We start from the raw sequence: 72,089 nt of genomic DNA, 5'->3' as shown, positions 1-72,089 counted from the left end.
ATGGCACCCAGAATTATGTTGCACGAAGCACAATTTCACTTCATTCTGGGTCCATTTGTGTGAAAACAAGGTCCAATCAGGTTGAAATGTTACAGGAAGGTAGAATCTATTGAGTTGTAAGTGATCTGAACGTTTCATGATGATAGCACTTTCCTAAGGGGGTCAAACCATGTCCCAAAGGTCACCGGATCTGGTGTCAATTTAAAGAAGTAGTCCAGTTACACATTTGTGGGCTTATAACTTGGCTTCTGAATGTCCTAGAGAGATCAGGTTTGTTTTAGTGTACTCTAATCACACGCCTCTACAACCACAAAAAGGAATGGAGTCATTAGCACTTATGGTTTGTAAATGGCACCCAGAATTATGTTGCACGAAGCACAATTTCACATCATTCTGGGTCCATTTGTGTGAAAACAAGGTCCAATCAGGCTGAAATGCTACAAGAAGGTAGAATCTATTGAGTTGTAAGTGATCTGAACGTTTCATGATGATCGCACATTCCTATAGGGGGTCAAACCATGTCCCAAAGGTCACCGGGCCTGGTGTCACTTTAAAGAAGTAGTCCAGTTACACCTTTGTGGGCTTATAACTTGGCTTCTGAATGTCCTAGAGAGGTCAGGTTTGTTTTAGTGTACTCCAATCAACAGCCCCTACAACCACAAAAAGGAATGGAGTCATTAGCACTTATGGTTTGTAAATGGCACCCAGAATTATGTTGCACGAAGCACACTTTCACATCATTCTGGGTCCATTTGTGTGAAAACAAGGTCCAATCAGGCTGAAACGTTACAAGAAGGTAGAATCTATTGAGTTGTAAGTGATCTGAACGTTTCATGATGATCGCACATTCCTATAGGGGGTCAAACCATGTCCCAAAGGTCACCGGGCCTGGTGTCACTTTAAAGAAGTAGTCCAGTTACACCTTTGTGGGCTTATAACTTGGCTTCTGAATGTCCTAGAGAGGTCAGGTTTGTTTTAGTGTACTCCAATCAACAGCCCCTACAACCACAAAAAGGAATGGAGTCATTAGCACTTATGGTTTGTAAATGGCACCCAGAATTATGTTGCACAAAGCACAATTTCAAATCATTCTGGGTCCATTTGTGTGAAAACAAGGTCCAATCAGGCTGAAACATTACAGGAAGGTAGAATCTATTGAGTTGTAAGTGATCTGAACGTTTCATGATGATAGCACTTTCCTATAGGGGGTCAAACCATGTCCCAAAGGTCACCGGGCCTGGTGTCACTTTAAAGAAGTAGTCCAGTTACACCTTTGTGGGCTTATAACTTGGCTTCTGAATGTCCTAGAGAGGTCAGGTTTGTTTTAGTGTACTCCAATCAACAGCCCCTACAACCACAAAAATGAATGGAGTCATTAGCAATTATGGTTTGTAAATGGCACCCAGAATTATGTTGCACGAAGCACAATTTCACATCATTCTGGGTCCATTTGTGTGAAAACAAGGTCCAATCCGGCTGAAACGTTACAGGAAGGTAGAATCTATTGAGTTGTAAGTGATCTGAACGGTTCATGATGATAGCACTTTCCTAAGGGGGTCAAACCATGTCCCAAAGGTCACCGGGTTTGGTGTCAATTTAAAGAAGTAGTCCAGTTACACATTTGTGGGCTTATAACTTGGCTTCTGAATGTCCTAGAGAGATCAGGTTTTTTTTAGTTTACTCCAATCAACAGCCCCTACAACCACAAAAAGGAATGGAGTCATTAGCACTTATGGTTTGTAAATGGCACCCAGAATTATGTTGCACGAAGCACAATTTCACATCATTCTGGGTCCATTTGTGTGAAAACAAGGTCCAATCAGGCTGAAACGTTACAAGAAGGTAGAATCTATTGAGTTGTAAGTGATCTGAACGTTTCAAGATGATAGCACTTTCCTAAGGGGGTCAAACCATGTCCCAAAGGTCACCGGATCTGGTGTCATTTTAAAGAAGTAGTCCAGTTACACATTTGTGGGCTTATAACTTGGCTTCTGAATGTCCTAGAGAGATCAGGTTTGTTTTAATGTACTCCAATCAACAGCCCCTACAAGCACAAAAAGGAATGGAGTCATTAGCACTTATGGTTTTTAAATGGCACCCAGAATTATTTTGCACGAAGCACAATTTCACTTCATTCTGGGTCCATTTGTGTGAAAACAAGGTCCACTCAGGTTGAAACGTTACAGGAAGGTAGAATCTATTGAGTTGTAAGTGATCTGAACGTTTCATGATGATAGCACTTTCCTAAGGGGGTCAAACCATGTCCCAAAGGTCTTCGGATCTGGTGTCAATTTAAAGAAGTAGTCCAGTTACACATTTTTGAGCTTATAACTTGGCTTCTGAATGTCCTAGAGAGATCAGGTTTGTTTTAGTGTACTCCAGTCAACAGCCCCTACAACCACAAAAAGGAATGGAGTCATTAGCACTTATGGTTTGTAAATGGCACCCAGAATTATGTTGCACGAAGCACAATTTCACTTCATTCTGGGTCCATTTGTGTGAAAACAAGGTCCAATCAGGTTGAAATGTTACAGGAAGGTAGAATCTATTGAGTTGTAAGTGATCTGAACGTTTCATGATGATAGCACTTTCCTAAGGGGGTCAAACCATGTCCCAAAGGTCACCGGATCTGGTGTCAATTTAAAGAAGTAGTCCAGTTACACATTTGTGGGCTTATAACTTGGCTTCTGAATGTCCTAGAGAGATCAGGTTTGTTTTAGTGTACTCCAATCAACAGCCCCTACAACCACAAAAAGGAATGGAGTCATTAGCACTTATGGTTTGTAAATGGCACCCAGAATTATGTTGCACGAAGCACAATTTCACATCATTCTGGGTCCATTTGTGTGAAAACAAGGTCCAATCAGGCTGAAATGCTACAAGAAGGTAGAATCTATTGAGTTGTAAGTGATCTGAACGTTTCATGATGATCGCACATTCCTAAAGGGGGTCAAACCATGTCCCAAAGGTCACCGGGCCTGGTGTCACTTTAAAGAAGTAGTCCAGTTACACCTTTGTGGGCTTATAACTTGGCTTCTGAATGTCCTAGAGAGGTCAGGTTTGTTTTAGTGTACTCCAATCAACAGCCCCTACAACCACAAAAAGGAATGGAGTCATTAGCACTTATGGTTTGTAAATGGCACCCAGAATTATGTTGCACGAAGCATAATTTCACTTCATTCTGGGTCCATTTGTGTGAAAACAAGGTCCAATCAGGTTGAAACGTTACAGGAAGGTAGAATCTATTGAGTTGTAAGTGATCTGAACGTTTCATGATGATAGCACTTTCCTAAGGGGGTCAAACCATGTCCCAAAGGTCACCAGATCTGGTGTCAATTTAAAGAAGTAGTCCAGTTACACCTTTGTGGGCTTATAACTTGGATTCTGAATGTCCTAGAGAGGTCAGGTTTGTTTTAGTGTACTCCAATCAACAGCCCCTACAACCACAAAAAGGAATGGAGTCATTAGCACTTATGGTTTGTAAATGGCACCCAGAATTATGTTGCACGAAGCACAATTTCACATCATTCTGGGTCCATTTGTGTGAAAACAAGGTCCAATCAGGCTGAAACGTTACAGGAAGGTAGAATCTATTGACTTGTAAGTGATCTGAACGTTTCATGATGATAGCTCTTTCCTAAGGGGGTCAAACCATGTCCCAAAGGTCACCGGATCTGGTGTCAATTTAAAGAAGTAGTCCAGTTACACATTTGTGGGCTTATAACTTGGCTTCTGAATGTCCTAGACAGATCAGGTTTGTTTTAGTGTACTCCAATCAACAGCCCCTACAACCACAAAAAGGAATGGAGTCATTAGCAGTTATGGTTTGTAAATGGCACCCAGAATTATGTTGCACAAAGCACAATTTCACATCATTCTGGGTCCATTTGTGTGAAAACAAGGTCCAATCAGGCTGAAACGTTACAAGAAGGTAGAATCTATTGAGTTGTAAGTGATCTGAACGTTTCATGATGATCGCACATTCCTATAGGGGGTCAAACCATGTCCCAAAGGTCACCGGGCCTGGTGTCACTTTAAAGAAGTAGTCCAGTTACACCTTTGTGGGCTTATAACTTGGCTTCTGAATGTCCTAGAGAGGTCAGGTTTGTTTTAGTGTACTCCAATCAACAGCCCCTACAACCACAAAAAGGAATGGAGTCATTAGCACTTATGGTTTGTAAATGGCACCCAGAATTATGTTGCACAAAGCACAATTTCAAATCATTCTGGGTCCATTTGTGTGAAAACAAGGTCCAATCAGGCTGAAACGTTACAGGAAGGTAGAATCTATTGAGTTGTAAGTGATCTGAACGTTTCATGATGATAGCACTTTCCTAAGGGGGTCAAACCATGTCCCAAAGGTCACCGGATCTGGTGTCAATTTAAAGAAGTAGTCCAGTTACACATTTGTGGGCTTATAACTTGGCTTCTGAATGTCCTAGAGAGATCAGGTTTGTTTTAGTGTACTCCAATCAACAGCCCCTACAACCACAAAAAGGAATGGAGTCATTAGCACTTATGGTTTGTAAATGGCACCCAGAATTATGTTGCACGAAGCACAATTTCACTTCATTTTGGGTCCATTTGTGTGAAAACAAGGTCCAATCAGGTTGAAACGTTACAGGAAGGTAGAATCTATTGAGTTGTAAGTGATCTGAACGTTTCATGATGATAGCACTTTCCTAAGGGGGTCAAACCATGTCCCAAAGGTCACCGGATCTGGTGTCAATTTAAAGAAGTAGTCCAGTTACACATTTGTGGGCTTATAACTTGGCTTCTGAATGTCCTAGAGAGATCAGGTTTGTTTTAATGTACTCCAATCAACAGCCCCTACAACCACAAAAAGGAATGGAGTCATTAGCACTTATGGTTTGTAAATGGCACCCAGAATTATGTTGCACGAAGCACAATTTCACATCATTCTGGGTCCATTTGTGTGAAAACAAGGTCCAATCAGGCTGAAACGCTACAAGAAGGTAGAATCTATTGAGTTGTAAGTGATCTGAACGTTTCAAGATGATCGCACATTCCTATAGGGGGTAAAACCATGTCCCAAAGGTCACCGGGCCTGGTGTCACTTTAAAGAAGTAGTCCAGTTACACCTTTGTGGGCTTATAACTTGGCTTCTGAATGTCCTAGAGAGGTCAGGTTTGTTTTAGTGTACTCCAATCAACAGCCCATACAAGCACAAAAAGGAATGGAGTCATTAGCACTTATGGTTTTTAAATGGCACCCAGAATTATGTTGCACAAAGCACAATTTCACATCATTCTGGGTTCATTTGTGTGAAAACAAGGTCCAATCAGGCTGAAACGTTATAGGAAGGTAGAATCTATTGAGTTGTAAGTGATCTGAACGTTTCATGATGATCGCACATTCCTAAAGGGGGTCAAACCATGTCCCAAAGGTCACCGGGCCTGGTGTCACTTTAAAGAAGTAGTCCAGTTACACCTTTGTGGGCTTATAACTTGGCTTCTGAATGTCCTAGAGAGGTCAGGTTTGTTTTAGTGTACTCCAATCAACAGCCCATACAAGCACAAAAAGGAATGGAGTCATTAGCACTTATGGTTTTTAAATGGCACCCAGAATTATGTTGCACAAAGCACAATTTCACATCATTCTGGGTTCATTTGTGTGAAAACAAGGTCCAATCAGGCTGAAACGTTATAGGAAGGTAGAATCTATTGAGTTGTAAGTGATCTGAACGTTTCATGATGATAGCACTTTCCTAAGGGGGTCAAACCATGTCCCAAAGGTCACCGGATCTGGTGTCAATTTAAAGAAGTAGTCCAGTTACACATTTGTGGGCTTATAACTTGGCTTCTGAATGTCCTAGAGAGATCAGGTTTGTTTTAGTGTACTCGAATCAAAAGCCCCTACAACCACAAAAAGGAATGGAGTCATTAGCACTTATGGTTTGTAAATGGCACCCAGAATTATGTTGCACGAAGCACAATTTCACATCATTCTGGGTCCATTTGTGTGAAAACAAGGTCCAATCAGGCTGAAACGCTACAAGAAGGTAGAATCTATTGAGTTGTAAGTGATCTGAACGTTTCAAGATGATCGCACATTCCTATAGGGGATAAAACCATGTCCCAAAGGTCACCAGGCCTGGTGTCACTTTAAAGAAGTAGTCCAGTTACACATTTGTGGGCTTATAACTTGGCTTCTAAATGTCCTAGAGAGGTCAGGTTTGTTTTAGTGTACTCCAATCAACAGCCCCTACAACCACAAAAATGAATGGAGTCATTAGCACTTATGGTTTGTAAATGGCACCCAGAATTATGTTGCACGAAGCACAATTACACATCATTCTGGGTCCATTTGTGTGAAAACAAGGTCCAATCAGGCTGAAACGTTACAGGAAGGTAGAATCTATTGAGTTGTAAGTGATCTGAACGTTTCATGATGATAGCACTTTCCTATAGGGGGTCAAACCATGTCCCAAAGGTCACCGGGCCTGGTGTCACTTTAAAGAAGTAGTCCAGTTACACCTTTGTGGGCTTATAACTTGGCTTCTGAATGTCCTAGAGAGGTCAGGTTTGTTTTAGTGTACTCCAATCAACAGCCCCTACAACCACAAAAATGAATGGAGTCATTAGCAATTATGGTTTGTAAATGGCACCCAGAATTATGTTGCACGAAGCACAATTTCACATCATTCTGGGTCCATTTGTGTGAAAACAAGGTCCAATCAGGCTGAAACGTTACAGGAAGGTAGAATCTATTGAGTTGTAAGTGATCTGAACGGTTCATGATGATAGCACTTTCCTAAGGGGGTCAAACCATGTCCCAAAGGTCACCGGATTTGGTGTCAATTTAAAGAAGTAGTCCAGTTACACATTTGTGGGCTTATAACTTGGCTTCTGAATGTCCTAGAGAGATCAGTTTTTTTTAGTATACTCCAATCAACAGCCCCTACAACCACAAAAAGGAATGGAGTCATTAGCACTTATGGTTTGTAAATGGCACCCAGAATTATGTTGCACGAAGCACAATTTCGCATCATTCTGGGTCCATTTGTGTGAAAACAAGGTCCAATCAGGCTGAAACGTTACAAGAAGGTAGAATCTATTGAGTTGTAAGTGATCTGAACGTTTCAAGATGATAGCACTTTCCTAAGGGGGTCAAACCATGTCCCAAAGGTCACCGGATCTGGTGTCATTTTAAAGAAGTAGTCCAGTTACACATTTGTGGGCTTATAACTTGGCTTCTTAATGTCCTAGAGAGATCAGGTTTGTTTTAATGTACTCCAATCAACAGCCCCTACAACCACAAAAAGGAATGGAGTCATTAGCACTTATGGTTTTTAAATGGCACCCAGAATTATTTTGCACGAAGCAAAATTTCACTTCATTCTGGGTCCATTTGTGTGAAAACAAGGTCCAATCAGGTTGAAACGTTACAGGAAGGTAGAATCTATTGAGTTGTAAGTGATCTGAACGTTTCATGATGATAGCACTTTCCTAAGGGGGTCAAACCATGTCCCAAAGGTCACCGGATCTGGTGTCAATTTAAAGAAGTAGTCCAGTTACACATTTTTGAGCTTATAACTTGGCTTCTGAATGTCCTAGAGAGATCAGGTTTGTTTTAGTGTACTCCAATCAACAGCCCCTACAACCACAAAAAGGAATGGAGTCATTAGCACTTATGGTTTGTAAATGGCACCCAGAATTATGTTGCACGAAGCACAATTTCACTTCATTCTGGGTCCATTTGTGTGAAAACAAGGTCCAATCAGGTTGAAATGTTACAGGAAGGTAGAATCTATTGAGTTGTAAGTGATCTGAACGTTTCATGATGATAGCACTTTCCTAAGGGGGTCAAACCATGTCCCAAAGGTCACCGGATCTGGTGTCAATTTAAAGAAGTAGTCCAGTTACACATTTGTGGGCTTATAACTTGGCTTCTGAATGTCCTAGAGAGATCAGGTTTGTTTTAGTGTACTCTAATCACACGCCTCTACAACCACAAAAAGGAATGGAGTCATTAGCACTTATGGTTTGTAAATGGCACCCAGAATTATGTTGCACGAAGCACAATTTCACATCATTCTGGGTCCATTTGTGTGAAAACAAGGTCCAATCAGGCTGAAATGCTACAAGAAGGTAGAATCTATTGAGTTGTAAGTGATCTGAACGTTTCATGATGATCGCACATTCCTATAGGGGGTCAAACCATGTCCCAAAGGTCACCGGGCCTGGTGTCACTTTAAAGAAGTAGTCCAGTTACACCTTTGTGGGCTTATAACTTGGCTTCTGAATGTCCTAGAGAGGTCAGGTTTGTTTTAGTGTACTCCAATCAACAGCCCCTACAACCACAAAAAGGAATGGAGTCATTAGCACTTATGGTTTGTAAATGGCACCCAGAATTATGTTGCACGAAGCACACTTTCACATCATTCTGGGTCCATTTGTGTGAAAACAAGGTCCAATCAGGCTGAAACGTTACAAGAAGGTAGAATCTATTGAGTTGTAAGTGATCTGAACGTTTCATGATGATCGCACATTCCTATAGGGGGTCAAACCATGTCCCAAAGGTCACCGGGCCTGGTGTCACTTTAAAGAAGTAGTCCAGTTACACCTTTGTGGGCTTATAACTTGGCTTCTGAATGTCCTAGAGAGGTCAGGTTTGTTTTAGTGTACTCCAATCAACAGCCCCTACAACCACAAAAAGGAATGGAGTCATTAGCACTTATGGTTTGTAAATGGCACCCAGAATTATGTTGCACAAAGCACAATTTCAAATCATTCTGGGTCCATTTGTGTGAAAACAAGGTCCAATCAGGCTGAAACATTACAGGAAGGTAGAATCTATTGAGTTGTAAGTGATCTGAACGTTTCATGATGATAGCACTTTCCTATAGGGGGTCAAACCATGTCCCAAAGGTCACCGGGCCTGGTGTCACTTTAAAGAAGTAGTCCAGTTACACCTTTGTGGGCTTATAACTTGGCTTCTGAATGTCCTAGAGAGGTCAGGTTTGTTTTAGTGTACTCCAATCAACAGCCCCTACAACCACAAAAATGAATGGAGTCATTAGCAATTATGGTTTGTAAATGGCACCCAGAATTATGTTGCACGAAGCACAATTTCACATCATTCTGGGTCCATTTGTGTGAAAACAAGGTCCAATCAGGCTGAAACGTTACAGGAAGGTAGAATCTATTGAGTTGTAAGTGATCTGAACGGTTCATGATGATAGCACTTTCCTAAGGGGGTCAAACCATGTCCCAAAGGTCACCGGGTTTGGTGTCAATTTAAAGAAGTAGTCCAGTTACACATTTGTGGGCTTATAACTTGGCTTCTGAATGTCCTAGAGAGATCAGGTTTTTTTTAGTATACTCCAATCAACAGCCCCTACAACCACAAAAAGGAATGGAGTCATTAGCACTTATGGTTTGTAAATGGCACCCAGAATTATGTTGCACGAAGCACAATTTCACATCATTCTGGGTCCATTTGTGTGAAAACAAGGTCCAATCAGGCTGAAACGTTACAAGAAGGTAGAATCTATTGAGTTGTAAGTGATCTGAACGTTTCAAGATGATAGCACTTTCCTAAGGGGGTCAAACCATGTCCCAAAGGTCACCGGATCTGGTGTCATTTTAAAGAAGTAGTCCAGTTACACATTTGTGGGCTTATAACTTGGCTTCTGAATGTCCTAGAGAGATCAGGTTTGTTTTAATGTACTCCAATCAACAGCCCCTACAAGCACAAAAAGGAATGGAGTCATTAGCACTTATGGTTTTTAAATGGCACCCAGAATTATTTTGCACGAAGCACAATTTCACTTCATTCTGGGTCCATTTGTGTGAAAACAAGGTCCAATCAGGTTGAAACGTTACAGGAAGGTAGAATCTATTGAGTTGTAAGTGATCTGAACGTTTCATGATGATAGCACTTTCCTAAGGGGGTCAAACCATGTCCCAAAGGTCTTCGGATCTGGTGTCAATTTAAAGAAGTAGTCCAGTTACACATTTTTGAGCTTATAACTTGGCTTCTGAATGTCCTAGAGAGATCAGGTTTGTTTTAGTGTACTCCAGTCAACAGCCCCTACAACCACAAAAAGGAATGGAGTCATTAGCACTTATGGTTTGTAAATGGCACCCAGAATTATGTTGCACGAAGCACAATTTCACTTCATTCTGGGTCCATTTGTGTGAAAACAAGGTCCAATCAGGTTGAAATGTTACAGGAAGGTAGAATCTATTGAGTTGTAAGTGATCTGAACGTTTCATGATGATAGCACTTTCCTAAGGGGGTCAAACCATGTCCCAAAGGTCACCGGATCTGGTGTCAATTTAAAGAAGTAGTCCAGTTACACATTTGTGGGCTTATAACTTGGCTTCTGAATGTCCTAGAGAGATCAGGTTTGTTTTAGTGTACTCCAATCAACAGCCCCTACAACCACAAAAAGGAATGGAGTCATTAGCACTTATGGTTTGTAAATGGCACCCAGAATTATGTTGCACGAAGCACAATTTCACATCATTCTGGGTCCATTTGTGTGAAAACAAGGTCCAATCAGGCTGAAATGCTACAAGAAGGTAGAATCTATTGAGTTGTAAGTGATCTGAACGTTTCATGATGATCGCACATTCCTATAGGGGGTCAAACCATGTCCCAAAGGTCACCGGGCCTGGTGTCACTTTAAAGAAGTAGTCCAGTTACACCTTTGTGGGCTTATAACTTGGCTTCTGAATGTCCTAGAGAGGTCAGGTTTGTTTTAGTGTACTCCAATCAACAGCCCCTACAACCACAAAAAGGAATGGAGTCATTAGCACTTATGGTTTGTAAATGGCACCCAGAATTATGTTGCACGAAGCATAATTTCACTTCATTCTGGGTCCATTTGTGTGAAAACAAGGTCCAATCAGGTTGAAACGTTACAGGAAGGTAGAATCTATTGAGTTGTAAGTGATCTGAACGTTTCATGATGATAGCACTTTCCTAAGGGGGTCAAACCATGTCCCAAAGGTCACCAGATCTGGTGTCAATTTAAAGAAGTAGTCCAGTTACACCTTTGTGGGCTTATAACTTGGATTCTGAATGTCCTAGAGAGGTCAGGTTTGTTTTAGTGTACTCCAATCAACAGCCCCTACAACCACAAAAAGGAATGGAGTCATTAGCACTTATGGTTTGTAAATGGCACCCAGAATTATGTTGCACGAAGCACAATTTCACATCATTCTGGGTTCATTTGTGTGAAAACAAGGTCCAATCAGGCTGAAACGTTACAAGAAGGTAGAATCTATTGAGTTGTAAGTGATCTGAACGTTTCATGATGATATCTCTTTCCTAAGGGGGTCAAACCATGTCCCAAAGGTCACCGGATCTGGTGTCAATTTAAAGAAGTAGTCCAGTTACACATTTGTGGGCTTATAACTTGGCTTCTGAATGTCCTAGACAGATCAGGTTTGTTTTAGTGTACTCCAATCAACAGCCCCTACAACCACAAAAAGGAATGGAGTCATTAGCAGTTATGGTTTGTAAATGGCACCCAGAATTATGTTGCACAAAGCACAATTTCACATCATTCTGGGTCCATTTGTGTGAAAACAAGGTCCAATCAGGCTGAAACGTTACAAGAAGGTAGAATCTATTGAGTTGTAAGTGATCTGAACGTTTCATGATGATCGCACATTCCTATAGGGGGTCAAACCATGTCCCAAAGGTCACCGGGCCTGGTGTCACTTTAAAGAAGTAGTCCAGTTACACCTTTGTGGGCTTATAACTTGGCTTCTGAATGTCCTAGAGAGGTCAGGTTTGTTTTAGTGTACTCCAATCAACAGCCCCTACAACCACAAAAAGGAATGGAGTCATTAGCACTTATGGTTTGTAAATGGCACCCAGAATTATGTTGCACAAAGCACAATTTCAAATCATTCTGGGTCCATTTGTGTGAAAACAAGGTCCAATCAGGCTGAAACGTTACAGGAAGGTAGAATCTATTGAGTTGTAAGTGATCTGAACGTTTCATGATGATAGCACTTTCCTAAGGGGGTCAAACCATGTCCCAAAGGTCACCGGATCTGGTGTCAATTTAAAGAAGTAGTCCAGTTACACATTTGTGGGCTTATAACTTGGCTTCTGAATGTCCTAGAGAGATCAGGTTTGTTTTAGTGTACTCCAATCAACAGCCCCTACAACCACAAAAAGGAATGGAGTCATTAGCACTTATGGTTTGTAAATGGCACCCAGAATTATGTTGCACGAAGCACAATTTCACTTCATTTTGGGTCCATTTGTGTGAAAACAAGGTCCAATCAGGTTGAAACGTTACAGGAAGGTAGAATCTATTGAGTTGTAAGTGATCTGAACGTTTCATGATGATAGCACTTTCCTAAGGGGGTCAAACCATGTCCCAAAGGTCACCGGATCTGGTGTCAATTTAAAGAAGTAGTCCAGTTACACATTTGTGGGCTTATAACTTGGCTTCTGAATGTCCTAGAGAGATCAGGTTTGTTTTAATGTACTCCAATCAACAGCCCCTACAACCACAAAAAGGAATGGAGTCATTAGCACTTATGGTTTGTAAATGGCACCCAGAATTATGTTGCACGAAGCACAATTTCACATCATTCTGGGTCCATTTGTGTGAAAACAAGGTCCAATCAGGCTGAAACGCTACAAGAAGGTAGAATCTATTGAGTTGTAAGTGATCTGAACGTTTCAAGATGATCGCACATTCCTATAGGGGGTAAAACCATGTCCCAAAGGTCACCGGGCCTGGTGTCACTTTAAAGAAGTAGTCCAGTTACACCTTTGTGGGCTTATAACTTGGCTTCTGAATGTCCTAGAGAGGTCAGGTTTGTTTTAGTGTACTCCAATCAACAGCCCATACAAGCACAAAAAGGAATGGAGTCATTAGCACTTATGGTTTTTAAATGGCACCCAGAATTATGTTGCACAAAGCACAATTTCACATCATTCTGGGTTCATTTGTGTGAAAACAAGGTCCAATCAGGCTGAAACGTTATAGGAAGGTAGAATCTATTGAGTTGTAAGTGATCTGAACGTTTCATGATGATAGCACTTTCCTAAGGGGGTCAAACCATGTCCCAAAGGTCACCGGATCTGGTGTCAATTTAAAGAAGTAGTCCAGTTACACATTTGTGGGCTTATAACTTGGCTTCTGAATGTCCTAGAGAGATCAGGTTTGTTTTAGTGTACTCGAATCAAAAGCCCCTACAACCACAAAAAGGAATGGAGTCATTAGCACTTATGGTTTGTAAATGGCACCCAGAATTATGTTGCACGAAGCACAATTTCACATCATTCTGGGTCCATTTGTGTGAAAACAAGGTCCAATCAGGCTGAAACGCTACAAGAAGGTAGAATCTATTGAGTTGTAAGTGATCTGAACGTTTCAAGATGATCGCACATTCCTATAGGGGATAAAACCATGTCCCAAAGGTCACCAGGCCTGGTGTCACTTTAAAGAAGTAGTCCAGTTACACATTTGTGGGCTTATAACTTGGCTTCTAAATGTCCTAGAGAGGTCAGGTTTGTTTTAGTGTACTCCAATCAACAGCCCCTACAACCACAAAAATGAATGGAGTCATTAGCACTTATGGTTTGTAAATGGCACCCAGAATTATGTTGCACGAAGCACAATTACACATCATTCTGGGTCCATTTGTGTGAAAACAAGGTCCAATCAGGCTGAAACGTTACAGGAAAGTAGAATCTATTGACTTGTAAGTGATCTGAACGTTTCATGATGATAGCGCTTTCCTAAGGGGGTCAAACCATGTCCCAAAGGTCACCGGATCTGGTGTCAATTTAAAGAGGTAGTCCAGTTACACATTTGTGGGCTTATAACTTGGCTTCTGAATGTCCTAGAGTGATCAGGTTTGTTTTAGTGTACTCCAATCAACAGCCCCTACAACCACAAAAAGGAATGGAGTCATTAGCACTTATGGTTTGTAAATGGCACCCAGAATTATGTTGCACGAAGCACAATTTCACATCATTCTGGGTTCATTTGTGTGAAAACAAGGTCCAATCAGGCTGAAACGTTACAAGAAGGTAGAATCTATTGAGTTGTAAGTGATCTGAACGTTTCATGATGATCGCACATTCCTATAGGGGGTCAAACCATGTCCCAAAGGTCACCGGGCCTGGTGTCACTTTAAAGAAGTAGTCCAGTTACACATTTGTGGGCTTATAACTTGGCTTCTGAATGTCCTAGAGAGATCAGGTTTGTTTTAATGTACTCCAATCAACAGCCCCTACAACCACAAAAAGGAATGGAGTCATTAGCACTTATGGTTTGTAAATGGCACCCAGAATTATGTTGCACGAAGCACAATTTCACATCATTCTGGGTTCATTTGTGTGAAAACAAGGTCCAATCAGGCTGAAACGTTACAAGAAGGTAGAATCTATTGAGTTGTAAGTGATCTGAATGTTTCATGATGATAGCACTTTCCTAAGGGGGTCAAACCATGTCCCAAAGGTCACCAGATCTGGTGTCAATTTAAAGAAGTAGTCCAGTTACACATTTGTGGGCTTATAACTTGGCTTCTGAATGTCCTAGAGAGATCAGGTTTGTTTTAACCCTTTGATGCATAATGGTCACTACAGTGGACAGGTACTCAAAATTGTTATTTATTTATTTTTGCTATTAAGCACAGCTGCTGAAGACTTTATTGCACGTGAGCCCCTCCATTTGGACTTCAGTAAGTCAAGCCAACATATTTCATGCTCAGAATGCACGCTGTCCACTGAGATGGACATGTAATAAAGTATTTGTAAATTAACAAAATGGTACAAAAAATATTTGTTGAAATTGGTTTCATTCACACCTAAAGATGAATGAAAAAAATTGTTTAAAAAATCATGGTTGAAGATTTCATAATTCATGCATAGGAGGGTTAATGTACTCCAATCAACAGCCCCTACAACCACAAAAAGGAATGGAGTCATTAGCACTTATGGTTTGTAAATGGCACCCAGAATTATGTTGCACGAAGCACAATTTCACATCATTCTGGGTCCATTTGTGTGAAACCAAGGTCCAATCAGGCTGAAACGCTACAAGAAGGTAGAATCTATTGAGTTGTAAGTGATCTGAACGTTTCAAGATGATCGCACATTCCTATAGGGGGTAAAACCATGTCCCAAAGGTCACCGGGCCTGGTGTCACTTTAAAGAAGTAGTCCAGTTACACCTTTGTGGGCTTATAACTTGGCTTCTGAATGTCCTAGAGAGGTCAGGTTTGTTTTAGTGTACTCCAATCAAAAGCCCCTAAAACCACAAACAGGAATGGAGTCATTAGCCTTATGGTTTGTAAATGGCACCCAGAATTATGTTGCATGAAGCACAATTTCACATCGTTCTGGGTTCATTTGTGTGAAAACAAGGTCCAATCAGGCTGAAACGTTACAGGAAGGTAGAATCTATTGAGTTGTAAGGGATCTGAACGTTTCATGATGATAGCCCTTTCCTAAGGGGGTCAAACCATGTCCCAAAGGTCACCGGATCTGGTGTCAATTTAAAGAAGTAGTCCAGTTACACATTTGTGGGCTCATAACTTGGCTTCTGAATGTCCTAGAGAGATCAGGTTTGTTTTAGTGTACTCCAATCAACAGCCCCTACAACCACAAAAAGGAATGGAGTCATTAGCACTTATGGTTTTTAAATGGCACCCAGAATTATGTTGCACGAAGCACAATTTCACATCAATCTGGGTTCATTTGTGTGAAAACAAGGTCCAATCAGGCTGAAACATTATAGGAAGGTAGAATCTATTGAGTTGTAAGTGATCTGAACGTTTCATGATGATAGCACTTTCCTAAGGGGGTCAAACCATGTCCCAAAGGTCACCGGATCTGGTGTCAATTGAAAGAAGTAGTCCAGTTACACATTTGTGGGCTTATAACTTGGCTTCTGAATGTCCTAGAGAGATCAGGTTTGTTTTAGTGTACTCCAATCAAAAGCCCCTACAACCACAAAAAGAAATGGAGTCATTAGCACTCATGGTTTGTAAATGGCACCCAGAATTATGTTGCACGAAGCACAATTTCACATCATTCTGGGTCCATTTGTGTGAAAACAAGGTCCAATTAGGCTGAAACGCTACAAGAAGGTAGAATCTATTGAGTTGTAAGTGATCTGAACGTTTCAAGATGATCGCACATTCCTATAGGGGGTAAAACCATGTCCCAAAGGTCACCGGGCCTGGTGTCACTTTAAAGAAGTAGTCCAGTTACACATTTGTGGGCTTATAACTTGGCTTCTAAATGTCCTAGAGAGGTCAGGTTTGTTTTAGTGTACTCCAATCAACAGCCCCTACAACCACAAAAATGAAAGGAAGTCATTAGCACTTATGGTTTGTAAATGGCACCCAGAATTATGTTGCACGAAGCACAATTTCACATCATTCTGGGTCCATTTGTGTGAAAACAAGGCCCAATCAGGCTGAAACGTTACAAGAAGGTAGAATCTATTGAGTTGTAAGTGATCTGAACGTTTCATGATGATCGCACATTCCTATAGGGGGTCAAACCATGTCCCAAAGGTCACCGGGCCTGGTGTCACTTTAAAGAAGTAGTCCAGTTACACCTTTGTGGGCTTATAACTTGGCTTCTGAATGTCCTAGAGAGGTCAGGTTTGTTTTAGTGTACTCCAATCAACAGCCCCTACAACCACAAAAATGAATGGAGTCATTAGCAATTATGGTTTGTAAATGGCACCCAGAATTATGTTGCACGAAGCACAATTTCACATCATTCTGGGTCCATTTGTGTGAAAACAAGGTCCATTCAGGCTGAAACGTTACAGGAAGGTAGAATCTATTGAGTTGTAAGTGATCTGAATGGTTCATGATGATAGCACTTTCCTAAGGGGGTCAAACCATGTCCTAAAGGTCACCGGATTTGGTGTCAATTTAAAGAAGTAGTCAAGTTACACATTTGTGGGCTTATAACTTGGCTTCTGAATGTCCTAGAGAGATCAGGTTTTTTTAGTATACTCCAATCAACAGCCCCTACAACCACAAAAAGGAATGGAGTCATTAGCACTTATGGTTTTTAAATGGCACCCAGAATTATGTTGCACGAAGCACAATTTCACATCATTCTGGGTTCATTTGTGTGAAAACAAGGTCCAATCAGGCTGAAACGTTATAGGAAGGTAGAATCTATTGAGTTGTAAGTGATCTGAACGTTTCATGATGATAGCACTTTCCTAAGGGGGTCAAACCATGTCCCAAAGGTCACCGGATCTGGTGTCAATTTAAAGAAGTAGTCCAGTTACACATTTGTGGGCTTATAACTTGGCTTCTGAATGTCCTAGAGAGATCAGGTTTGTTTTAGTGTACTCGAATCAAAAGCCCCTACAACCACAAAAAGGAATGGAGTCATTAGCACTTATGGTTTGTAAATGGCACCCAGAATTATGTTGCACGAAGCACAATTTCACATCATTCTGGGTCCATTTGTGTGAAAACAAGGTCCAATCAGGCTGAAACGCTACAAGAAGGTAGAATCTATTGAGTTGTAAGTGATCTGAACGTTTCAAGATGATCACACATTCCTATAGGGGATAAAACCATGTCCCAAAGGTCACCAGGCCTGGTGTCACTTTAAAGAAGTAGTCCAGTTACACATTTGTGGGCTTATAACTTGGCTTCTAAATGTCCTAGAGAGGTCAGGTTTGTTTTAGTGTACTCCAATCAACAGCCCCTACAACCACAAAAATGAATGGAGTCATTAGCACTTATGGTTTGTAAATGGCACCCAGAATTATGTTGCACGAAGCACAATTACACATCATTCTGGGTCCATTTGTGTGAAAACAAGGTCCAATCAGGCTGAAACGTTACAGGAAAGTAGAATCTATTGACTTGTAAGTGATCTGAACGTTTCATGATGATAGCGCTTTCCTAAGGGGGTCAAACCATGTCCCAAAGGTCACCGGATCTGGTGTCAATTTAAAGAGGTAGTCCAGTTACACATTTGTGGGCTTATAACTTGGCTTCTGAATGTCCTAGAGTGATCAGGTTTGTTTTAGTGTACTCCAATCAACAGCCCCTACAACCACAAAAAGGAATGGAGTCATTAGCACTTATGGTTTGTAAATGGCACCCAGAATTATGTTGCACGAAGCACAATTTCACATCATTCTGGGTTCATTTGTGTGAAAACAAGGTCCAATCAGGCTGAAACGTTACAAGAAGGTAGAATCTATTGAGTTGTAAGTGATCTGAACGTTTCATGATGATCGTACATTCCTATAGGGGGTCAAACCATGTCCCAAAGGTCACCGGGCCTGGTGTCACTTTAAAGAAGTAGTCCAGTTACACATTTGTGGGCTTATAACTTGGCTTCTGAATGTCCTAGAGAGATCAGGTTTGTTTTAATGTACTCCAATCAACAGCCCCTACAACCACAAAAAGGAATGGAGTCATTAGCACTTATGGTTTGTAAATGGCACCCAGAATTATGTTGCACGAAGCACAATTTCACATCATTCTGGGTTCATTTGTGTGAAAACAAGGTCCAATCAGGCTGAAACGTTACAAGAAGGTAGAATCTATTGAGTTGTAAGTGATCTGAATGTTTCATGATGATAGCACTTTCCTAAGGGGGTCAAACCATGTCCCAAAGGTCACCAGATCTGGTGTCAATTTAAAGAAGTAGTCCAGTTACACATTTGTGGGCTTATAACTTGGCTTCTGAATGTCCTAGAGAGATCAGGTTTGTTTTAACCCTTTGATGCATAATGGTCACTACAGTGGACAGGTACTCAAAATTGTTATTTATTTATTTTTGCTATTAAGCACAGCTGCTGAAGACTTTATTGCACGTGAGCCCCTCCATTTGGACTTCAGTAAGTCAAGCCAACATATTTCATGCTCAGAATGCACGCTGTCCACTGAGATGGACATGTAATAAAGTATTTGTAAATTAACAAAATGGTACAAAAAATATTTGTTGAAATTGGTTTCATTCACACCTAAAGATGAATGAAAAAAATTGTTTAAAAAATCATGGTTGAAGATTTCATAATTCATGCATAGGAGGGTTAATGTACTCCAATCAACAGCCCCTACAACCACAAAAAGGAATGGAGTCATTAGCACTTATGGTTTGTAAATGGCACCCAGAATTATGTTGCACGAAGCACAATTTCACATCATTCTGGGTCCATTTGTGTGAAACCAAGGTCCAATCAGGCTGAAACGCTACAAGAAGGTAGAATCTATTGAGTTGTAAGTGATCTGAACGTTTCAAGATGATCGCACATTCCTATAGGGGGTAAAACCATGTCCCAAAGGTCACCGCGCCTGGTGTCACTTTAAAGAAGTAGTCCAGTTACACCTTTGTGGGCTTATAACTTGGCTTCTGAATGTCCTAGAGAGGTCAGGTTTGTTTTAGTGTACTCCAATCAAAAGCCCCTAAAACCACAAACAGGAATGGAGTCATTAGCCTTATGGTTTGTAAATGGCACCCAGAATTATGTTGCATGAAGCACAATTTCACATCGTTCTGGGTTCATTTGTGTGAAAACAAGGTCCAATCAGGCTGAAACGTTACAGGAAGGTAGAATCTATTGAGTTGTAAGGGATCTGAACGTTTCATGATGATAGCCCTTTCCTAAGGGGGTCAAACCATGTCCCAAAGGTCACCGGATCTGGTGTCAATTTAAAGAAGTAGTCCAGTTACACATTTGTGGGCTCATAACTTGGCTTCTGAATGTCCTAGAGAGATCAGGTTTGTTTTAGTGTACTCCAATCAACAGCCCCTACAACCACAAAAAGGAATGGAGTCATTAGCACTTATGGTTTTTAAATGGCACCCAGAATTATGTTGCACGAAGCACAATTTCACATCAATCTGGGTTCATTTGTGTGAAAACAAGGTCCAATCAGGCTGAAACATTATAGGAAGGTAGAATCTATTGAGTTGTAAGTGATCTGAACGTTTCATGATGATAGCACTTTCCTAAGGGGGTCAAACCATGTCCCAAAGGTCACCGGATCTGGTGTCAATTGAAAGAAGTAGTCCAGTTACACATTTGTGGGCTTATAACTTGGCTTCTGAATGTCCTAGAGAGATCAGGTTTGTTTTAGTGTACTCCAATCAAAAGCCCCTACAACCACAAAAAGAAATGGAGTCATTAGCACTCATGGTTTGTAAATGGCACCCAGAATTATGTTGCACGAAGCACAATTTCACATCATTCTGGGTCCATTTGTGTGAAAACAAGGTCCAATTAGGCTGAAACGCTACAAGAAGGTAGAATCTATTGAGTTGTAAGTGATCTGAACGTTTCAAGATGATCGCACATTCCTATAGGGGGTAAAACCATGTCCCAAAGGTCACCGGGCCTGGTGTCACTTTAAAGAAGTAGTCCAGTTACACATTTGTGGGCTTATAACTTGGCTTCTAAATGTCCTAGAGAGGTCAGGTTTGTTTTAGTGTACTCCAATCAACAGCCCCTACAACCACAAAAATGAAAGGAAGTCATTAGCACTTATGGTTTGTAAATGGCACCCAGAATTATGTTGCACGAAGCACAATTTCACATCATTCTGGGTCCATTTGTGTGAAAACAAGGCCCAATCAGGCTGAAACGTTACAAGAAGGTAGAATCTATTGAGTTGTAAGTGATCTGAACGTTTCATGATGATCGCACATTCCTATAGGGGGTCAAACCATGTCCCAAAGGTCACCGGGCCTGGTGTCACTTTAAAGAAGTAGTCCAGTTACACCTTTGTGGGCTTATAACTTGGCTTCTGAATGTCCTAGAGAGGTCAGGTTTGTTTTAGTGTACTCCAATCAACAGCCCCTACAACCACAAAAATGAATGGAGTCATTAGCAATTATGGTTTGTAAATGGCACCCAGAATTATGTTGCACGAAGCACAATTTCACATCATTCTGGGTCCATTTGTGTGAAAACAAGGTCCATTCAGGCTGAAACGTTACAGGAAGGTAGAATCTATTGAGTTGTAAGTGATCTGAACGGTTCATGATGATAGCACTTTCCTAAGGGGGTCAAACCATGTCCTAAAGGTCACCGGATTTGGTGTCAATTTAAAGAAGTAGTCAAGTTACACATTTGTGGGCTTATAACTTGGCTTCTGAATGTCCTAGAGAGATCAGGTTTTTTTAGTATACTCCAATCAACAGCCCCTACAACCACAAAAAGGAATGGAGTCATTAGCACTTATGGTTTTTAAATGGCACCCAGAATTATGTTGCACGAAGCACAATTTCACATCATTCTGGGTTCATTTGTGTGAAAACAAGGTCCAATCAGGCTGAAATGTTACAGGAAGGTAGAATCTATTGAGTTGTAAGTGATCTGAACGTTTCATGATGATAGCGCTTTCCTAAGGGGGTCAAACCATGTCCCAAAGGTCACCGGATCTGGTGTCAATTTAAAGAAGTAGTCCAGTTACACATTTGTGGGCTTATAACTTGGCTTCTGAATGTCCTAGAGCGATCAGGTTTGTTTTAGTGTACTCCAATCAACAGCCCCTACAACCACAAAAAGGAATGGAGTCATTAGCACTTATGGTTTGTAAATGGCACCCAGAATTATGTTGCACGATGCACAATTTCACATCATTCTGGGTTCATTTGTGTGAAAACAAGGTCCAATCAGGCTGAAACTTTACAGGAAGGTAGAATATATTGAGTTGTAAGTGATCTGAACGTTTCATGATGATAGCGCTTTCCTAAGGGGGTCAAACCATGTCCCAAAAGTCACCGGATCTGGTGTCAATTTAAAGAAGTAGTCCAGTTACACATTTGTGGGCTTATAACTTGGCTTCTGAATGTCCTAGAGCGATCAGGTTTGTTTTAGTGTACTCCAATCAACAGCCCCTACAACCACAAAAAGGAATGGAGTCATTAGCACTTATGGTTTTTAAATGGCACCCAGAATTATGTTGCACGAAGCACAATTTCACATCATTCTGGGTTCATTTGTGTGAAAACAAGGTCCAATCAGGCTGAAACGTTACAGGAAGGTAGAATCTATTGAGTTGTAAGTGATCTGAACGTTTCATGATTATAGCGCTTTCCTAAGGGGGTCAAACCATGTCCCAAAGGTCACCGGATCTGGTGTCAATTTAAAGAAGTAGTCCAGTTACACATTTGTGGGCTTATAACTTGGCTTCTGAATGTCCTAGAGCGATCAGGTTTGTTTTAGTGTACTCCAATCAACAGCCCCTACAACCACAAAAAGGAATGGAGTCATTAGCACTTATGGTTTGTAAATGGCACCCAGAATTATGTTGCACGAAGCACAATTTCACATCATTCTGGGTTCATTTGTGTGAAAACAAGGTCCAATCAGGCTGGAACGTTACAGGAAGGTAGAATCTATTGAGTTGTAAGATTTCTGAACGTTTCAAGATGATAGCACTTTCCTAAGGGGGTCAAACCATGTCCCAAAGGTCACCGGATCTGGTGTCAATTTAAAGAAGTAGTCCAGTTACACATTTGAGGGCTTATAACTTGGCTTCTGAATGTCCTAGAGAGATCAGGTTTGTTTTAATGTACTCCAATCAACAGCCCCTACAAACACAAAAAGGAATGGAGTCATTAGCACTTATGGTTTGTAAATGGCACCCAGAATTATGTTGCACGAAGCACAATTTCACATCATTCTGGGTTCATTTGTGTGAAAACAAGGTCCAATCAGGCTGAAACGTTACAAGAAGGTAGAATCTATTGAGTTTTAAGTGATCTGAATGTTTCATGACGATAGCACTTTCCTAAGGGGGTCAAACCATGTCCCAAAGGTCACCGGATCTGGTGTCAATTTAAAGAAGTAGTCCAGTTACACATTTGTGGGCTTATAACTTGGCTTCTGAATGTCCTAGAGAGATCAGGTTTGTTTTAATGTACTCCAATCAACAGCCCCTACAACCACTAAAAGGAATGGAGTCATTAGCACTTATGGTTTGTAAATGGCACCCAGAATTATGTTGCACGAAGCACAATTTCACATCATTCTGGGTTCATTTGTGTGTAAACAAGGTCCAATAAGGCTGAAACGTTACAGGAATGTAGAATCTATTGAGTTGTAAGTGATCTGAACGTTTCATGATGATAGCACTTTCCTAAAGGGGTCAAACCATGTCCCAAAGGTCACCGGATCTGGTGTCACTTTAAAGAAGTAGTCCAGTTACACATTTGTGGGCTTATAACTTGGCTTCTGAATGTCCTAGAGAGGTCAGGTTTGTTTTAGTGTACTCCAATCAACAGCCCCTACAACCACAAAAATGAATGGAGTCATTAGCACTTATGGTTTGTAAATGGCACCCAGAATTATGTTGCACGAAGCACAATTTCACATCATTCTGGGTCCATTTGTGTGAAAACAAGGTCCAATCAGGCTGAAACGTTACAAGAAGGTAGAATCTATTGAGTTGTAAGTGATCTGAACGTTTCATGATGATCGCACATTCCTATAGGGGGTCAAACCATGTCCCAAAGGTCACCGGGCCTGGTGTCACTTTAAAGAAGTAGTACAGTTACACCTTTGTGGGCTTATAACTTGGCTTCTGAATGTCCTAGAGAGGTCAGGTTTGTTTTAGTGTACTCCAATAAACAGCCCCTACAACCACAAAAAGGAATGGAGTCATTAGCACTTATGGTTTGTAAATGGCACCCAGAATTATGTTGCACGAAGCACAATTTCACATCATTCTGGGTCCATTTGTGTGAAAACAAGATCCAATCAGTCTGAAACGTTACAGGAAGGTAGAATCTATTGAGTTGTAAGTGATCTGAACGTTTCATGATGATAGCACTTTCCTAAGGAGGTCAAACCATGTCCCAAAGGTCACCGGATTTGGTGTCAATTTAAAGAAGTAGTCCAGTTACACATTTGTGGGCTTATAACTTGGCTTCTGAATGTCCTAGAGAGATCAGGTTTGTTTTAGTATACTCCAATCAACAGCCCCTACAACCACAAAAAGGAATGGAGTCATTAGCACTTATGGTTTTTAAATGGCACCCAGAATTATGTTGCACGAAGCACAATTTCACATCATTCTGGGTTCATTTGTGTGAAAACAAGGTCCAATCAGGCTGAAACGTTACAAGAAGGTAGAATCTATTGAGTTGTAAGTGATCTGAACGTTTCATGATGATCGCACATTCCTATAGGGGGTCAAACCATGTCCCAAAGGTCACCGGGCCTGGTGTCACTTTAAAGAAGTAGTCCAGTTACACCTTTGTGGGCTTATAACTTGGCTTCTGAATGTCCTAGAGAGATCAGGTTTGTTTTAGTGTACTCCAATCAACAGCCCCTACAACCACAAAAAGCAATGGAGTCGTTAGCACTTATGGTTTGTAAATCGCACCCAGAATTATGTTGCACGAAGCACAATTTCACATCATTCTGGGTCCATTTGTGTGAAAACAAGGTCCAATCAGGCTGAAACGTTAAAGGAATGTAGAATCTATTGAGTTGTAAGTTTTCTGAACGTTTCAAGATGATAGAACTTTCCTAAGGGGGTCAAACCATGTCCCAAAGGTCACCGGATCTGGTGTCAATTTAAAGAAGTAGTCCAGTTACACATTTGTGGGCTTATAACTTGGCTTCTGAATGTCCTAGAGAGATCAGGTTTGTTTTAGTATACTCCAATGAACAGCCCCTACAACCACAAAAAGGAATTGAGTCATTAGCACTTATGGTTTGTAAATGGCACCCAGAATTATGTTGCACGAAGCACAATTTCACATCATTCTGGGTTCATTTGTGTGAAAACAAGGTCCCATCAGGCTGGAACGTTACAGGAAGGTAGAATCTATTGAGTTGTAAGATTTCTGAACGTTTCAAGATGATAGCACTTTCCTAAGGGGGTCAAACCATGTCCCAAAGGTCACCGGATCTGGTGTCAATTTAAAGAAGTAGTCCAGTTACACATTTGAGGGCTTATAACTTGGCTTCTGAATGTCCTAGAAAGATCAGGTTTGTTTTAATGTACTCCAATCAACAGCCCCTACAAACACAAAAAGGAATGGAGTCATTAGCACTTATGGTTTGTAAATGGCACCCAGAATTATGTTGCACGAAGCACAATTTCACATCATTCTGGGTTCATTTGTGTGAAAACAAGGTCCAATCAGGCTGAAACGTTACAAGAAGGTAGAATCTATTGAGTTTTAAGTGATCTGAATGTTTCATGACGATAGCACTTTCCTAAGGGGGTCAAACCATGTCCCAAAGGTCACCGGATCTGGTGTCAATTTAAAGAAGTAGTCCAGTTACACATTTGTGGGCTTATAACTTGGCTTCTGAATGTCCTAGAGAGATCAGGTTTGTTTTAATGTACTCCAATCAACAGCCCCTACAACCACTAAAAGGAATGGAGTCATTAGCACTTATGGTTTGTAAATGGCACCCAGAATTATGTTGCACGAAGCACAATTTCACATCATTCTGGGTTCATTTGTGTGTAAACAAGGTCCAATAAGGCTGAAACGTTACAGGAATGTAGAATCTATTGAGTTGTAAGTGATCTGAACGTTTCATGATGATAGCACTTTCCTAAAGGGGTCAAACCATGTCCCAAAGGTCATCGGATCTGGTGTCACTTTAAAGAAGTAGTCCAGTTACACATTTGTGGGCTTATAACTTGGCTTCTGAATGTCCTAGAGAGGTCAGGTTTGTTTTAGTGTACTCCAATCAACAGCCCCTACAACCACAAAAATGAATGGAGTCATTAGCACTTATGGTTTGTAAATGGCCCCCAGAATTATGTTGCACGAAGCACAATTTCACATCATTCTGGGTCCATTTGTGTGAAAACAAGGTCCAATCAGGCTGAAACGTTACAAGAAGGTAGAATCTATTGAGTTGTAAGTGATCTGAACGTTTCATGATGATCGCACATTCCTATAGGGGGTCAAACCATGTCCCAAAGGTCACCGGGCCTGGTGTCACTTTAAAGAAGTAGTACAGTTACACCTTTGTGGGCTTATAACTTGGCTTCTGAATGTCCTAGAGAGGTCAGGTTTGTTTTAGTGTACTCCAATAAACAGCCCCTACAACCACAAAAAGGAATGGAGTCATTAGCACTTATGGTTTGTAAATGGCACCCAGAATTATGTTGCACGAAGCACAATTTCAAATCATTCTGGGTCCATTTGTGTGAAAACAAGATCCAATCAGTCTGAAACGTTACAGGAAGGTAGAATCTATTGAGTTGTAAGTGATCTGAACGTTTCATGATGATAGCACTTTCCTAAGTAGGTCAAACCATGTCCCAAAGGTCACCGGATTTGGTGTCAATTTAAAGAAGTAATCCAGTTACACATTTGTGGGCTTATAACTTGGCTTCTGAATGTCCTAGAGAGATCAGGTTTGTTTTAGTATACTCCAATCAACAGCCCCTACAACCACAAAAAGGAATGGAGTCATTAGCACTTATGGTTTTTAAATGGCACCCAGAATTATGTTGCACGAAGCACAATTTCACATCATTCTGGGTTCATTTGTGTGAAAACAAGGTCCAATCAGGATGAAACGTTACAGGAAGGTAGAATCTATTGAGTTGTAAGTGATCTGAACGTTTCATGATGATAGCGCTTTCCTAAGGGGGTCAAACCATGTCCCAAAGGTCACCGGATCTGGTGTCAATTTAAAGAAGTAGTCCAGTTACACATTTGTGGGCTTATAACTTGGCTTCTGAATGTCCTAGAGCGATCAGGTTTGTTTTAGTGTACTCCAATCAACAGCCCTTACAACCACAAAAAGGAATGGAGTCATTAGCACTTATGGTTTTTAAATGGCACCCAGAATTATGTTGCACGAAGCACAATTTCACATCATTCTGGGTTCATTTGTGTGAAAACAAGGTCCAATCAGGCTGAAACGTTACAAGAAGGTAGAATCTATTGATTTGTAAGTGATCTGAACGTTTCATGATGATCGCACATTCCTATAGGGGGTCAAACCATGTCCCAAAGGTCACCGGGCCTGGTGTCACTTTAAAGAAGTAGTCCAGTTACACCTTTGTGGGCTTATAACTTGGCTTCTGAATGTCCTAGAGAGATCAGGTTTGTTTTAGTGTACTCCAATCAACAGCCCCTACAACCACAAAAAGCAATGGAGTCGTTAGCACTTATGGTTTGTAAATCGCACCCAGAATTATGTTGCACGAAGCACAATTTCACATCATTCTGGGTCCATTTGTGTGAAAACAAGGTCCAATCAGGCTGAAACGTTAAAGGAATGTAGAATCTATTGAGTTGTAAGTTTTCTGAACGTTTCAAGATGATAGAACTTTCCTAAGGGGGTCAAACCATGTCCCAAAGGTCACCGGATCTGGTGTCAATTTAAAGAAGTAGTCCAGTTACACATTTGTGGGCTTATAACTTGGCTTCTGAATGTCCTAGAGAGATCAGGTTTGTTTTAGTATACTCCAATGAACAGCCCCTACAACCACAAAAAGGAATTGAGTCATTAGCACTTATGGTTTTTAAATGGCACCCAGAATTATGTTGCACGAAGCACAATTTCACATCATTCTGGGTTCATTTGTGTGAAAACAAGGTCCAGTCAGGCTGAAACGTTACAGGAAGGTAGAATCTATTGAGTTGTAAGTGATCTGAACGTTTCATGATGATAGCACTTTCCTAAGGGGGTCAAACCATGTCCCAAAGGTCACCGGATCTGGTGTCAATTTAAAGAAGTAGTCCAGTTACACATTTGTGGGCATATAACTTGGCTTCTGAATGTCCTAGAGAGATCAGGTTTGTTTTAATGTACTCCAATCAACAGCCCCTACAACCACAAAAAGAAATGGAGTCATTAGCACTTATGGTTTGTAAATGGCACCCAGAATTATGTTGCACGAAGCACAATTTCACATCATTCTGGGTTCATTTGTGTGAAAACAAGGTCCAATCAGGCTGAAATGTTACAGGAAGGTAGAATCTATTGAGTTGTAAGTTATCTGAACTTTTCATGATGATAGCACTTTCCTAATGGGGTCTAACCATGTCCCAAAGGTCACCGGATCTGGTGTCACTTTAAAGAAGTAGTCCAGTTACACATTTGTGGGCTTATAACTTGGCTTCTGAATGTCCTAGAGAGGTCAGGTTTGTTTTAGTGTACTCCAATCAACAGCCCCTACAACCACAAAAAGGAATGGATTCATTAGCACTTATGGTTTGTAAATGGCACCCAGAATTATGTTGCACGAAGCACAATTTCACATCATTCTGGGTCCATTTGTGTGAAAACAAGGTCCAATCAGGCTGAAATGTTACAAGAAGGTAGAATCTATTGAGTTGTAAGTGATCTGAACGTTTCATGATGATCGCACATTCCTATAGGGGGTCAAACCATGTCCCAAAGGTCACCGGGCCTGGTGTCACTTTAAAAAAGTAGTCCAGTTACACCTTTGTGGGCTTATAAATTGGGTTCTGAATGTCCTAGAGAGGTCAGGTTTTTTTAGTGTACTCCAATCAACAGCCCCTACAACCACAAAAAGGAATGGAGTCATTAGCACTTATGGTTTGGAAATGGCACCCAGAATTATGTTACACGAAGCACAATTTCACATCATACTGGGTCCATTTGTGTGAAAACAAGGTCCAATCAGGCTGAAATGTTACAGGAAGGTAGAATCTATTGAGTTGTAAGTGATCTGAACGTTTCATGATGATAGCACTTTCCTAAGGGGGTCAAACCATGTTCCAAAGGTCACCGGATCTGGTGTCAATTTAAAGAAGTAGAACAGTTACACATTTGTGGGCTTATAACTTGGCTTCTGAATGTCCTAGAGAGATCAGGTTTTTTTTAGTATACTCCAATCAACAGCCCCTACAACCACAAAAAGGAATGGAGTCATTAGCGCTTATGGTTTTTAAATGATACCCAGAATTATGTTGCACGAAGCACAATTTCACATCATTCTGGGTTCATTTGTGTGAAAACAAGGTCCAATCAGGCTGAAACATTACAGGAAGGTAGAATCTATTGAGTTGTAAGTGATCTGAACGTTTCATGATGATAGCGCTTTCCTAAGGGGGTCAAACCATGTCCCAAAGGTCACCGGATCTGGTGTCAATTTAAAGAAGTAGTCCAGTTACACATTTGTGGGCTTATAACTTGGCTTCTGAATGTCCTAGAGAGATCAGGTTTGTTTTAGTATACTCCAATCAACAGCCCCTACAACCACAAAAAGGAATGGAGTCATTAGCACTTATGGTTTTTAAATGGCACCCAGAATTATGTTGCACGAAGCACAATTTCACATCATTCTGGGTTCATTTGTGTGAAAACAAGGTCCAGTCAGGCTGAACTGTTACAGGAAGGTAGAATCTATTGAGTTGTAAGTGATCTGAACGTTTCATGATGATACCACTTTCCTAAGGGGGTCAAACCATGTCCCAAAGGTCACCGGATCTGATGTCAATTTAAAGAAGTAGTCCAGTTACACATTTGTGGGCTTATAACTTGGCTTCTAAATGTCCTAGAGAGATCAGGTTTGTTTTAATGTACTCCAATCAACAGCCCCTACAACCACAAAAAGGAATGGAGTCATTAGCACTTATGGTTTGTAAATGGCACCCAGAATTATGTTGCACGAAGCACAATTTCACATCATTCTGGGTCCATTTGTGTGAAAACAAGGTCCAATCAGGCTGAAACGCTACAAGAAGGTAGAATCTATTGAGTTGTAAGTGATCTGAACGTTTCAAGATGATCGCACATTCCTATAGGGGGTAAAAACATGTCCCAAAGGTCACCGGGCCTGATGTCACTTTAAAGTAGTCCAGTTACACCTTTGTGGGCTTATAACTTGGCTTCTCAATGTCCTAGAGAGGTTAGGTTTGTTTTAGTGTACTCCAATCAAAAGCCCCTACAACCACAAAAAGCAATGGAGTCATTAGCACTTATGGTTTGTAAATGGCACCCAGAATTATGTTGCACGAAGCACAATTTCACATCATTCTGGGTCCATTTGTGTGAAAACAAGGTCCAATCAGGCTGAAATGTTACAAGAAGGTAGAATCTATTGAGTTTTAAGTGATCTGAACGTTTCATGATGATCGCACATTCCTATAGGGGGTCAAACCATGTCCCAAAGGTCACCGGGCCTGGTGTCACTTTAAAAAAGTAGTCCAGTTACACCTTTGTGGGCTTATAAATTGGGTTCTGAATGTCCTAGAGAGGTCAGGTTTTTTTAGTGTACTCCAATCAACAGCCCCTACAACCACAAAAAGGAATGGAGTCATTAGCACTTGTGGTTTGGAAATGGCACCCAGAATTATGTTGCACGAAGCACAATTTCACATCATACTGGGTCCATTTGTGTGAAAACAAGGTCCAATCAGGCTGAAATGTTACAGGAAGGTAGAATCTATTGAGTTGTAAGTGATCTGAACGTTTCATGATGATAGCACTTTCCTAAGGGGGTCAAACCATGTCCCAAAGGTCACCGGATCTGGTGTCAATTTAAAGAAGTAGTCCAGTTACACCTTTGTGGGCTTATAACTTGGCTTCTGAATGTCCTAGAGAGATCAGGTTTGTTTTAGTGTACTCCAATCAACAGCCCCTACAACCACAAAAGGAATGGAGTAATTAGCACTTATGGTTTGTAAATGGCACCCAGAATTATGTTGCACGAAGCACAATTTCACATAATTCTGGGTCCATTTGTGTGAAAACAAGGTCCAATCAGGCTGAAACGTTACAGGAAGGTAGAATCTATTGAGTTGTAAGTGATCTGAACGTTTCATGATGATAGCACTTTCCTAAGGGGGTCAAACCATGTCCCAAAGGTCACCGGATCTGGTGTCAATTTAAAGAAGTAGTCCAGTTACACCTTTGTGGGCTTATAACTTGGCTTCTGAATGTCCTAGAGAGATCAGGTTTGTTTTAGTGTACTCCAATCAACAGCCCCTACAACCACAAAAAGGAATGGAGTCATTAGCACTTATGGTTTTTAAATGGCACCCAGATTTATGTTGCACGAAGCACAATTTCACATCATTCTGGGTTCATTTGTGTGAAAACAAGGTCCAATCAGGCTGAAACGTTACAGGAAGGTAGAATCTATTGAGTTGTAAGTGATCTGAACATTTCAAGATGATCGCACATTCCTATAGGGGGTCAAACCATGTCCCAAAGGTCACCGGGGCTGGTGTCACCTTAAAGAAGCAGTCCAGTTACACCTTTGTGGGCTTATAACTTGGCTTCTGAATGTCCTAGAGAGGTTAGGTTTGTTTTAGTGTTCTCCAATCAACAGCCCCTACAACCACAAAAAGGAATGGAGTCATTAGCACTTATGGTTTGTAAATGGCATCCAGAATTATGTTGCACGAAGCACGATTTCACATCATTCTGGGTTCATTTGTGTGAAAACAAGGTCCAATCAGGCTGAAACGTTACAGGATGGTAGAATCTATTGAGTTGTAAGTGATCTGAACATTTCATGATGATAGCACTTTCCTAAGGGGGTCAAACCATGTCCCAAAGGTCACCGGGCCTGGTGTCACTTTAAAGAAGTAGTTCAGTTACACCTTTGAGGGCTTATAACTTGGCTTCTGAATGTCCTAGAGAGATCAGGTTTGTTTTAATGTACTCCAATCAACAGCCCCTACAACCACAAAAAGGAATGGAGTCATTAGCACTTAAGGTTTGTAAATGACACCCAGAATTATGTTGCACGAAGCACAATTTCACATCATTCTGGGTCCATTTGTGTGAAAACAAGGTCCAATCAGGCTGAAACGCTACAAGAAGGTAGAATCTATTGAGTTGTAAGTGATCTGAACGTTTCAAGATGATCGCACATTCCTATAGGGGGTCAAACCATGTCCCAAAGGTCACCGGGCCTGGTGTCTTTTTAAAGAAGCAGTCCAGTTACATCTTTGTGGGCTTATAACTTGGCTTCTGAATGTCCTAGAGAGGTTAGGTTTGTTTTAGTGTTCTCCAATCAACAGCCCCTACAACCACAAAAAGGAATGGAGTCATCAGCACTTATGGTTTGTAAATGGCACCCAGAATTATGTTGCACGAAGCACAATTTCACATTATTCTGGGTTCATTTGTGTGAAAACAAGGTCCAATCAGCCTGAAACGTTACAGGAAGGTAGAATCTATTGAGTTGTAAGTGATCTGACCGTTTCATGATGATAGCACTTTCCTAAGGGGGTCAAACCCTGTCCCAAAGGTCACCGGATCTGGTGTCAATTTAAAGAAGTAGTCCAGTTACACATTTGTGGGCTTATAACTTGGCTTCTGAATGTCCTAGAGTGATCAGGTTTGTTTTAATGTACTCCAATCAACAGCCCCTACAACCACAAAAAGGAATGGAGTCATTAGCACTTATGGTTTGTAAATGGCACCCAGAATTATGTTGCACGAAGCACAATTTCACATCATTCTGGGTTCATTTGTGTGAAAACAAGGTCCAATCAGCCTGAAACGTTACAGGAAGGTAGAATCTATTGAGTTGTAAGTGATCTGAACGTTTCATGATGATAGCACTTTCCTAAGGGGGTCAAACCATGTCCCAAAGGTCACCGGATCTGGTGTAAATTTAAAGAAGTAGTCCAGTTACACATTTGTGGGCTTATAACTTGGCTTTTGAATGTCCTAGAGTGATCAGGTTTGTTTTAATGTACTCCAATCAACAGCCCCTACAACCACAAAAAGGAATGGAGTCATTAGCACTTATGGTTTGTAAATGGCACCCAGAATTATGTTGCACGAAGCACAATTTCACATCATTCTGGGTTCATTTGTGTGAAAACAAGGTCCAATCAGGCTGAAACGTTACAGGATGGTAGAATCTATTGAGTTGTAAGTGATCTGAACGTTTCATGATGATAGCACTTTCCTAAGGGGGTCAAACCATGTCCCAAAGGTCACCGGATCTGGTGTCAATTTAAAGAAGTAGTCCAGTTGCACATTTGTTGGCTTATAACTTGGCTTCTGAATGTCCTAGAGAGATCAGGTTTGTTTTAGTGTACTACAATCAACATCCCCTACAATCTCAAAAAGAAATGGAGTCATTATCACTCATGGTTTTTAAATGGCACCCAGAATTATGCTGCACAAAGCACAATTTCACATCATTCTGGCTTCATTTGTGTGAAAACAAGGTCCAATCAGGCTGAAACGTTACAGGAAGGTAGAATCTATTGAGTTGTAAGTGATCTGAACGTTTCATGATGATAGCACTTTCCTATAGGGGGTCAAACCATGTCCCAAAGGTCACCGGGCCTGGTGTCACTTTAAAGAAGTAGTCCAGTTACACCTTTGTGGGCTTATAACTTGGCTTCTGAATGTCCTAGAGAGGTTCGGTTTGTTTTAGTGTAATCCAATAAACATCCCCTACAACCACAAAAAGGAATGGAGTCATTAGCACTTATGGTTTGTAAATGGCACCCAGAATTATGTTGCACGAAGCACAATTTCACATCATTCTGGGTTCATTTGTGTGAAAATAAGGTCCAATCAGGCTGAAACGTTACAGGAAGGTAGAATCTATTGATTTGTAAGTGATCTGAACGTTTCATGATGATAGCACTTTCCTAAGGGGGTCAAACCATGTCCCAAAGGTCACCGGATCTGGTGTCAATTTAAAGAAATAGTCCAGTTACACATTTGTGGGCTTATAACTTGGCTTCTGAATGTCCTAGAGAGATCAGGTTTGTTTTAATGTACTCCAATCAACAGCCCCTACAACCACAAAAAGGAATGGAGTCATTAGCACTTATGGTTTGTAAATGGCACCCAGAATTATGTTGCACGAAGCACAATTTCACATCATTCTGGGTCCATTTATGTGAAAACAAGGTCCAATCAGGCTGAAACGCTACAGGAAGGTAGAATCTATTGAGTTGTAAGTGATCTGAACGTTTCATGATGATAGTTCTTTCCTAAGGGGGTCAAACCATGTCCCAAAGGTCACCGGATCTGGTGTCAATTTAAAGAAGAAGTCCAGTTACACCTTTGTGGGCTTATAACTTGGCTTCTGAATGCCCTAGAGAGTTTCGGTTCGTTTTAGTGTAATCCAATAAACAACCCCTACAACCACAAAAAGGAATGGAGTCATTAGCACTTATGGTTTGTAAATGGCACCCAGAATTATGTTGCACGAAGAACAATTTCACATCATTCTGGGTCCATTTGTGTGAAAACAAGGTCCAATCAGGCTGAAACGCTACAGGAAGATAGAATCTATTGAGTTGTAAGTGATCTGAACGTTTCATGATGATAGTTCTTTCCTAAGGGGGTCAAACCATGTCCCAAAGGTCACCGGATCTGGTGTCAATTTAAAGAAGAAGTCCAGTTACACCTTTGTGGGCTTATAACTTGGCTTCTGAATGTCCTAGAGAGTTTCGGTTTGTTTTACTGTAATCCAATAAACAGCCCCTACAACCACAAAAAGGAATGGAGTCATTAGCACTTATGGTTTGTAAATGGCACCCAGAATTATGTTGCACGAAGCACAATTTCACATCATTCTGGGTTCATTTGTGTGAAAACAAGGTCCAATCAGGCTGAAACGTTACAGGAAGGTAGAATCTATTGAGTTGTAAGTGATCTGAACGTTTCAAGATGATCGCACATTCCTATAGGGGGTCAAACCATGTCCCAAAGGGTCACCGGGCCTGGTGTCTTTTTAAAGAAGCAGTACAGTTTTACCTTTGTGGGCTTATAACTTGGCTTCTGAATGTCCTAGAGAGGTTAGGTTTGTTTTAGTGTTCTCCAATCAGCAGCCCCTACAACCACAAAAAGGAATGGAGTCATTAGCACTTATGGTTTGTAAATGGCACCCAGAATTATGTTGCACGAAGCACAATTTCACATCATTCTGGGTTCATTTGTGTGAAAACAAGGTCCAATCAGCCTGAAACGTTACAGGAAGGTAGAATCTATTGAGTTGTAAGTGATCTGAACGTTTCATGATGATAGCACTATCCTAAGGGGGTCAAACCATGTCCCAAAGTTCACCGGATCTGGTGTCAATTTAAAGAAGTAGTCCAGTTACACATTTGTGGGCTTATAACTTGGCTTCTGAATGTCCTAGAGTGATCAGGTTTGTTTTAATGTACTCCAATCAACAGCCCCTACAACCACAAAAAGGAATGGAGTCATTAGCACTTATGGTTTGTAAATGGCACCCAGAATTATGTTGCACGAATCACAATTTCACATCATTCTGGGTCCATTTGTGTGAAAACAAGGTCCAATCAGGCTGAAACGCTACAAGAAGGTAGAATCTATTGAGTTGTAAGTGATCTGAACGTTTCAAGATGATCGCACATTCCTATAGGGGGTAAAACCATGTCCCAAAGGTCACCGGATCTGGTGTCACTTTAAAGAAGTAGTCCAGTTACACCTTTGTGGGCTTATAACTTGGCTTCTGCATGTCCTAGAGAGGTTAGGTTTGTTTTAGTGTACTCCAATCAACAGCCCCTACAACCACAAAAAGGAATGGAGTCATCAGCACTTATGGTTTGTAAATGGCACCCAGAATTATGTTGCACGAAGCACAATTTCACATCATTCTGGGTCCATTTGTGTGAAAACAAGGTCCAATCAGGCTGAAACGCTACAAGAAGGTAGAATCTATTGAGTTGTAAGTGATCTGAACGTTTCAAGATGATCGCACATTCCTATAGGGGGTAAAAACATGTCCCAAAGGTCACCGGGCCTGGTGTCACTTTAAAGTAGTCCAGTTACACCTTTGTGGGCTTATAACTTGGCTTCTCAATGTCCTAGAGAGGTTAGGTTTGTTTTAGTGTACTCCAATCAAAAGCCCCTACAACCACAAAAAGGAATGGAGTCATTAGCACTTATGGTTTGTAAATGGCACCCAGAATTATGTTGCACGAAGCACAATTTCACATCATTCTGGGTCCATTTGTGTGAAAACAAGGTCCAATCAGGCTGAAATGTTACAAGAAGGTAGAATCTATTGAGTTGTAAGTGATCTGAACGTTTCATGATGATCGCACATTCCTATAGGGGGTCAAACCATGTCCCAAAGGTCACCGGGCCTGGTGTCACTTTAAAAAAGTAGTCCAGTTACACCTTTGTGGGCTTATAAATTGGGTTCTGAATGTCCTAGAGAGGTCAGGTTTTTTTTAGTGTACTCCAATCAACAGCCCCTACAACCACAAAAAGGAATGGAGTCATTAGCACTTATGGTTTGGAAATGGCACCCAGAATTATGTTGCACGAAGCACAATTTCACATCATACTGGGTCCATTTGTGTGAAAACAAGGTCCAATCAGGCTGAAATGTTACAGGAAGGTAGAATCTATTGAGTTGTAAGTGATCTGAACGTTTCATGATGATAGCACTTTCCTAAGGGGGTCAAACCATGTCCCAAAGGTCACCGGATCTGGTGTCAATTTAAAGAAGTAGTCCAGTTACACCTTTGTGGGCTTATAACTTGGCTTCTGAATGTCCTAGAGAGATCAGGTTTGTTTTAGTGTACTCCAATCAACAGCCCCTACAACCACAAAAGGAATGGAGTAATTAGCACTTATGGTTTGTAAATGGCACCCAGAATTATGTTGCACGAAGCACAATTTCACATCATTCTGGGTCCATTTGTGTGAAAACAAGGTCCAATCAGGCTGAAACGTTACAGGAAGGTAGAATCTATTGAGTTGTAAGTGATCTGAACGTTTCATGATGATAGCACTTTCCTAAGGGGGTCAAACCATGTCCCAAAGGTCACCGGATCTGGTGTCAATTTTAAGAAGTAGTCCAGTTACACCTTTGTGGGCTTATAACTTGGCTTCTGAATGTCCTAGAGAGATCAGGTTTGTTTTAGTATACTCCAATCAACAGCCCCTACAACCACAAAAAGGAATGGAGTCATTAGCACTTATGGTTTTTAAATGGCACCCAGAATTATGTTGCACGAAGCACAATTTCACATCATTCTGGGTTCATTTGTGTGAAAACAAGGTCCAATCAGGCTGAAACGTTACAGGAAGGTAGAATCTATTGAGTTGTAAGTGATCTGAACATTTCAAGATGATCGCACATTCCTATAGGGGGTCAAACCATGTCCCAAAGGTCACCGGGGCTGGTGTCACCTTAAAGAAGCAGTCCAGTTACACATTTGTGGGCTTATAACTTGGCTTCTGAATGTCCTAGAGAGGTTAGGTTTGTTTTAGTGTTCTCCAATCAACAGCCCCTACAACCACAAAAAGGAATGGAGTCATTAGCACTTATGGTTTGTAAATGGCACCCAGAATTATGTTGCACGAAGCACGATTTCACATCATTCTGGGTTAATTTGTGTGAAAACAAGGTCCAATCAGGCTGAAACGTTACAGGATGGTAGAATCTATTGAGTTGTAAGTGATCTGAACATTTCATGATGATAGCACTTTCCTAAGGGGGTCAAACCATGTCCCAAAGGTCACTGGGCCTGGTGTCACTTTAAAGAAGTAGTTCAGTTACACCTTTGAGGGCTTATAACTTGGCTTCTGAATGTCCTAGAGAGATCAGGTTTGTTTTAATGTACTCCAATCAACAGCCCCTACAACCACAAAAAGGAATGGAGTCATTAGCACTTAAGGTTTGTAAATGACACCCAGAATTATGTTGCACGAAGCACAATTTCACATCATTCTGGGTCCATTTGTGTGAAAACAAGGTCCAATCAGGCTGAAACGCTACAAGAAGGTAGAATCTATTGAGTTGTAAGTGATCTGAACGTTTCAAGATGATCGCACATTCCTATAGGGGGTCAAACCATGTCCCAAAGGTCACCGGGCCTGGTGTCTTTTTAAAGAAGCAGTCCAGTTACATCTTTGTGGGCTTATAACTTGGCTTCTGAATGTCCTAGAGAGGTTAGGTTTGTTTTAATGTTCTCCAATCAACAGCCCCTACAACCACAAAAAGGAATGGAGTCATCAGCACTTATGGTTTGTAAATGGCACCCAGAATTATGTTGCACGAAGCACGATTTCACATCATTCTGGGTTCATTTGTGTGAAAACAAGGTCCAATCAGGCTGAAACGTTACAGGAAGGTAGAATCTATTGAGTTGTAAGTGATCTGAACGTTTCATGATGATAGCACTTTCCTAAGGGGGTCAAACCATGTCCCAAAGGTCACCGGATCTGGTGTAAATTTAAAGAAGTAGTCCAGTTACACATTTGTGGGCTTATAACTTGGCTTCTGAATGCCCTAGAGTGATCAGGTTTGTTTTAATGTACTCCAATCAACAGCCCCTACAACCACAAAAAGGAATGGAGTCATTAGCACTTATGGTTTGTAAATGGCACCCAGAATTATGTTGCACAAAGCACAATTTCACATCATTCTGGGTTCATTTGTGTGAAAACAAGGTCCAATCAGGCTGAAACGTTACAGGATGGTAGAATCTATTGAGTTGTAAGTGATCTGAACGTTTCATGATGATAGCACTTTCCTAAGGGGGTCAAACCATGTCCCAAAGGTCACCGGATCTGGTGTCAATTTAAAGAAGTAGTCCAGTTGCACATTTGTTGGCTTATAACTTGGCTTCTGAACGTCCTAGAGAGATCAGGTTTGTTTTAGTGTACTACAATCAACATCCCCTACAATCTCAAAAAGGAATGGAGTCATTATCACTCATGGTTTTTAAATGGCACCCAGAAATATGCTGCACAAAGCACAATTTCACATCATTCTGGCTTCATTTGTGTGAAAACAAGGTCCAATCAGGCTGAAACGTTACAGGAAGGTAGAATCTATTGAGTTGTAAGTGATCTGAACGTTTCATGATGATAGCACTTTCCTATAGGGGGTCAAACCATGTCCCAAAGGTCACCGGGCCTGGTGTCACTTTAAAGAAGTAGTCCAGTTACACCTTTGAGGGCTTATAACTTGGCTTCTGAATGTCCAAGAGAGATCAGGTTTGTTTTAATGTACTCCAATCAACAGCCCCTACAACCTCAAAAAGGAATGGAGTCATTAGCACTTAAGGTTTGTGAATGGCACCCAGAATTATGTTGCACGAAGCACAATTTCACATCATTCTGGGTCCATTTGTGTGAAAACAAGGTCCAATCAGGCTGAAATGCTACAAGAAGGTAGAATCTATTGAGATGTAAGTGATCTGAACGTTTCAAGATGATCGCACATTCCTATAGGGGGTAAAACCATGTCCCAAAGGTCACCGGGCCTGGTGTCACTTTAAAGAAGTAGTCCAGTTACACCTTTGTGGGCTTATAACTTGGCTTCTGAATGTCCTAGAGAGGTTCGGTTTGTTTTAGTGTAATCCAATAAACAGCCCCTACAACCACAAAAAGGAATGGAGTCATTACCACTTATGGTTTGTAAATGGCACCCAGAATTATGTTGCACGAAGCACAATTTCACATCATTCTGGGTTCATTTGTGTGAAAATAAGGTCCAATCAGGCTGAAACATTACAGGAAGGTAGAATCTATTGAGTTGTAAGTGATCTGAACGTTTCATGATGATAGCACTTTCCTAAGGGGGTCAAACCATGTCCCAAAGGTCACCGGATCTGGTGTCAATTTAAAGAAGTAGTCCAGTTGCACATTTGTTGGCTTATAACTTGGCTTCTGAACGTCCTAGAGAGATCAGGTTTGTTTTAGTGTACTACAATCAACATCCCCTACAATCTCAAAAAGGAATGGAGTCATTATCACTCATGGTTTTTAAATGGCACCCAGAAATATGCTGCACAAAGCACAATTTCACATCATTCTGGCTTCATTTGTGTGAAAACAAGGTCCAATCAGGCTGAAACGTTACAGGAAGGTAGAATCTATTGAGTTGTAAGTGATCTGAACGTTTCATGATGATAGCACTTTCCTATAGGGGGTCAAACCATGTCCCAAAGGTCACCGGGCCTGGTGTCACTTTAAAGAAGTAGTCCAGTTACACCTTTGAGGGCTTATAACTTGGCTTCTGAATGTCCAAGAGAGATCAGGTTTGTTTTAATGTACTCCAATCAACAGCCCCTACAACCTCAAAAAGGAATGGAGTCATTAGCACTTAAGGTTTGTGAATGGCACCCAGAATTATGTTGCACGAAGCACAATTTCACATCATTCTGGGTCCATTTGTGTGAAAACAAGGTCCAATCAGGCTGAAACGCTACAAGAAGGTAGAATCTATTGAGTTGTAAGTGATCTGAACGTTTCAAGATGATCGCACATTCCTATAGGGGGTAAAACCATGTCCCAAAGGTCACCGGGCCTGGTGTCACTTTAAAGAAGTAGTCCAGTTACACCTTTGTGGGCTTATAACTTGGCTTCTGAATGTCCTAGAGAGGTTCGGTTTGTTTTAGTGTAATCCAATAAACAGCCCCTACAACCACAAAAAGGAATGGAGTCATTACCACTTATGGTTTGTAAATGGCACCCAGAATTATGTTGCACGAAGCACAATTTCACATCATTCTGGGTTCATTTGTGTGAAAATAAGGTCCAATCAGGCTGAAACATTACAGGAAGGTAGAATCTATTGAGTTGTAAGTGATCTGAACGTTTCATGATGATAGCACTTTCCTAAGGGGGTCAAACCATGTCCCAAAGGTCACCGGATCTGGTGTCAATTTAAAGAAATAGTCCAGTTACACATTTGTGGGCTTATAACTTGGCTTCTGAATGTCCTAGAGAGATCAGGTTTGTTTTAATGTACTCCAATCAACAGCCCCTACAACCACAAAAAGGAATGGAGTCATTAGCACTTATGGTTTGTAAATGGCACCCAGAATTATGTTGCACGAAGCACAATTTCACATCATTCTGGGTCCATTTGTGTGAAAACAAGGTCCAATCAGGCTGAAACGCTACAGGAAGGTAGAATCTATTGAGTTGTAAGTGATCTGAACGTTTCATGATGATAGTTCTTTCCTAAGGGGGTCAAACCATGTCCCAAAGGTCACCGGATCTGGTGTCAATTTAAAGAAGAAGTCCAGTTACACATTTGTGGGATTATAACTTGGCTTCTGAATGTCCTAGAGAGATCAGGTTTGTTTTAGTGTACTCCAATCAACAGCCCCTACAACCACAAAAAGGAATGGAGTCATTAGCACTTATGGTTTGTAAATGGCACCCAGAATTATGTTGCACGAAGCACAATTTCACATCATTCTGGGTCAATTTGTGTGAAAACAAGGTCCAATCAGGCTGAAACGCTACAGGAAGGTAGAATCTATTGAGTTGTAAGTGATCTGAACGTTTCATGATGATAGCACTTTCCTAAGGGGGTCAAACCATGTCCCAAAGGTCACCGGATCTGGTGTCAATTTAAAAAAGTAGTTCAGTTACACATTTGTGGGCTTATAACTTGGCTTCTGAATGTCCTAGAGAGATCAGGGTTGTTTAGTGTACTCCAATCAACAGCCCCTACAACCACAAAAAGGAATGGAGTCATTAGCACTTAAGGTTTGTAAATGGCACCCAGAATTATGTTGCACGAAGCACAATTTCACATCATTCTGGGTTCATTTGTGTGAAAACAAGGTCCAATCAGGCTGAAACGTTACAGGAAGGTAGAATCTATTGAGTTGTAAGTGATCTGAACGTTTCAAGATGATCGCACATTCCTATAGGGGGTCAAACCATGTCCCAAAGGTCACCGGGCCTGGTGTCTTTTTAAAGAAGCAGTCCAGTTTTACCTTTGTGGGCTTATAACTTGGCTTCTGAATGTCCTAGAGAGGTTAGGTTTGTTTTAGTGTTCTCCAATCAGCAGCCCCTACAACCACAAAAAGGAATGGAGTCATTAGCACTTATGGTTTGTAAATGGCACCCAGAATTATGTTGCACGAAGCACAATTTCACATCATTCTGGGTTCATTTGTGTGAAAACAAGGTCCAATCAGCCTGAAACGTTACAGGAAGGTAGAATCTATTGAGTTGTAAGTGATCTGAACGTTTCATGATGATAGCACTTTCCTAAGGGGGTCAAACCATGTCCCAAAGTTCACCGGATCTGGTGTCAATTTAAAGAAGTAGTCCAGTTACACATTTGTGGGCTTATAACTTGGCTTCTGAATGTCCTAGAGTGATCAGGTTTGTTTTAATGTACTCCAATCAACAGCCCCTACAACCACAAAAAGGAATGGAGTCATTAGCACTTATGGTTTGTAAATGGCACCCAGAATTATGTTGCACGAAGCACAATTTCACATCATTCTGGGTCCATTTGTGTGAAAACAAGGTCCAATCAGGCTGAAACGCTACAAGAAGGTAGAATCTATTGAGTTGTAAGTGATCTGAACGTTTCATGATGATAGCACTTTCCTAAGGGGGTCAAACCATGTCCCAAAGGTCACCGGATCTGGTGTCAATTTAAAAAAGTAGTTCAGTTACACATTTGTGGGCTTATAACTTGGCTTCTGAATGTCCTAGAGAGATCAGGGTTGTTTTAGTGTACTCCAATCAACAGCCCCTACAACCACAAAAAGGAATGGAGTCATTAGCACTTAAGGTTTGTAAATGGCACCCAGAATTATGTTGCACGAAGCACAATTTCACATCATTCTGGGTTCATTTGTGTGAAAACAAGGTCCAATCAGGCTGAAACGTTAAAGGAAGGTAGAATCTATTGAGTTGTAAGTGATCTGAACGTTTCAAGATGATCGCACATTCCTATAGGGGGTCAAACCATGTCCCAAAGGTCACCGGGCCTGGTGTCTTTTTAAAGAAGCAGTCCAGTTTTACCTTTGTGGGCTTATAACTTGGCTTCTGAATGTCCTAGAGAGGTTAGGTTTGTTTTAGTGTTCTCCAATCAGCAGCCCCTACAACCACAAAAAGGAATGGAGTCATTAGCACTTATGGTTTGTAAATGGCACCCAGAATTATGTTGCACGAAGCACAATTTCACATCATTCTGGGTTCATTTGTGTGAAAACAAGGTCCAATCAGCCTGAAACGTTACAGGAAGGTAGAATCTATTGAGTTGTAAGTGATCTGAACGTTTCATGATGATAGCACTTTCCTAAGGGGGTCAAACCATGTCCCAAAGTTCACCGGATCTGGTGTCAATTTAAAGAAGTAGTCCAGTTACACATTTGTGGGCTTATAACTTGGCTTCTGAATGTCCTAGAGTGATCAGGTTTGTTTTAATGTACTCCAATCAACAGCCCCTACAACCACAAAAAGGAATGGAGTCATTAGCACTTATGGTTTGTAAATGGCACCCAGAATTATGTTGCACGAAGCACAATTTCACATCATTCTGGGTCCATTTGTGTGAAAACAAGGTCCAATCAGGCTGAAACGCTACAAGAAGGTAGAATCTATTGAGTTGTAAGTGATCTGAACGTTTCAAGATGATCGCACATTCCTATAGGGGGTAAAACCATGTCCCAAAGGTCACCGGATCTGGTGTCACTTTAAAGAAGTAGTCCAGTTACACCTTTGTGGGCTTATAACTTGGCTTCTGCATGTCCTAGAGAGGTTAGGTTTGTTTTAGTGTACTCCAATCAACAGCCCCTAAAACCACAAAAAGGAATGGAGTCATTAGCACTTATGGTTTTTAAATGGCACCCAGAATTATGTTGCACGAAGCACAATTTCACATCATTCTGGGTTCATTTGTGTGAAAACAAGGTCCAATCAGGCTGAAACGTTACAGGAAGGTAGAATCGATTGAGTTGTAAGTGATCTGAACGTTTCATGATGATAGCACTTTCCTAAGGGGGTCAAACCATGTCCCAAAGGTCACCGGATCTGGTGTCAATTTAAAGAAGTAGTCCAGTTACACCTTTGTGGGCTTATAACTTGGCTTCTGGATGTCCTAGAGAGATCAGGTTTGTTTTAGTATACTCCAATCAACAACCCCTACAACCACAAAAAGGAATGGAGTCATTAGCACTTATGGTTTTTAAATGGCACCCAGAATTATGTTGCACGAAGCACAATTTCACATCATTCTGGGTTCATTTGTGTGAAAACAAGGTCCAATCAGGCTGAAATGTTACAGGAAGGTATAATCTATTGAGTTGTAAGTGATCTGAACGTTTCATGATGATAGCACTTTCCTAAGGGGGTCAAACCATGTCCAAAAGGTCACCGGATCTGGTGTCAATTTAAAGAAGTAGTCCAGTTACACATTTATGGGCTTATAACTTGGCTTCTGAATGTCCTAGAGAGATCAGGTTTGTTTTAGTGTACTCCAATCAACAGCCCCTACAACCACAAAAAGGAATGGAGTCATTAGCACTTATGGTTTGTAAATGGCACCCAGAATTATGTTGCACGAAGCACAATTTCACATCATTCTGGGTCCATTTGTGAGAAAACAAGGTCCAATCAGGCTGAAATGTTACAGGAAGGTAGAATCTATTGAGTTGTAAGTGATCTGAACGTTTCATGATGACAGCACTTTCCTAAGGGGGTCAAACCATGTCCCAAAGGTCACCGGATCTGGTGTCAATTTAAAGAAGTAGTCCAGTTACACATTTGTGGGCTTATAACTTGGCTTCTGAATGTCCTAGAGAGATCAGGTTTGTTTTAATGTACTCCAACCAACAGCCCCTACAACCACAAAAAGGAATGGAGTCATTAGCACTTATGGTTTGTAAATGGCACCCAGAATTATGTTGCACGAAGCACAATTTCACATCATTCTGGGTCCATTTGTGTGAAAACAAGGTCCAATCAGGCTGAAACGTTACAAGAAGGTAGAATCTATTGAGTTGTAAGTGATCTGAACGTTTCATGATGATCGCACATTCCTATAGGGGGTCAAACCATGTCCCAAATGTCACCGGGCCTGGTGTCACTTTAAAGAAGTAGTCCAGTTACACCGTTGAGGGCTTATAACTTGGCTTCTGAATATCCTAGAGAGATCAGGTTTGTTTTAGTGTACTCCAATCAACAGCCCCTACAACCTCAAAAAGGAATGGAGTCATTAGCACTTATGGTTTTTAAATGGCACCCAGAATTATGTTGCACGAAGCACAATTTCACATCATTCTGGGTTCATTTGTGTGAAAACAAGGTCCAATCAGGCTGAAATGTTACAGGAAGGTAGAATCTATTGAGTTGTAAGTGATCTGAACGTTTCATGATGATAGCACTTTCCTACGGGGGTCAAACCATGTCCCAAAGGTCACCGGATCTGGTGTCACTTTAAAGAAGTAGTCCAGTTACACATTTTTGGGCTTATAACTTGGCTTCTGAATGTCCTAGAGAGGTCAGGTTTCTTTTAGTGTACTCCAATAAACAGCCCCTACAACCACAAAAAGGAATGGAGTCATTAGCACTTATGGATTGTAAATGGCACCCAGAATTATGTTGCACGAAGCACAATTTCACATCATTCTGGGTCCATTTGTGTGAAAACAAGGTCCAATCAGGCTGAAACGTTACAAGAAGGTAGAATCTATTGAGTTGTAAGTGATCTGAACGTTTCATGATGATCGCACATTCCTATAGGGGGTCAAACCATGTCCCAAAGGTCACTGGGCCTGGTGTCACTTTAAAGAAGTAGTCCAGTTACACCTTTGTGGCTTATAACTTGGCTTCTGAATGTCCTAGAGAGGTCAGGTTTGTTTTAGTGTACTCCAATCAACAGCCCCTACAACCACAAAAAGGAATGGAGTCATTAGCACTTATGGTTTGTAAATGGCACCCAGAATTATGTTGCACGAAGCACAATTTCACATCATTCTGGGTCCATTTCTGTGAAAACAAGGTCCAATCAGGCTGAAACGTTACAGGAAGGTAGAATCTATTGAGTTGTAAGTGATCTGAACGTTTCATGATGATAGCACTTTCCTAAGGGGGTCAAACCATGTCCCAAAGGTCACCGGATCTGGTGTCAATTTAAAGAAGTAGTCCAGTTACACAATTGTGGGCTTATAACTTGGCTTCTGAATGTCCCTGAGAGATCAGGTTTGTTTTAGTATACTCCAATCAACAGCCCCTACAACCATAAAAAGGAATGGAGTCATTAGCACTTATGGTTTTTAAATGGCACCCAGAATTATGTTGCATGAAGCACAATTTCACATCATTCTGGGTTCATTTGTGTGAAAACAAGGTCCAATCAGGCTGAAACGTTACAGGAAGGTAGAATCTATTGAGTTGTAAGTGATCTGAACATTTCATGATGATAGCACTTTCCTAAGGGGGTCAAACCATGTCCCAAAGTTCACCGGATCTGGTGTCAATTTAAAGAAGTAGTCCAGTTACACATTTGTGGGCTTATAACTTGGCTTCTGAATGTCCTAGAGTGATCAGGTTTGTTTTAATGTACTCCAATCAACAGCCCCTACAACCACAAAAAGGAATGGAGTCATTAGCACTTATGGTTTGTAAATGGCACCCAGAATTATGTTGCACGAAGCACAATTTCACATCATTCTGGGTCCATTTGTGTGAAAACAAGGTCCAATCAGGCTGAAACGCTACAAGAAGGTAGAATCTATTGAGTTGTAAGTGATCTGAACGTTTCAAGATGATCGCACATTCCTATAGGGGGTAAAACCATGTCCCAAAGGTCACCGGATCTGGTGTCACTTTAAAGAAGTAGTCCAGTTACACCTTTGTGGGCTTATAACTTGGCTTCTGCATGTCCTAGAGAGGTTAGGTTTGTTTTAGTGTACTCCAATCAACAGCCCCTACAACCACAAAAAGGAATGGAGTCATTAGCACTTATGGTTTGTAAATGGCACCCAGAATTATGTTGCACGAAGCACAATTTCACATCATTCTGGGTTCATTTGTGTGAAAACAAGGTCCAATCAGCCTGAAACGTTACAGGAAGGTAGAATCTATTGAGTTGTAAGTGATCTGAACGTTTCATGATGATAGCACTTTCCTAAGGGGGTCAAACCATGTCCCAAAGTTCACCGGATCTGGTGTCAATTTAAAGAAGTAGTCCAGTTACACATTTGTGGGCTTATAACTTGGCTTCTGAATGTCCTAGAGTGATCAGGTTTGTTTTAATGTACTCCAATCAACAGCCCCTACAACCACAAAAAGGAATGGAGTCATTAGCACTTATGGTTTGTAAATGGCACCCAGAATTATGTTGCACGAAGCACAATTTCACATCATTCTGGGTCCATTTGTGTGAAAACAAGGTCCAATCAGGCTGAAACGCTACAAGAAGGTAGAATCTATTGAGTTGTAAGTGATCTGAACGTTTCAAGATGATCGCACATTCCTATAGGGGGTAAAACCATGTCCCAAAGGTCACCGGATCTGGTGTCACTTTAAAGAAGTAGTCCAGTTACACCTTTGTGGGCTTATAACTTGGCTTCTGCATGTCCTAGAGAGGTTAGGTTTGTTTTAGTGTACTCCAATCAACAGCCCCTAAAACCACAAAAAGGAATGGAGTCATTAGCACTTATGGTTTTTAAATGGCACCCAGAATTATGTTGCACGAAGCACAATTTCACATCATTCTGGGTTCATTTGTGTGAAAACAAGGTCCAATCAGGCTGAAACGTTACAGGAAGGTAGAATCGATTGAGTTGTAAGTGATCTGAACGTTTCATGATGATAGCACTTTCCTAAGGGGGTCAAACCATGTCCCAAAGGTCACCGGATCTGGTGTCAATTTAAAGAAGTAGTCCAGTTACACCTTTGTGGGCTTATAACTTGGCTTCTGGATGTCCTAGAGAGATCAGGTTTGTTTTAGTATACTCCAATCAACAACCCCTACAACCACAAAAAGGAATGGAGTCATTAGCACTTATGGTTTTTAAATGGCACCCAGAATTATGTTGCACGAAGCACAATTTCACATCATTCTGGGTTCATTTGTGTGAAAACAAGGTCCAATCAGGCTGAAATGTTACAGGAAGGTAGAATCTATTGAGTTGTAAGTGATCTGAACGTTTCATGATGATAGCACTTTCCTAAGGGGGTCAAACCATGTCCAAAAGGTCACCGGATCTGGTGTCAATTTAAAGAAGTAGTCCAGTTACACATTTATGGGCTTATAACTTGGCTTCTGAATGTCCTAGAGAGATCAGGTTTGTTTTAGTGTACTCCAATCAACAGCCCCTACAACCACAAAAAGGAATGGAGTCATTAGCACTTATGGTTTGTAAATGGCACCCAGAATTATGTTGCACGAAGCACAATTTCACATCATTCTGGGTCCATTTGTGAGAAAACAAGGTCCAATCAGGCTGAAATGTTACAGGAAGGTAGAATCTATTGAGTTGTAAGTGATCTGAACGTTTCATGATGACAGCACTTTCCTAAGGGGGTCAAACCATGTCCCAAAGGTCACCGGATCTGGTGTCAATTTAAAGAAGTAGTCCAGTTACACATTTGTGGGCTTATAACTTGGCTTCTGAATGTCCTAGAGAGATCAGGTTTGTTTTAATGTACTCCAACCAACAGCCCCTACAACCACAAAAAGGAATGGAGTCATTAGCACTTATGGTTTGTAAATGGCACCCAGAATTATGTTGCACGAAGCACAATTTCACATCATTCTGGGTCCATTTGTGTGAAAACAAGGTCCAATCAGGCTGAAACGTTACAAGAAGGTAGAATCTATTGAGTTGTAAGTGATCTGAACGTTTCATGATGATCGCACATTCCTATAGGGGGTCAAACCATGTCCCAAATGTCACCGGGCCTGGTGTCACTTTAAAGAAGTAGTCCAGTTACACCGTTGAGGGCTTATAACTTGGCTTCTGAATATCCTAGAGAGATCAGGTTTGTTTTAGTGTACTCCAATCAACAGCCCCTACAACCTCAAAAAGGAATGGAGTCATTAGCACTTATGGTTTTTAAATGGCACCCAGAATTATGTTGCACGAAGCACAATTTCACATCATTCTGGGTTCATTTGTGTGAAAACAAGGTCCAATCAGGCTGAAATGTTACAGGAAGGTAGAATCTATTGAGTTGTAAGTGATCTGAACGTTTCATGATGATAGCACTTTCCTACGGGGGTCAAACCATGTCCCAAAGGTCACCGGATCTGGTGTCACTTTAAAGAAGTAGTCCAGTTACACATTTTTGGGCTTATAACTTGGCTTCTGAATGTCCTAGAGAGGTCAGGTTTCTTTTAGTGTACTCCAATAAACAGCCCCTACAACCACAAAAAGGAATGGAGTCATTAGCACTTATGGATTGTAAATGGCACCCAGAATTATGTTGCACGAAGCACAATTTCACATCATTCTGGGTCCATTTGTGTGAAAACAAGGTCCAATCAGGCTGAAACGTTACAAGAAGGTAGAATCTATTGAGTTGTAAGTGATCTGAACGTTTCATGATGATCGCACATTCCTATAGGGGGTCAAACCATGTCCCAAAGGTCACTGGGCCTGGTGTCACTTTAAAGAAGTAGTCCAGTTACACCTTTGTGGCTTATAACTTGGCTTCTGAATGTCCTAGAGAGGTCAGGTTTGTTTTAGTGTACTCCAATCAACAGCCCCTACAACCACAAAAAGGAATGGAGTCATTAGCACTTATGGTTTGTAAATGGCACCCAGAATTATGTTGCACGAAGCACAATTTCACATCATTCTGGGTCCATTTCTGTGAAAACAAGGTCCAATCAGGCTGAAACGTTACAGGAAGGTAGAATCTATTGAGTTGTAAGTGATCTGAACGTTTCATGATGATAGCACTTTCCTAAGGGGGTCAAACCATGTCCCAAAGGTCACCGGATCTGGTGTCAATTTAAAGAAGTAGTCCAGTTACACAATTGTGGGCTTATAACTTGGCTTCTGAATGTCCCTGAGAGATCAGGTTTGTTTTAGTATACTCCAATCAACAGCCCCTACAACCATAAAAAGGAATGGAGTCATTAGCACTTATGGTTTTTAAATGGCACCCAGAATTATGTTGCATGAAGCACAATTTCACATCATTCTGGTTTCATTTGTGTGAAAACAAGGTCCAATCAGGCTGAAACGTTACAGGAAGGTAGAATCTATTGAGTTGTAAGTGATCTGAACATTTCATGATGATAGCACTTTCCTAAGGGGGTCAAACCATGTCCCAAAGTTCACCGGATCTGGTGTCAATTTAAAGAAGTAGTCCAGTTACACATTTGTGGGCTTATAACTTGGCTTCTGAATGTCCTAGAGTGATCAGGTTTGTTTTAATGTACTCCAATCAACAGCCCCTACAACCACAAAAAGGAATGGAGTCATTAGCACTTATGGTTTGTAAATGGCACCCAGAATTATGTTGCACGAAGCACAATTTCACATCATTCTGGGTCCATTTGTGTGAAAACAAGGTCCAATCAGGCTGAAACGCTACAAGAAGGTAGAATCTATTGAGTTGTAAGTGATCTGAACGTTTCAAGATGATCGCACATTCCTATAGGGGGTAAAACCATGTCCCAAAGGTCACCGGATCTGGTGTCACTTTAAAGAAGTAGTCCAGTTACACCTTTGTGGGCTTATAACTTGGCTTCTGCATGTCCTAGAGAGGTTAGGTTTGTTTTAGTGTACTCCAATCAACAGCCCCTACAACCACAAAAAAGAATGGAGTCATTAGCACTTATGGTTTTTAAATGGCACCCAGAATTATGTTGCACGAAGCACAATTTCACATCATTCTGGGTTCATTTGTGTGAAAACAAGGTCCAATCAGGCTGAAACGTTACAGGAAGGTAGAATCGATTGAGTTGTAAGTGATCTGAACGTTTCATGATGATAGCACTTTCCTAAGGGGGTCAAACCATGTCCCAAAGGTCACCGGATCTGGTGTCAATTTAAAGAAGTAGTCCAGTTACACCTTTGTGGGCTTATAACTTGGCTTCTGAATGTCCTAGAGAGATCAGGTTTGTTTTAGTATAATCCAATCAACAACCCCTACAACCACAAAAAGGAATGGAGTCATTAGCACTTATGGTTTTTAAATGGCACCCAGAATTATGTTGCACGAAGCACAATTTCACATCATTCTGGGTTCATTTGTGTGAAAACAAGGTCCAATCAGGCTGAAATGTTACAGGAAGGTAGAATCTATTGAGCTGTAAGTGATCTGAACGTTTCATGATGATAGCACTTTCCTAAGGGGGTCAAACCATGTCCAAAAGGTCACCGGATCTGGTGTCAATTTAAAGAAGTAGTCCAGTTACACATTTGTGGGCTTATAACTTGGCTTCTGAATGTCCTAGAGAGATCAGGTTTGTTTTAGTGTACTCCAATCAACAGCCCCTACAACCACAAAAAGGAATGGAGTCATTAGCACTTATGGTTTGTAAATGGCACCCAGAATTATGTTGCACGAAGCACAATTTCACATCATTCTGGGTCCATTTGTGAGAAAACAAGGTCCAATCAGGCTGAAATGTTACAGGAAGGTAGAATCTATTGAGTTGTAAGTGATCTGAACGTTTCATGATGACAGCACTTTCCTAAGGGGGTCAAACCATGTCCCAAAGGTCACCGGATCTGGTGTCAATTTAAAGAAGTAGTCCAGTTACACATTTGTGGGCTTATAACTTGGCTTCTGAATGTCCTAGAGAGATCAGGTTTGTTTTAATGTACTCCAACCAACAGCCCCTACAACCACAAAAAGGAATGGAGTCATTAGCACTTATGGTTTGTAAATGGCACCCAGAATTATGTTGCACGAAGCACAATTTCACATCATTCTGGGTCCATTTGTGTGAAAACAAGGTCCAATCAGGCTGAAACGTTACAAGAAGGTAGAATCTATTGAGTTGTAAGTGATATGAACGTTTCATGATGATCGCACATTCCTATAGGGGGTCAAACCATGTCCCAAATGTCACCGGGCCTGGTGTCACTTTAAAGAAGTAGTCCAGTTACACCGTTGAGGGCTTATAACTTGGCTTCTGAATATCCTAGAGAGATCAGGTTTGTTTTAGTGTACTCCAATCAACAGCCCCTACAACCTCAAAAAGGAATGGAGTCATTAGCACTTATGGTTTTTAAATGGCACCCAGAATTATGTTGCACGAAGCACAATTTCCATCATTCTGGGTTCATTTGTGGGAAAACAAGGTCCAATCAGGCTGAAATGTTACAGGAAGGTAGAATCTATTGAGTTGTAAGTGATCTGAACGTTTCATGATGATAGCACTTTCCTACGGGGGTCAAACCATGTCCCAAAGGTCACCGGATCTGGTGTCACTTTAAAGAAGTAGTCCAGTTACACATTTTTGGGCTTATAACTTGGCTTCTGAATGTCCTAGAGAGGTCAGGTTTCTTTTAGTGTACTCCAATAAACAGCCCCTACAACCACAAAAAGGAATGGAGTCATTAGCACTTATGGTTTGTAAATGGCACCCAGAATTATGTTGCACAAAGCACAATTTCACATCATTCTGGGTCCATTTGTGTGAAAACAAGGTCCAATCAGGCTGAAACGTTACAAGAAGGTAGAATCTATTGAGTTGTAAGTGATCTGAACGTTTCATGATGATCGCACATTCCTATAGGGGGTCAAACCATGTCCCAAAGGTCACTGGGCCTGGTGTCACTTTAAAGAAGTAGTCCAGTTACACCTTTGTGGCTTATAACTTGGCTTCTGAATGTCCTAGAGAGGTCAGGTTTGTTTTAGTGTACTCCAATCAACAGCCCCTACAACCACAAAAAGGAATGGAGTCATTAGCACTTATGGTTTGTAAATGGCACCCAGAATTATGTTGCACGAAGCACAATTTCACATCATTCTGGGTCCATTTCTGTGAAAACAAGGTCCAATCAGGCTGAAACGTTACAGGAAGGTAGAATCTATTGAGTTGTAAGTGATCTGAACGTTTCATGATGATAGCACTTTCCTAAGGGGGTCAAACCATGTCCCAAAGGTCACCGGATCTGGTGTCAATTTAAAGAAGTAGTCCAGTTACACAATTGTGGGCTTATAACTTGGCTTCTGAATGTCCCTGAGAGATCAGGTTTGTTTTAGTATACTCCAATCAACAGCCCCTACAACCATAAAAAGGAATGGAGTCATTAGCACTTATGGTTTTTAAATGGCACCCAGAATTACGTTGCATGAAGCACAATTTCACATCATTCTGGGTTCATTTGTGTGAAAACAAGGTCCAATCAGGCTGAAACGTTACAGGAAGGTAGAATCTATTGAGTTGTAAGTGATCTGAACGTTTCATGATGATAGCGCTTTCCTAAGGGGGTCAAACCATGTCCCAAAGGTCACCGGATCTCGTGTCAATTTAAAGAAGTAGTCCAGTTACACATTTGTGGGCTTATAACTTGGCTTCTGAATGTCCTAGAGTGATCAGGTTTGTTTTAGTGTACTCCAATCAACAGCCCCTACAACCACAAAAAGGAATGGAGTCATTAGCACTTATGTTTTTTAAATGGCACCCAGAATTATGTTGCACGAAGCACAATTTCACTTCATTCTGGGTCCATTTGTGTGAAAACAAGGTCCAATCAGGCTGAAATGTTACAGGAAGGTAGAATCTATTGAGTTGTAAGTGATCTGAACGTTTCATGATGATAGCACTTTCCTAAGGGGGTCAAACCATGTCCCAAAGGTCACCGGATCTGGTGTCAATTTAAAGAAGTAGTCCAGTTACACATTTGTGGGCTTATAACTTGCCTTCTGAATGTCCTAGAGAGATCAGGTTTGTTTTAATGTACTCCAACCAACAGCCCCTACAACCACAAAAAGGAATGGACTCATTAGCACTTATGGTTTGTAAATGGCACCCAGAATTATGTTGCACGAAGCACAATTTCACATCATTCTGGGTCCATTTGTGTGAAAACAAGGTCCAATCAGGCTGAAACGTTACAAGAAGGTAGAACCTATTGAGTTGTAAGTGATCTGAACGTTTCATGATGATCGCACATTCCTATAGGGGGTCAAACCATGTCCCAAAGGTCACAGGGCCTGGTGTCACTTTAAAGAAGTAGTCCAGTTACACCTTTGAGGGCTTATAACTTGGCTTCTGAATATCCTAGAGAGATCAGGTTTGTTTTAATGTACTCCAATCAACAGCCCCTACAACCACAAAAAGGAATGGAGTCATTAGCACTTATGGTTTTTAAATGGCACCCAGAATTATGTTGCACGAAGCACAATTTCACATCATTCTGGGTTCATTTGTGTGAAAACAAGGTCCAATCAGGCTAAAATGTTACAGGAAGGTAGAATCTATTGAGTTGTAAGTTATCTGAACGTTTCATGATGATAGCACTTTCCTAAGGGGGTCAAACCATGTCCCAAAGGTCACCGGATCTGGTGTCAATTTAAAGAAGTAGTCCAGTTACACCTTTGTGGGCTTATAACTTGGCTTCTGAATGTCCTAGAGAGATCAGGTTTGTTTTAGTATACTCCAATCAAAAGCCCCTACAACCACAAAAAGAAATGGAGTCATTAGCACTTATGGTTTTTAAATGGCACCCAGAATTATGTTGCACGAAGCACAATTTCACATCATTCTGGGTTCATTTGTGTGAAAACAAGGTCCAATCAGGCTGAAACGTTACAGGAAGGTAGAATCTATTGAGTTGTAAGTGATCTGAACGTTTCATGATGATAGCGCTTTCCTAAGGGGGTCAAACCATGTCCCAAAGGTCACCGGATCTCGTGTCAATTTAAAGAAGTAGTCCAGTTACACATTTGTGGGCTTATAACTTGGCTTCTGAATGTCCTAGAGTGATCAGGTATGTTTTAGTGTACTCCAATCAACAGCCCCTACAACCACAAAAAGGAATGGAGTCATTAGCACTTATGGTTTTTAAATGGCACCCAGAATTATGTTGCACGAAGCACAATTTCACATCATTCTGGGTTCATTTGTGTGAAAACAAGGTCCAATCAGGCTAAAATGTTACAGGAAGGTAGAATCTATTGAGTTGTAAGTGATCTGAACGTTTCATGATGATAGCACTTTCCTAAGGGGGTCAAACCATGTCCCAAAGGTCACCGGATCTGGTGTCAATTTAAAGAAGTAGTCCAGTTACACCTTTGTGGGCTTATAACTTGGCTTCTGAATGTCCTAGAGAGATCAGGTTTGTTTTAGTATACTCAAATCAAAAGCCCCTACTACCACAAAAAGGAATGGAGTCATTAGCACTTATGGTTTTTAAATGGCACCCAGAATTATGTTGCACGAAGAACAATTTCACATCATTCTGGGTTCATTTGTGTAAAAGCAAGGTCCAATCAGGCTGAAACGTTACAGGAAGGTAGAATCTATTGAGTTGTAAGTGATCTGAACGTTTCAAGATGATCGCACATTCCTATAGGGGGTCAAACCATGTCCCAAAGGTCACCGGGCCTGGTGTCACTTTAAAGAAGCAGTCCAGCTACACCTTTGTGGGCTTATAACTTGGCTTCTGAATGTCCTAGAGAGGTTAGGTTTGTTTTAGTGTTCTCCAATCAACAGCTCCTACAACCACAAAAAGGAATGGAGTCATTAGCACTTATGGTTTGTAAATGGCACCCAGAATTATGTTGCACGAAGCACAATTTCACATCATTCTTGGTTTATTTGTGTGAAAACAAGGTCCAATCAGGCTGAAACGTTACAGGAAGGTAGAATCTATTGAGTTGTAAGTGATCTGAACGTTTCATGATGATAGCACTTTCCTAAGGGGGTCAAACCATGTCCCAAAGGTCACCGGATCTGGTGTCAATTTAAAGAAGTAGTCCAGTTACACATTTGTGGGCTTATAACTTGGCTTCTGAATGCCCTAGAGAGATCAGGTTTGTTTTAATGTACTCCAATCAACAGCCCCTACAACCTCAAAAAGGAATGGAGTCATTAGCACTTATGGTTTGTAAATGGCACCCAGAATTATGTTGCACGAAGCACAATTTCACATCATTCTGGGTCCATTTGTGTGAAAACAAGGACCAATCAGGCTGAAACGCTACAAGAAGGTAGAATCTATTGAGTTGTAAGTGATCTGAACGTTTCAAGATGATCGCATATTCCTATAGGGGGTAAAACCATGTCCCAAAGGTCACCGGGCCTGGTGTCACTTTAAAGAAGTAGTCCAGTTACACCTTTGTGGGCTTATAACTTGGCTTCTGAATGTCCTAGAGAGGTTAGGTTTATTTTAGTGTACTCCAATCAACAGCCCCTACAACCACAAAAAGGAATGGAGTCATTAGCACTTATGGTTTGTAAATGGCACCCAGAATTATGTTGCACGAAGCACAATTTCACATCATTCTGGGTTCATTTGTGTGAAAACAAGGTCCAATCAGGCTGAAACGTTACAGGATGGTAGAATCTATTGAGTTGTAATGATCTGAACGTTTTATGATGATAGCAATTTCCTAAGGGGGTCAAACCATGTCCCAAAGGTCACCGGATCTGGTGTCAATTTAAAGAAGTAGTCCGGTTACACATTTGTGGGCTTATAACTTGGCTTCTGAATGTCCTAGAGAGATCAGGTTTGTTTTAATGTACTCCAACCAACAGCCCCTACAACCACAAAAAGGAATGGAGTCATTAGCCCTTATGGTTTGTAAATGGCACCCAGAATTATGCTGCACTAAGCACAATTTCACATCATTCTGGGTTCATTTGTGTGAAAACAAGGTCCAATCAGGCTGAAACGTTACAGGAAGGTAGAAACTATTGAGTTGTAAGTGATCTGAACGTTTCATGATGATCGCACATTCCTATAGGGGGTCAAACCATGTCCCAAAGGTCACCGGGCCTGGTGTCACTTTAAAGAAGCAGTCCAGTTACACCTTTGTGGGCTTATAACTTGGCTTCTGAATGTCCTAGAGAGGTTAGGTTTGTTTTAGTGTTCTCCAATCAACAGCCCCTACAACCACAAAAAGGAATGGAGTCATTAGCACTTATGGTTTGTAAATGGCACCCAGAATTATGTTGCACGAAGCACAATTTCACATCATTCTGGGTTCATTTGTGTGAAAACAAGGTCCAATCAGGCTGAAACGTTACAGGAAGGTAGAATCTATTGAGTTGTAAGTGATCTGAACGTTTCATGATGATAGCACTTTCCTAAGGGGGTCAAACCATGTCCCAAAGGTCACCGGATCTGGTGTCAATTTAAAGAAGTAGTCCAGTTACACATTTGTGGGCTTATAACTTGGCTTCTGAATGTCCTAGAGAGATCAGGTTTGTTTTAATGTACTCCAATCAACAGCCCCTACAACCACAAAAAGGAATGGAGTCATTAGCACTTATGGTTTGTAAATGGCACCCAGAATTATGTTGCACGAAGCACAATTTCACATCATTCTGGGTCCATTTGTGTGAAAACAAGGTCCAATCAGGCTGAAACGCTACAAGAAGGTAGAATCTATTGAGTTGTAAGTGATCTGAACGTTTCAAGATGATCGCACATTCCTATAGGGGGTAAAACCATGTCCCAAAGGTCACCGGTCCTGGTGTCACTTTAAAGAAGTAGTCCAGTTACACCTTAGTGGGCTTATAACTTGGCTTCTGAATGTCCTAGAGAGGTTAGGTTTGTTTTAGTGTACTCCAATCAACAGCCCCTACAACCACAAAAAGGAATGTTTTTAAATGGCACCCAGAATTATGTTGCACGAAGCACAATTTCACATCATTTGGGGTTCATTTGTGTGAAAACAAGGTCCAATCAGGCTGAAACGTTACAGGAAGGTAAAATGTACTTAGTTGTAAGTGATCTGAACGTTTCATGATGATAGCACTTTCCTAAGGGGGTCAAACCATGTCCCAAAGGTCACCGGATCTGGTGTCAATTTAAAGAAGTAGTCCAGTTACACATTTGTGGGCTTATAACTTGGCTTCTGAATGTCCTAGAGAGATCAGGTTTGTTTTAATGTACTCCAACCAACAGCCCCTACAACCACAAAAAGGAATGGAGTCATTAGCACTTATGGTTTGTAAATGGCACCCAGAATTATGTTGCACGAAGCACAATTTCACATCATTCTGGGTTCATTTGTGTGAAAACAAGGTCCAATCAGGCTGAAACGTTACAAGAAGGTAGAATCTATTGAGTTGTAAGTGATCTGAACGTTTCATGATGATCGCACATTCCTATAGGGGGTCAAACCATGTCCCAAAGGTCACCGGGCCTGGTGTCACTTTAAAGAAGTAGTCCAGTTACACCGTTGAGGGCTTTTAACTTGGCTTCTGAATATCCTAGAGAGATCAGGTTTGTTTTAGTGTACTCCAATCAACAGCCCCTACAACCTCAAAAAGGAATGGAGTCATTGGCACTTATGGTTTTTAAATGGCACCCAGAATTATGTTGCACGAAGCACAATTTCACATCATTCTGGGTTCATTTGTGTGAAAACAAGGTCCAATCAGGCTGAAATGTTACAGGAAGGTAGAATCTATTGAGTTGTAAGTGATCTGAACGTTTCATGATGATAGCACTTTCCTACGGGGGTCAAACCATGTCCCAAAGTTCACCGGATCTGGTGTCACTTTAAAGAAGTAGTCCAGTTACACATTTGTGGGCTTATAACTTGGCTTCTGAATGTCCTAGAGAGGTCAGGTTTGTTTTAGTGTACTCCAATAAACAGCCCCTACAACCACAAAAAGGAATGGAGTCATTAGCACTTATGGTTTGTAAATGGCACCCAGAATTATGTTGCACGAAGCACAATTTCACACCATTCTGGGTCCATTTGTGTGAAAACAAGGTCCAATCAGGCTGAAACGTTACAAGAAGGTAGAATCTATTGAGTTGTAAGTGATCTGAACGTTTCATGATGATCGCACATTCCTATAGGGGGTCAAACCATGTCCCAAAGGTCACCGGGCCTGGTGTCACTTTAAAGAAGTAGTCCAGTTACACCGTTGAGGGCTTTTAACTTGGCTTCTGAATATCCTAGAGAGATCAGGTTTGTTTTAGTGTACTCCAATCAACAGCCCCTACAACCTCAAAAAGGAATGGAGTCATTAGCACTTATGGTTTTTAAATGGCACCCAGAATTATGTTGCACGAAGCACAATTTCACATCATTCTGGGTTCATTTGTGTGAAAACAAGGTCCAATCAGGCTGAAATGTTACAGGAAGGTAGAATCTATTGAGTTGTAAGTGATATGAACGTTTCATGATGATAGCACTTTCCTACGGGGGTCAAACCATGTCCCAAAGTTCACCGGATCTGGTGTCACTTTAAAGAAGTAGTCCAGTTACACATTTGTGGGCTTATAACTTGGCTTCTGAATGTCCTAGAGAGGTCAGGTTTGTTTTAGTGTACTCCAATAAACAGCCCCTACAACCACAAAAAGGAATGGAGTCATTAGCACTTATGGTTTGTAAATGGCACCCAGAATTATGTTGCACGAAGCACAATTTCACACCATTCTGGGTCCATTTGTGTGAAAACAAGGTCCAATCAGGCTGAAACGTTACAAGAAGGTAGAATCTATTGAGTTGTAAGTGATCTGAACGTTTCATGATGATCTCACATTCCTATAGGGGGTCAAACCATGTCCCAAAGGTCACCGGGCCTGGTGTCACTTTAAAGAAGTAGTCCAGTTACACCTTTGTGGCTTATAACTTGGCTTCTGAATGTCCTAGAGAGGTCAGGTTTGTTTTAGTATACTCCAATCAACAGCCCCTACAACCACAAAAAGGAATGGAGTCATTAGCACTTATGGTTTTTAAATGGCACCCAGAATTATGTTGCATGAAGCACAATTTCACATCATTCTGGGTTCATTTGTGTGAAAACAAGGTCCAATCAGGCTGAAACGTTACAGGAAGGTAGAATCTATTGAGTTGTAAGTGATCTGAACGTTTCATGATGATAGCACTTTCCTAAGGGGGTCAAACCATGTCCCAAAGGTCACCGGATCTCGTGTCAATTTAAAGAAGTAGTCCAGTTACACATTTGTGGGCTTATAACTTGGCTTCTGAATGTCCTAGAGTGATCAGGTTTGTTTTAGTGTACTCCAGTCAACAGCCCCTACAACCTCAAAAAGGAATGGAGTCATTAGCACTTATGGTTTTTAAATGGCACCCAGAATTATGTTGCACGAAGCACAATTTCACATCATTCTGGGTTCATTTGTGTGAAAACAAGGTCCAATCAGGCTGAAATGTTACAGGAAGGTAGAATCTATTGAGTTGTAAGTGATCTGAACGTTTCATGATGATAGCACTTTCCTACGGGGGTCAAACCATGTCCCAAAGTTCACCGGATCTGGTGTCACTTTAAAGAAGTAGTCCAGTTACACATTTGTGGGCTTATAACTTGGCTTCTGAATGTCCTAGAGAGGTCAGGTTTGCTTTAGTGTACTCCAATAAACAGCCCCTACAACCACAAAAAGGAATGGAGTCATTAGCACTTATGGTTTGTAAATGGCACCCAGAATTATGTTGCACGAAGCACAATTTCACACCATTCTGGGTCCATTTCTGTGAAAACAAGGTCCAATCAGGCTGAAACGTTACAAGAAGGTAGAATCTATTGAGTTGTAAGTGATCTGAACGTTTCATGATGATCGCACATTCCTATAGGGGGTCAAACCATGTCCCAAAGGTCACCTGGCCTGGTGTCACTTTAAAGAAGTAGTCCAGTTACACCTTTGTGGCTTATAACTTGGCTTCTGAATGTCCTAGAGAGGTCAGGTTTGTTTTAGTATACTCCAATCAACATTCCCTACAACCACAAAAAGGAATGGAGTCATTAGCACTTATGGTTTTTAAATGGCACCCAGAATTATGTTGCATGAAGCACAATTTCACATCATTCTGCGTTCATTTGTGTGAAAACAAGGTCCAATCAGGCTGAAACGTTACAGGAAGGTAGAATCTATTGAGTTGTAAGTGATCTGAACGTTTCATGATGATAGCGCTTTCCTAAGGGGGTCAAACCATGTCCCAAAGGTCACCGGATATCGTGTCAATTTAAAGAAGTAGTCCAGTTACACATTTGTGGGCTTATAACTTGGCTTCTGAATGTCCTAGAGTGATCAGGTTTGTTTTAGTGTACTCCAGTCAACAGCCCCTACAACCTCAAAAAGGAATGGAGTCATTAGCACTTATGGTTTTTAAATGGCACCCAGAATTATGTTGCACGAAGCACAATTTCACATCATTCTGGGTTCATTTGTGTGAAAACAAGGTCCAATCAGGCTGAAACGTTACAGGAAGGTAGAATCTATTGAGTTGTAAGTGATCTGAACGTTTCAAGATGATCGCACATTCCTAAGGGGGTCAAACCATGTCCCAAAGGTCACCCGATCTGGTGTCAATTTAAAGAAGTAGTCCAGTTACACATTTGTGGGCTTATAACTTGGCTTCTGAATGTCCTAGAGAGATCAGGTTTGTTTTAATGTTCTCCAATCAACAGCCCCTACAACCACAAAAAGGAATGGAGTCATTAGCACTTATGGTTTGTAAATGGCACCCAGAATTATGTTGCACGAAGCACAATTTCACATCATTCTGGGTTCATTTGTGTGAAAACAAGGTCCAATCAGGCTGAAACGTTACAGGAAGGTAGAATCTATTGAGTTGTAAGTGATCTGAACGTTTCATGATGATAGCACTTTCCTAAGGGGGTCAAACCATGTCCCAAAGGTCACCGGATCTGGTGTCAATTTAAAGAAGTAGTCCAGTTACACATTTGTGGGCTTATAACTTGGCTTCTGAATGTCCTAGAGAGATCAGGTTTGTTTTAATGTACTCCAATCAACAGCCCCTACAACCACAAAAAGGAATGGAGTCATTAGCACTTATGGTTTGTAAATGGCACCCAGAATTATGTTGCACGAAGCACAATTTCACATCATTCTGGGTCCATTTGTGTGAAAACAAGGTCCAATCAGGCTGAAACGCTACAAGAAGGTAGAATCTATTGAGTTGTAAGTGATCTGAACGTTTCAAGATGATCGCACATTCCTATAGGGGGTAAAACCATGTCCCAAAGGTCACCGGTCCTGGTGTCACTTTAAAGAAGTAGTCCAGTTACACCTTAGTGGGCTTATAACTTGGCTTCTGAATGTCCTAGAGAGGTTAGGTTTGTTTTAGTGTACTCCAATCAACAGCCCCTACAACCACAAAAAGGAATGTTTTTAAACGGCACCCAGAATTATGTTGCACGAAGCACAATTTCACATCATTTGGGGTTCATTTGTGTGAAAACAAGGCCCAATCAGGCTGAAACGTTACAGGAAGGTAAAATGTACTTAGTTGTAAGTGATCTGAACGTTTCATGATGATAGCACTTTCCTAAGGGGGTCAAACCATGTCCCAAAGGTCACCGGATCTGGTGTCAATTTAAAGAAGTAGTCCAGTTACACATTTGTGGGCTTATAACTTGGCTTCTGAATGCCCTAGAGAGATCAGGTTTGTTTTAATGTACTCCAACCAACAGCCCCTACAACCACAAAAAGGAATGGAGTCATTAGCACTTATGGTTTGTAAATGGCACCCAGAATTATGTTGCACGAAGCACAATTTCACATCATTCTGGGTTCATTTGTGTGAAAACAAGGTCCAATCAGGCTGAAACGTTACAAGAAGGTAGAATCTATTGAGTTGTAAGTGATCTGAACGTTTCATGATGATCGCACATTCCTATAGGGGGTCAAACCATGTCCCAAAGGTCACCGGGCCTGGTGTCACTTTAAAGAAGTAGTCCAGTTACACCGTTGAGGGCTTTTAACTTGGCTTCTGAATATCCTAGAGAGATCAGGTTTGTTTTAGTGTACTCCAATCAACAGCCCCTACAACCTCAAAAAGGAATGGAGTCATTAGCACTTATGGTTTTTAAATGGCACCCAGAATTATGTTGCACGAAGCACAATTTCACATCATTCTGGGTTCATTTGTGTGAAAACAAGGTCCAATCAGGCTGAAATGTTACAGGAAGGTAGAATCTATTGAGTTGTAAGTGATCTGAACGTTTCATGATGATAGCACTTTCCTACGGGGGTCAAACCATGTCCCAAAGTTCACCGGATCTGGTGTCACTTTAAAGAAGTAGTCCAGTTACACATTTGTGGGCTTATAACTTGGCTTCTGAATGTCCTAGTGAGGTCAGGTTTGTTTTAGTGTACTCCAATAAACAGCCCCTACAACCACAAAAAGGAATGGAGTCATTAGCACTTATGGTTTGTAAATGGCACCCATAATTATGTTGCACGAAGCACAATTTCACACCATTCTGGGTCCATTTGTGTGAAAACAAGGTCCAATCAGGCTGAAACGTTACAAGAAGGTAGAATCTATTGAGTTGTAAGTGATCTGAACGTTTCATGATGATCGCACATTCCTATAGGGGGTCAAACCATGTCCCAAAGGTCACCGGGCCTGGTGTCACTTTAAAGAAGTAGTCCAGTTACACCTTTGTGGCTTATAACTTGGCTTCTGAATGTCCTAGAGAGGTCAGGTTTGTTTTAGTATACTCCAATCAACAGCCCCTACAACCACAAAAAGGAATGGAGTCATTAGCACTTATGGTTTTTAAATGGCACCCAGAATTATGTTGCATGAAGCACAATTTCACATCATTCTGGGTTCATTTGTGTGAAAACAAGGTCCAATCAGGCTGAAACGTTACAGGAAGGTAGAATCTATTGAGTTGTAAGTGATCTGAACGTTTCATGATGATAGCGCTTTCCTAAGGGGGTCAAACCATGTCCCAAAGGTCACCGGATCTCGTGTCAATTTAAAGAAGTAGTCCAGTTACACATTTGTGGGCTTATAACTTGGCTTCTGAATGTCCTAGAGTGATCAGGTTTGTTTTAGTGTACTCCAGTCAACAGCCCCTACAACCTCAAAAAGGAATGGAGTCATTAGCACTTATGGTTTTTAAATGGCACCCAGAATTATGTTGCACGAAGCACAATTTCACATCATTCTGGGTTCATTTGTGTGAAAACAAGGTCCAATCAGGCTGAAACGTTACAGGAAGGTAGAATCTATTGAGTTGTAAGTGATCTGAACGTTTCAAGATGATCGCACATTCCTATAGGGGGTCAAACCATGTCCCAAAGGTCACCGGGCCTGGTGTCACTTTAAAGAAGCAGTCCAGTTACACCTTTGTGGGCTTATAACTTGGCTTCTGAATGTCCTAGAGAGGTTAGGTTTGTTTTAGTGTTCTCCAATCAACAGCTCCTACAACCACAAAAAGGAATGGAGTCATTAGCACTTATGGTTTGTAAATGGCACCCAGAATTATGTTGCTCGAAGCACAATTTCACATCATTCTTGGTTCATTTGTGTGAAAACAAGGTCCAATCAGGCTGAAACGTTACAGGAAGGTAGAATATATTGAGTTGTAAGTGATCTGTACGTTTCATGATGATAGCACTTTCCTAAGGGGGTCAAACCATGTCCCAAAGGTCACCGGATCTGGTGTCAATTTAAAGAAGTAGTCCAGTTACACATTTGTGGGCTTATAACTTGGCTTCTGAATGTCCTAGAGAAATCAGGTTTGTTTTAATGTACTCCAATCAACAGCCCCTACAACCACAAAAAGGAATGGAGTCATTAGCACTTATGGTTTGTAAATGGCACCCAGAATTATGTTGTACGAAGCACAATTTCACATTATTCTGGGTCCATTTGTGTGAAATCAAGGACCAATCAGGCTGAAACACTACAAGAAGGTAGAATCTATTGAGTTGTAAGTGATCTGAACGTTTCAAGATGATCGCACATTCCTATAGGGGATAAAACCATGTCCCAAAGGTCACCGGGCCTGGTGTCACTTTAAAGAAGTAGTCCAGTTACACCTTTGTGGGCTTATAACTTGGCTTCTGAATGTCCTAGAGAGGTTAGGTTTGTTTTAGTGTACTCCAATCAACAGCCCCTACAACCACAAAAAGGAATGGAGTCATTAGCACTTATGGTTTGTAAATGGCACCCAGAATTATGTTGCACGAAGCACAATTTCACATCATTCTGGGTTCATTTGTGTGAAAACAAGGTCCAATCAGGCTGAAACGTTACAAGAAGGTAGAATCTATTGAGTTGTAAGTGATCTGAACGTTTCATGATGATCGCACATTCCTATAGGGGGTCAAACCATGTCCCAAAGGTCACCGGGCCTGGTGTCATTTTAAAGAAGCAGTCCAGTTACACCTTTGTGGGCTTATAACTTGGCTTCTGAATGTCCTAGAGAGGTTAGGTTTGTTTTAGTGTTCTCCAATCAACAGCCCCTACAACCACAAAAAGGAATGGAGTCATTAGCACTTATGGTTTGTAAATGACACCCAGAATTATGTTGCACGAAGCACAATTTCACATCATTCTGGGTTCATTTGTGTGAAAACAAGGTCCAATCAGGCTGAAACGTTACAAGAAGGTAGAATCTATTGAGTTGTAAGTGATCTGAACGTTTCATGATGATCGCACATTCCTATAGGGGGTCAAACCATGTCCCAAAGGTCACCGGGCCTGGTGTCATTTTAAAGAAGCAGTCCAGTTACACCTTTGTGGGCTTATAACTTGGCTTCTGAATGTCCTAGAGAGGTTAGGTTTGTTTTAGTGTTCTCCAATCAACAGCCCCTACAACCACAAAAAGGAATGGAGTCATTAGCACTTATGGTTTGTAAATGACACCCAGAATTATGTTGCACGAAGCACAATTTCACATCATTCTGGGTTCATTTGTGTGAAAACAAGGTCCAATCAGGCTGAAACGTTACAGGAAGGTAGAATCTATTGAGTTGTAAGTGATCTGAACGTTTCATGATGATAGCACTTTCCTAAGGGGGTCAAACCATGTCCCAAAGGTCACCGGATCTGGTGTCAATTTAAAGAAGTAGTCCAGTTACACATTTGTGGGCTTATAACTTGGCTTCTGAATGTCCTAGAGAGATCAGGTTTGTTTTAATGTACTCCATTCAACAGCCCCTACAACCACAAAAAGGAATGGAGTCATTAGCACTTATGGTTTGTAAATGGCACCCAGAATTATGTTGCACGAAGCACAATTTCACATAATTCTGGGTCCATTTGTGTGAAAACAAGGTCCAATCAGGCTGAAACGCTACAAGAAGGTAGAATCTATTGAGTTGTAAGTGATCTGAACGTTTCAAGATGATCGCACATTCCTATAGGGGGTAAAACCATGTCCCAAAGGTCACCGGTCCTGGTGTCACTTTAAAGAAGTAGTCCAGTTACACCTTTGTGGGCTTATAACTTGGCTTCTGAATGTCCTAGAGAGGTTAGGTTTGTTTTAGTGTACTCCAATCAACAGCCCCTACAACCACAAAAAGGAATGTTTTTAAATGGCACCCAGAATTATGTTGCACGAAGCACAATTTCACATCATTCTGGGTTCATTTGTGTGAAAACAAGGTCCAATCAGGCTGAAACATTACAGGAAGGTAGAATCTATTGAGTTGTAAGTGATCTGAACGTTTCATGATGATAGCACTTTCCTAAGGGGGTCAAACCATGTCCCAAAGGTCACCGGATCTGGTGTCAATTTAAAGAAGTAGTCCAGTTACACATTTGTGGGCTTATAACTTGGCTTCTGAATGTCCTAGAGAGATCAGGTTTGTTTTAGTGTACTCCAATCAACAGCCCCTACAACCACAAAAAGGAATGGAGTCATTAGCACTTATGGTTTGTAAATGGCACCCAGAATTATTTTGCACGAAGCAAAATTTCACATCATTCTGGGTCCATTTGTGTGAAAACAAGGTCCAATCAGGCTGAAACGCTACAAGAAGGTAGAATCTATTGAGTTGTAAGTGATCTGAACGTTTCAAGATGATCGCACATTCCTATAGGGGGTAAAACCATGTCCCAAAGGTCACCGGGCCTGGTGTCACTTTAAAGAAGTAGTCCAGTTACACCTTTGTGGGCTTATAACTTGGCTTCTGAATGTCCTAGAGAGGTTAGGTTCGTTTTAGTGTACTCCAATCAACAGCCCCTACAACCACAAAAAGGAATGGAGTCATTAGCACTTATGGTTTGTAAATGGCTCCCAGAATTATGTTGCACGAAGCACAATTTCACATCATTCTGGGTTCATTTGTGTGAAAACAAGGTCCAATCAGGCTGACACGTTACAGGAAGGTAGAATCTATTGAGTTGTAAGTGATCTGAACGTTTCATGATGATAGCACTTTCCTAAGGGGGTCAAACCATGTCCCAAAGGTCACCGGATCTCGTGTCACTTTAAAGAAGTAGTCCAGTTACACATTTGTGGGCTTAAAACTTGGCTTCTGAATGTCCTAGAGAGGTCAGGTTTGTTTTAGTGTACTCCACTAAACAGCCCCTACAACCACAAAAAGGAATGGAGTCATTATCACTTATGGTTTTTAAATGGCACCCAGAAGTATGTTGCACGAAGCACAGTTTCACATCATTCTGGGTCCATTTGTGTGAAAACAACGTCCAATCAGGCTGAAACGTTACAGGAAGGTAGAATCTATTGAGTTGTAAGTGATCTGAACGTTTCATGATGATAGCACTTTCCTAAGGGGGTCAAACCATGTCCCAAAGGTCACCGGATCTGGTGTCAATTTAAAGAAGTAGTCCAGTTACACATTTGTGGGCTTATAACTTGGCTTCTGAATGTCCCTGAGAGATCAGGTTTGTTTTAGTATACTCCAATCAACAGCCCCTACAACCACAAAAAGGAATGGAGTCATTAGCCCTTATGGTTTGTAAATGGCACCCAGAATTATGCTGCACTAAGCACAATTTCACATCATTCTGGGTTCATTTGTGTGAAAACAAGGTCCAATCAGGCTGAAACGTTACAAGAAGGTAGAAACTATTGAGTTGTAAGTGATCTGAACGTTTCATGATGATCGCACATTCCTATAGGGGGTCAAACCATGTCCCAAAGGTCACCGGGCCTGGTGTCACTTTAAAGAAGCAGTCCAGTTACACCTTTGTGGGCTTATAACTTGGCTTCTGAATGTCCTAGAGAGGTTAGGTTTGTTTTAGTGTTCTCCAATCAACAGCCCCTACAACCACAAAAAGGAATGGAGTCATTAGCACTTATGGTTTGTAAATGGCACACAGAATTATGTTTCACGAAGCACAATTTCACATCATTCTGGGTTCATTTGTGTGAAAACAAGGTCCAATCAGGCTGAAACGTTACAGGAAGGTAGAATCTATTGAGTTGTAAGTGATCTGAACGTTTCATGATGATAGCACTTTCCTAAGGGGGTCAAACCATGTCCCAAAGGTCACCGGATCTGGTGTCAATTTAAAGAAGTAGTCCAGTTACACATTTGTGGGCTTATAACTTGGCTTCTGAATGTCCTAGAGAGATCAGGTTTGTTTTAATGTACTCCAATCAACAGCCCCTACAACCACAAAAAGGAATGGAGTCATTAGCACTTATGGTTTGTAAATGGCACCCAGAATTATGTTGCACGAAGCACAATTTCACATCATTCTGGGTCCATTTGTGTGAAAACAAGGTCCAATCAGCCTGAAACGCTACAAGAAGGTAGAATCTATTGAGTTGTAAGTGATCTGAACGTTTCAAGATGATCGCACATTCCTATAGGGGGTAAAACCATGTCCCAAAGGTCACCGGTCCTGGTGTCACTTTAAAGAAGTAGTCCAGATACACCTTTGTGGGCTTATAACTTGGCTTCTGAATGTCCTAGAGAGGTTAGGTTTGTTTTAGTGTACTCCATTCAACAGCCCCTACAACCACAAAAAGGAATGTTTTTAAATGGCACCCAGAATTATGTTGCACGAAGCACAATTTCACATCATTCTGGGTCCATTTGTGTGAAAACAAGGTCCAATCAGGCTGAAACGTTACAGGAAGGTAAAATGTACTTAGTTGTAAGTGATCTGAACGTTTCATGATGATAGCACTTTCCTAAGGGGGTCAAACCATGTCCCAAAGGTCACCGGATCTGGTGTCAATTTAAAGAAGTAGTCCAGTTACACATTTGTGGGCTTATAACTTGGCTTCTGAATGTCCTAGAGAGATCAGGTTTGTTTTAATGTACTCCAACCAACAGCCCCTACAACCACAAAAAGGAATGGAGTCATTAGCACTTATGGTTTGTAAATGGCACCCAGAATTATGTTGCACGAAGCACAATTTCACATCATTCTGGGTTCATTTGTGTGAAAACAAGGTCCAATCAGGCTGAAACGTTACAAGAAGGTAGAATCTATTGAGTTGTAAGTGATCTGAACGTTTCATGATGATCGCACATTCCTATAGGGGGTCAAACCATGTCCCAAAGGTCACCGGGCCTGGTGTCACTTTAAAGAAGTAGTCCAGTTACACCGTTGAGGGCTTTTAACTTGGCTTCTGAATATCCTAGAGAGATCAGGTTTGTTTTAGTGTACTCCAATCAACAGCCCCTACAACCTCAAAAAGGAATGGAGTCATTAGCACTTATGGTTTTTAAATGGCACCCAGAATTATGTTGCACGAAGCACAATTTCACATCATTCTGGGTTCATTTGTGTGAAAACAAGGTCCAATCAGGCTGAAATGTTACAGGAAGGTAGAATCTATTGAGTTGTAAGTGATCTGAACGTTTCATGATGATAGCACTTTCCTACGGGGGTCAAACCATGTCCCAAAGTTCACCGGATCTGGTGTCACTTTAAAGAAGTAGTCCAGTTACACATTTGTGGGCTTATAACTTGGCTTCTGAATGTCCTAGAGAGGTCAGGTTTGTTTTAGTGTACTCCAATAAACAGCCCCTACAACCACAAAAAGGAATGGAGTCATTAGCACTTATGGTTTGTAAATGGCACCCAGAATTATGTTGCACGAAGCACAATTTCACACCATTCTGGGTCCATTTGTGTGAAAACAAGGTCCAATCAGGCTGAAATGTTACAAGAAGGTAGAATCTATTGAGTTGTAAGTGATCTGAACGTTTCATGATGATCGCACTTTCCTAAGGGGGTCAAACCATGTCCCAAAGGTCACCGGATCTGGTGTCAATTTAAAGAAGTAGTCCAGTTACACAATTGTGGGCTTATAACTTGGCTTCTGAATGTCCCTGAGAGATCAGGTTTGTTTTAGTATACTCCAATCAACAGCCCCTACAACCATAAAAATGAATGGAGTCATTAGCACTTATGGTTTTTAAATGGCACCCAGAATTATGTTGCATGAAGCACAGTTTCACATCATTCTGGGTTCATTTGTGTGAAAACAAGGTCCAATCAGGCTGAAACGTTACAGGAAGGTAGAATCTATTGAGTTGTAAGTGATCTGAACGTTTCATGATGATAGCGCTTTCCTAAGGGGGTCAAACCATGTCCCAAAGGTCACCGGATCTCGTGTCAATTTAAAGAAGTAGTCCAGTTACACCTTTGTCGGCTTATAACTTGGCTTCTGAATGTCCTAGAGAGGTTAGGTTTGTTTTAGTGTTCTCCAATCAACAGCCCCTACAACCACAAAAAGGAATGGAGTCATTAGCACTTATAGTTTGTAAATGACACCCAGAATTATGTTGCACGAAGCACAATTTCACATCATTCTGGGTTCATTTGTGTGAAAACAAGGTCCAATCAGGCTGAAACGTTACAGGAAGGTAGAATCTATTGAGTTGTAAGTGATCTGAACGTTTCATGATGATAGCACTTTCCTAAGGGGGTCAAACCATGTCCCAAAGGTCACCGGATCTGGTGTCAATTTAAAGAAGTAGTCCAGTTACACATTTGTGGGCTTATAACTTGGCTTCTGAATGTCCTAGAGAGATCAGGTTTGTTTTAATGTACTCCATTCAACAGCCCCTACAACCACAAAAAGGAATGGAGTCATTAGCACTTATGGTTTGTAAATGGCACCCAGAATTATGTTGCACGAAGCACAATTTCACATAATTCTGGGTCCATTTGTGTGAAAACAAGGTCCAATCAGGCTGAAACGCTACAAGAAGGTAGAATCTATTGAGTTGTAAGTGATCTGAACGTTTCAAGATGATCGCACATTCCTATAGGGGGTAAAACCATGTCCCAAAGGTCACCGGTCCTGGTGTCACTTTAAAGAAGTAGTCCAGTTACACCTTTGTGGGCTTATAACTTGGCTTCTGAATGTCCTAGAGAGGTTAGGTTTGTTTTAGTGTACTCCAATCAACAGCCCCTACAACCACAAAAAGGAATGCTTTTAAATGGCACCCAGAATTATGTTGCACGAAGCACAATTTCACATCATTCTGGGTTCATTTGTGTGAAAACAAGGTCCAATCAGGCTGAAACGTTACAGGAAGGTAGAATCTATTGAGTTGTAAGTGATCTGAACGTTTCATGATGGTAGCACTTTCCTAAGGGGGTCAAACCATGTCCCAAAGGTCACCGGATCTGGTGTCAATTTAAAGAAGTAGTCCAGTTACACATTTGTGGGCTTATAACTTGGCTTCTGAATGTCCTAGAGAGATCAGGTTTGTTTTAGTGTACTCCAATCAACAGCCCCTACAACCACAAAAAGGAATGGAGTCATTAGCACTTATGGTTTGTAAATGGCACCCAGAATTATGTTGCACGAAGCAAAATTTCACATCATTCTGGGTCCATTTGTGTGAAAACAAGGTCCAATCAGGCTGAAACGCTACAAGAAGGTAGAATCTATTGAGTTGTAAGTGATCTGAACGTTTCAAGATGATCGCACATTCCTATAGGGGGTAAAACCATGTCCCAAAGGTCACCGGGCCTGGTGTCACTTTAAAGAAGTAGTCCAGTTACACCTTTGTGAGCTTATAACTTGGCTTCTGAATGTCCTAGAGAGGTTAGGTTTGTTTTAGTGTACTCCAATCAACAGCCCCTACAACCACAAAAAGGAATGGAGTCATTAGCACTTATGGTTTGTAAATGGCTCCCAGAATTATGTTGCACGAAGCACAATTTCACATCATTATGGGTTCATTTGTGTGAAAACAAGGTCCAATCAGGCTGACACGTTACAGGAAGGTAGAATCTATTGAGTTGTAAGTGATCTGAACGTTTCATGATGATAGCACTTTCCTAAGGGGGTCAAACCATGTCCCAAAGGTCACCGGATCTCGTGTCAATTTAAAGAAGTAGTCCAGTTACACATTTGTGGGCTTATAACTTGGCTTCTGAATGTCCTAGAGAGATCAGGTTTGTTTTAATGTACTCCAACTAACAGCCCCTACAACCACAAAAAGGAATGGAGTCATTAGCACTTATGGTTTGTAAATGGCACCCAGAATTATGTTGCACGAAGCACAATTTCACATCATTCTGGGTTCATTTGTGTGAAAACAAGGTCCAATCAGGCTGAAACGTTACAAGAAGGTAGAATCTATTGAGTTGTAAGTGATCTGAACATTTCATGATGA

The sequence above is a fragment of the Nothobranchius furzeri genome, chromosome 14 (assembly GCF_043380555.1).
Source record: "Nothobranchius furzeri strain GRZ-AD chromosome 14, NfurGRZ-RIMD1, whole genome shotgun sequence".
NCBI classification, from domain to species: Eukaryota; Metazoa; Chordata; class Actinopteri; order Cyprinodontiformes; family Nothobranchiidae; genus Nothobranchius; species Nothobranchius furzeri.
Note: the sequence above shows the minus strand (reverse complement) of the source record.